Here is a 72,089-nt window from a genome sequence, read left to right as displayed (position 1 = left end):
TGAAATACCTACCAAAATAGTTTAGTCGGAATTTCCAACTAGTTGCCTACTAAAATTCTGTGTGTGGAAAATTTTGACTAAATTTCCTACTATCATGCACTTTAAGTCGAAACACTATTGACTAAATTTTCGACTAAGAAATTAAAGGATCAGTCGGAAAATAATCCTTGAGGAAAAATTAGTCGAAATTTAGTCGTAAATTTGGTCAGTGTTTCAAATTTAGTGAAGGGATTTTTTTGTCCATCATCATTAGTCGTCTATAAATAATATAACATATCAACTTCAATATCACATTCACCGTTCCTCAAAAAATATCAAAATTTCCCATTTATTTTAAAACAAAACACAACAAAATTACAAGTAACTCGGGTATGTGATGAACAGTTTATTTGTTCTTTTAATTTTTTTGAATTTATACATATTTAATTTTTACTCTGTAACAAATTGTTTCACAAATTGTTTCATGATATATCTTATTTATTTATGTTAAAACATTCTGACTGTTCTTTTTCTAAATGTTAGTCGAAAATTTCCGACTGATAATTAGTAGGAAATCTATCGAAATTTTGGCTAAGATTCTACTCGATAGTTTAATAGGAACTCCGACTAAACACCTAGTAACAATATGTTAGTTGGAACTGTGACTGAAATTATGACAGAAGTAATTTATCGAATACATTTATTCTTGTGACACCCTGAATTTTTGACCCCTTCTACGAAACCAAGACCGTAAAAGATGGGAGGAAATTCGAGTGTTATATTGAAAATAAATAAAATAAGATAATATTGAATTTTAAAAGAACTTATGAGTGGAAATTTCGGCAGCATCTCTCCTAAAAAATCGAACATGTGGTGGAGCAATTAGCACAATAAAAACATTAAACTAATCTAAGGCGTCATTGCCTTTAAAATCTCACACCACGGCGGAATGATTCGTCGCCGGCTTCTCAAATCAACATGCCAAGCATGGATCGTGGTTCCAGTGTCAACGCTTGCGTTTTAAAATGACTTAACTCCATAAAATCATACAAAGTTATAAAATACGCAGCGGAAATACAAATATACAAGTAAGGACACAAGGCCTCATAACAAAACATATACAAGCAAAGTTTACAAAAGATAAATAAGAGTTACAAAATCGAAGGATAACAGTATGACATAGGTTATGCTTCGCCCTCATCACTCTCCCCCAATGCTATACAATGCAAAAGAAGCTCCAATACCTGCTACGCCTGTCTATGATCCTCCTACTGCTCGACATTAGACCAAAGGCCAATGTATCATAGTAGGACAATCATAGAAAGTCATCAACAATCAAACATAAACAAAAATACGTATACGTCAATAACTAGCATCAAATATAATAAGGCCAACTACTAGATAACATTATGTTATACAACAACGTAAGATGATTTCATAAGACACAAGCACAGATGGTAACCGTTTATCGTCCACTTATACTTCTTAATCTCATTATGTCCTCCCCAACCCGAACCATGTGTTCTTGGGTAGAATGCAGGTCTTCACACTCTTCTTCTCAAAACATAAACTCCTGCAAAAACGCGTAGTATCAACTCAACCAAGGCATCAACAGACTATCTAACACATGACCTTATAGAGCTTGTCTATCTTAAAGTAAGTGTGATCATAGTCTATCTTTGGACTGGTAACTCCTTGAGGTAACTTAACTTAGGCACATTTCTCACTAGCATAAACTACTCTATCATTAAATGAATTTTTTATTAATGAGTAAACATTCTATCAATGTGTAAGCTTTCTATGAATGAATAAACTTTCTATTGATGAGTAACATTCTATCTGTGGATCTTTTCTCCACTTCATGGCATAGTGACACGACCAAGGGCGTTATCAGCCACTCGACGCCCATGGCAAAGTATGAGCTCATACACCTTCCAGTTGACCCTCTCGGGTCCTACCTTCGGGAAAAACTAACACATTGGGGTACTAATCCGGTGAAGAAGCCACCATATTGGGGTTTGCAAGGACCTCATGGTAACACCTCGGTCAAGGGGCGGTATCGGCCACTCGGCACCCAATGACAAAAGTATGCTCATACCCCCCCATACGATGATCCCGTCGGATCTCACCTAGGGGACTATTAAATCAACCGGACATAATCCAGTTGAGTCACGCCAGCTAATCATAATCTAATACTTATCAAATGGGAATAACTCCCGCTTTTAACTATTAATGAGTGGCTTGGGATAGCAAAACGCCGAAACCCACTAAGCTACTTAAACAAAGTATGAAATTCACCTACAAAGGAGTTATTCTAACTCCATGGCATAATCCAATTCTTAAATAAATAAGGGGGTGGTCCCCACCTTCTACTAACACTCTTATTCTCTAAATTATTCTAAGTGCAAAGATTTCGCTCTTCATATAAAGTGTATTCACTAGTACCTCATAGTTTCGATATAATGCATATTATCACAATAAACAATAATGTCTTAAAGCAAATTGCATATAAGGGTTAGTTACTGCGTGTGCGTACGTGTAAGCGTCACCGCATGACCAAAAGAGCCACAATAATCAGACAGAGTGAGGTTTTACATCCCTCTTATGAACCGGACACCTATACAAGTTTTTAGTAGAACTAATAAGCCTACTTATCTACCTTTTTATACCAACTACATTTCAATGTGATAACTATTTATTCATTCAAGATAAGCTTTCAATTTCACATGCTTTACATGTTCAATACTACTCAACTTAGCTTGCTCATTGATCACGAATTCATGACATCAACTAAACTTAACAACCAAACCAACTTTTTCATTCATTTTGATAACGACTAGCACCCAAGAGATCCCTTCTTTATTTTACAATGTTTGGAGCTATAGAAATACTTATTACCAAGAAAATGAACTAATAACATCCAATCTCGTTTAATGCATAACCTAACATTTATAACCATGATTATAATTAACAAAAATAATGTGTCATAATGCTATCCACTACATTTCTCATGGTTAATTACCATAATGAGTAAGGGTTCACAACAATTATGTTCAAAGTAACTCACAATGACATCGAGCACCATAACTTATGACAACACTAAGGTTACAATCAACACACAACCCATAATTTCTAATCATAATTCAAACCCTAAATCATAAGTATGATCAATTCATCAATCAAACTCTTACCCATAAAAGATTTAATAAAAATAATAAAAAAAATCATTACTAACTCATAAACTTGATAACAATTCCAATTAAAAAAAGAGAAAATCAATCAGGGAAGAGGATATGGCTTACTTAGGTGAACAAGATAAAGGGGTGAAGAGAAGAGTGGTTAGTGTGGTGGTGGATAGATTTACGGCTTAGACTGCTGTTATTACAGCCGCTAGTTGCTGGCGGCAGGGAATGACGCGCCCTGCCGCCAGCTACTGGTGGAAGGGAGACTCGACTACCCTGTTGTGGTGCAGCTCACGGCCAGTAAACAGGCTGGTGCTGCTGGCGATTTGACGTGGGAAAAAGAGGGAGAAACGGTGGTGGCTGCTGGGCTCCGTGGGCAGCCGTTTGGGGTAGCAGCTGGCGGCACATGCAAGGGGAAGAGGGAGAAGAGAGGGAAGGAGGGAGAAAAGTAGCCGTGTGTTTTTTTTTTTGAATGTGAGGGCAAGTGTCTCACTTAAAAGCCTAATTCATCCCTTTTATTTTTATCTATTTACTTATTTATTTATTTATTTACCTAGATTCATTCTCTTGCGAGGCTCAACCAAGAAACTCACTTTCGTGTGCTCCCACACATTAAATAAAATAATAATTTTGATTCTAACCTCTTTAGTTTAGTAATCGAAAATTTATTTTTAATCTAAATATATCAATATTTAAATTCGTATGTGAATGAAATTTATTAAGACTAACTCAAAACAATTTAATATATTTATAAAATATCCAAAAGTGATTATAACTAATGACGTCATAAAAACAACAGGGTGTTACAATTCTGATTAACAAAAAAAATTGGTATAGCAAGATACCGACTAAATTCCAACTAATTTTGTAAATCAAAAATCAACGTTTTTTGTAGTACTGAAAAGAGTTGAAAATATTCATATGCAAATGCTTTGAGCTGAAATATGATACGTATTCACTTTTTTTATCATTACTTTTGATAGGAATATTGTATTAATGCAAAACAAATAAGGTTGGAATTAGACTTCAAAAGCTTTCCATCAATGTATAATATGCCTAATTTCAACACCGAGCAAAAAATAACGATCATTTGAAATTTATTGGTCTAAAAAAAATGGCAACAAAGAAGAGCTTGAAATTAATATGGAATTTTTTTTTATTTACGTTTTGAATCATGAGTTATACATATTGATGAGTAATAATTATTGTCTATATGAGAATTGATTGATTTCCAATATCTTAAACCTTTAATTCATATAGCCCATCTCATAAATCTACAACTGTTAATAATTTAATAAAAAAAATCAAACTCACAATTAATTTTCTTCTAAGTGATTTTAAGAATTTAGTAAAAATAATTTCATTCTTAGTTTTCTTGTGTTCAACCTGCTTACTATACGTACACATGCCTTGTAGTAAATAAAATTTTACTACCAATTAGTATCATTATAGTTTTAATCGTAATGTTTAATACTAGTCGAATCAATATAGTTTTAGACTTGGTTATTTAGAATTAGTCGTATTTGCATAGTATTAATCGTATCAGTCTAATATTAGGTGTGTTAGTATAAATTAATTGTATTAGTTTAGTATTTGTAAAATATTAGTGGTTTTAGTATATGTTTAGTTGTATTTGTATAATTATTCTTAAACAATTCAAAGTAATTGGTATATATCTTAAGAATGTGGGGTCGTATATTATTTATACATAAGCATGTGGGCGGACAAATACCATCATTTTCTTTTTGAACTTACGACTAATTTGCAAAAGTTGTCGCTAATCGGTTATAAAGTGGTCGTATGTGGACCAACCATGGTTTAGCAATTTGGTCGCAAATATGCTTTGGTCGGCATTTTTGGGTTAACCCAATTTTGTAGTGGTTAAGGCTTAAGAACTTTTAATATTCTAGTTTGTAGGTATACTAATTAACATGACTAAATATGCACGTAATAAGAAGAAATTATACAAGAAAGTAAATGACAATTAATGACATCAAAATTTAACGTGGTTTATAAAATTATGGATGCATTCTCCTTCCAACGCTAGTATATACATTGTATTTTTGGTTTAATGAGTAGATGAGAACGAAAATAGTTTAAGTAAATAGAGGAAGAAATTACATCTATAGAGTTCGTATGTTTGAGGGACATAAGTAATGAAGATGGAAGTACATCTCAAAAAGCATAGAAGAGACAGAGGGATACAAGCACATGTCACCACGTTAAGATTATTATTGGTTATTTTAAAATTATATGCCATTACTTTAAGGTGATACGCAATCAAATTAATAGAGTGATCATTATATGATTATAAGTGATTATTTTTATATTAATTAATCATTTTAGTGTTATATGTAATCTTTTAAGGTGTATTATGAAAATAAACATTTTTACTTCAAATTTAACAAATATACGTAATTCTCTCTTTTGAAATCATAAGTGATGAACATAATTTTCAAAATCCAAGTGACTAATTTAATACCACGAATTATCCGTTATGATTTAGAAAAAGCCATGCTCGTACATTCTTCTTTTTCTCCTATTTAATACTTATCGATGGGCTTCTCCACCTCTACACCCTTAATGATCCACAAGTAAGTGGCTAGTCTGGAGGAGTTGAGAATACCCAAGAAATAAGTTTCATAAATGTGACATAGATAAATTGTTAGGAGTTTTATTAATTTTCATTTCAATTGTTATTTTGAAATTAATTTAGTAATTGTGTATATTCTACTCCCTCCGTTTTTATGTGTTCTTATCAAATAAAATTTATGAATTTTAATGTCATGCTTTGACTATGATTTCTCATCGATCTATAAGAAAACACATATTCATGTGAGATCTTATTAGATTCGTTTTAACGTATACTTTCTAAATATTAACTTTTTAGAATTTTTAAAAACTCACAGTTAAAATTATCTGGTTTTTCAAAGTTTGCATTATAATTTGCGAAAAAAGTAAATGAGAAGAACATTTGAAAATAAGGAGAGTACTATGTAATTGTTAGTTATTAATGGCGTTAAGGGAAAAAGAAACGAAAAGAGAGAAAGGGGAGGCGACAAGAACATTGGTAGCGATGACAAGAACGACAGTGTTGTGGAGATGGAGATTGGAGATAGGTGCGGTGGGAGAGATGGATTCTGGCCCAAATTGACCACATCTGTAACACTCCGATATTTTTCCGATATATTAAATGATTTGCTAGTAATATTATTATTATTATTATTATTATTATTATTATTATTATTATTATTATTATTATTATTATTATTATTATTATTATTATTATTATTATTGTTATTCTTTTTTAGAAAAATATATTTCTTTTTATTATTTATTTTGTTAGTAGGTTAAATCATGAGACTTCAACTTTTAAGGCAATTAAAACCATTTTAAGTCCAAACCTTTTTCCTAATCTATCTTTAATTTAAAAAAAAAAAAATAAAAGTGGGAAGGTGATTGGATTTGGCCGGCCATATGGAGCAACATTAGGGGATTTGTAACTTCTTAAGAATATGGAAAGATTAAGAAGTAATTGCCTTCCATAAGTATTGCCTTAATTTTCCTTAATTTCTTTATTTCCTTAATCTCCTAATTTCCTTACATCTTTTCATTCCAAACCATTTGCAAGTAAGAAAAACACTCCCAAAACCCTCAAATTCCCACGCCTAATTCTCCATTTGGTTCATCAATTTTGGTGTTTTGTTCTTGAGCAATTGTGAGTAATCCTTAATCTAGTTTTTATTTTTAAATTTTAATTTAAATTTCTATGATTTTTATGTGTGTTATTTTATAGTTTATGATTTGTTCATGATTTAAAAATTCAAGTGTGAAAGTATGATGTATTTTCTATCTAAATTGATGTATGTTTTTTTAGGGTTTTGGATATATTTACATATGTGTGAAGAAATTGTTTGATGGATGATTGAAAATATATATATATAAAAATGGATGTTCACAGAAAAAAAAATGTATGTGGTGTTAGGAATTTATTTATTTATTTTTATTGATTAGTAGAAGGAATTTATAATGTTGGTAAAGAAAATATACATGTAAATATGTGATGTGTATGTGTGTATACAATTGTGTAAAAAGAATTATAAAAAAATAATAATAATAATTCATTAAAATTTATTTTTATGTAAATTTTGTTGTTTAGATTTAATAGGAAATAAAGCATTGATATTTATATTTTTGAGATAAAAAAAAATGGAATGACAAAATCCCGTAGGTTTTGAAAATGGTGAAAAAAAATGTGTTTTTTGAACATTTTTGGCTTTGAAATTAAGTTAAAAATACTTATACTATGTTATAAATTATGAAAATTGGTACCCGGGGGTTTTGACGCCTTCCGGACGCAACGGTGAAGTCGGATTTTTAATTTGACAGTTTTAAGTTGAGTTTCTGGACAGATTGTATAGGATGTCCTGTTTTGTGTATTTACCATGTTATAGTATGTGATGGATGTTCATGTTGTGTGTAGTATTCTAGGTATGGATGTGATTGTATATGTGTGTTATGGATGATTTGAGGAAAATGTGTATGTGTGCTTATTTCCCGAATACGATTGAACCTTGTAGGAAGTCGATTCGTGACCGGGAATTGAATAAGACGCTTGTGAGTTGGTTATCTTGCTTAAGGTATGTACACGCAGCGTGGTTCGCATTAGTCCGATGTATCATATAATAATGGTACACAAAAGTAAAGTATGGATATATAATACGAATAATGTTATCTTTCGAATCAATAATTTTTATACATTGTTTTGATAAGCAGAGGTAGTATGACCTCACTAACTTTAAAGTGGACGTAGTATGACGTCAATTGGTGGAAATGAATTACTCGCGGTTTATGAGGGCATTATGAGCCACCGCGGGGGTATGCATACTTAACCATAGGCACCGAAGTAAGGCGAGTGTCTATGGTAGAGACTTGCTTAGGGGTTAGCTCCCCCTAATGTATTGTCTCACTTATGGAGTTTGGAGTGTACCGGCAGTATGGCTGGATAGTACAGCAGTATGGCTGACTAACCTTTACATGAAAATAATTATTCTTAATAAGCATGATCGAAGCATAAGGTTCTGTGAATTGTCAGCTAATAAATTAAAACTTTCTCTTGTGTTATTATTTATTTGGTATGCGACGTTTGCTGACGTGTACTTTTGGTCTTAACGACCCTGCGATGGTGTTGTTTCCTATCTGGGCAATGACTAACAGTAAGTTAAGTTGTAGGTCTGGGGAGTGAGGATTGTCCCTTGGAGAAATAAATCGTTAGGATACAGAAGTCTTGATAAGAACTTCTAATAAAGTTTAAAGAATATTTGGTTTTATGAGGCGATTTCGTTCTCAAGTTGTAATAAGTAGATTTAATTTCAAATCCGTTTTTAACTGCCTTCTAACATCCCGGTTTGACTCGGACGATATATACTTGTTTTTAAAAGGTCATCTTCTCTTTTCGTACGATCCGAGTTATTCCGAGATGTTACAACATCACTAGAGATTGTTTCACCGTAAGACCATCTTATTTATAAATTTATGTTATTAAATTAATGTAATTATAAATTTATGTTATTAAATTAATGTAAGGTGTAGGCCTTAGCTGGTTCTTCATATGTTCTTGTATGTGATTAGCCCAGATCCATTAACTTGTTATGTCAATCACTAGAGTTGGATTCTGGCCCAAAACATTAGCTTTTATTTAGATACGGCTTAGATTTTACGCGAATTCTTAAAAGGCTTTATCATCATCATCATATTCAGTGTATCTCGCCCATAGCAAACTATGGCCAAGGTTTGGGAAGGAAAGAACGACGGCAACTCATATTCATAAAGGAGAGCGCGGCAAAGAGACTCCCAACTCGAGAAAGAATAGGATAAGTTTCTGCAACTGATAGGACAGAGTGCGGCTGAAGCTAACTCCGCAAGTCTGCAACTTATCACACACAAACGTGACCCTTAGACATAAGATAAATATAAATAGAATGCATATGGATAAAGTAAAAAAACAATTAAAAATGAAAATAAAAACAATAAAAACTTATAATCTTAAAATAATTATTTATAATCTTAAAATGATTATTTATATTGAATATTGCGAATTACAACCTTCAAGTTTAGGGGTTTTGCAAAATATAGTGTCATAGTTTATTTTTTGCGAATGAAAGCTACAAAAGTATTAAAGTCTACTTCATTCAAGCCAAGTGACTCATGCCAAAGTCTACTTCATATGGATAAAATCAGGTTTCTACCTGAAATCGTTCAGACCTGTAAAATTGAATTGGTAGAATCAAATCGCAGGACGTATGATTCTACAATAAACTTAAATTTGCTATCTAGTCATAATCATTCATCTCCAAAATTTTAGGTTTATTAATTAAATTTTGATTCACTTTATTTTTTAGAATGAAATAGAAAAATATTTAATAATAATTAGTTTAAATCTTCATACCAATAAAGAAATTTATTTTTTAATACTTTTGATGATGGAATGTTAAATCGTAAGAAAAATTAGTGAAAGACTGTACATAAGAAAAATTAATAAAAATTAAAAATAAATTTGTAGAATCGAATTGTTAAATTGTAGAAGCATGTTACAATTTTACCTCTACAAATTTTATTTTGATTAGAATTGAAAGATTCTACCAACTTACGATTCTACCAACTATTCAAATCGCTCGCTTGTTTTCGAATCGTAAAATCTTAGAATTGTAGATTAAAATCGTGATTTTAATAACAATGATTGTTGTCAAACCCAAATGATCTTTGACCACCCTAAATGACCGTTGACCATTACTAATTACCTTTGACTTTTGTTGACTATTCCTAATCACGTTTGACTTTCCTAATTATCAATTGTACCCTTGTGTTTTAGCACTTTAACGTCGTTATATCCATCATAATGACGTTTTTTTTATAAAAACAAATGTCGAGATTACCCTTATAGGATGACTTTTTCGGAAATCCGATCGAAACAAGTACTTTTTCACATATTTTTCAGCATGTAAATCGAAAAAGATATTTAACATCGTTTTTACACATCATAACGACATCTTTTTTTCAAAAAATGGATGTCGCGATTACCTTATAGATGTTTGCTCGTCTCATGCACGACATAACTATATTTATTATTGTAAATTTAGTTACTTTTAAATGATATTGTAAAAAATAAATATAGCAGTTTTTAGATGTTAATATTGCAATAATTAAATGGATAAGTAAATAAAATAATGTTACTATTGTTGTTTTTGAAGGATATGTAAGGAAAGTAATATTAATAGTAAAATTCTTAGAAAAGAGATTTAGACACATGAAAACACTTGACATATGATAGTGGTTGCATCTTTAAAAATATTGATCGGAAATAATTTCTCTTAAATATGCAATAATAATGATCGCAAATAATTCCTTTTTATTTTTAGATGTTAATATTGCAGTAGTTAATTAAAGGAATAAGAAAAAAATTAATGTTAATACACAGTTATTAGAGGAAACATAATAAATATAATGTTGATAGTAAAATTCTCAAAATATGGCTTTAAGCGAAAAACAATGCATACGAAGTAGCCACGTGGCAAAGTGATTAGATCTTAGATATTTTAATTGATTGATATTACCATCAAAACCAACATATATAAAGGAAAAAGTTATACATGCATGTTGAATAACAAGTGTATTACAAGATGCTTAGATTCATAGTTGAAATAGGGAAATAGTAATTTTGCCTTGATCCAAGATATGATTATCATCAAGAGAATCTGTATTTAAATTAAGGGCATTGGAAACCAGAGGGAACTCCCTTGCCACAGAAGTTAAGCAACACACTCAATGAGACAGGGATATCAAGGTGAATGCCTAAAATATTAGCTTTAATGGCAGTGCACAGGCAAAGTGCTGCTTCAAGGTCAACTAACCCTTCAATTAGAGGGCAACATGGAGTTTTTGGAGGGCTTCCAACTACAGCTCCAAGTAAGTCACCCAATACATTAGCACATACCCCTAATTTAAGGGCATCTATGGGACACTTTGCTTTTGTGGAAGGTGGTTGTACTGGTGTTGTTGGAGTTGTTGGAATTGTTGGTGTTGTTGGAATTGTTGGTGTTTTTGGAATTGTTGGTGTTTTTGGAATTGTTGGTGTTGTTGGTGTTTTTGGTGTTGTTGGTGTTGTAGGGGTTTTTGGTGTTTTGGGGGTTTGTGGTGGTGAAGAACATCCACAATTTGCATCATAAGTGGAACTCACCATAGTGAAAAATAGTAGGTTGAGGAACACAAAAAGGGTCATTGATGACCAAGCTTTTGTAGCCATCTTGGTAAACTTATTTGTAAAAGCTAAATGGCTTGTTATTGCATAGATTGTGGTGGGAAATAAATGAAATTATATTGGGTTTTATAGAGGAAATTTTGTTAGTATTTAGGAATAAAAAAATAAGAGAAATTATACTATAATTCTATGGAAGATTAATTTCAATATGAAAATGATTGCCAATGGTTAATGGGTGATAGAATTTCAATTGTAATTTAGAAAGCTTTGGACTTTTTTAAGTGATTATATTCCTTAGTAGTGTCCAATTACAATTTAAAAAATACAAATTATTATACAAAATAGTTGTGCTCATCATATATAAGATAAATAATACAAGTAATACAAATTATAATGATATAGACTTTTTTTTAAGTGGATATAGACTTCTTGTCTTGATTATGTCTCATTGAGAGACGATCTCCCATAAAATTTTGTTGTTTAAGAACTAGGTTTAGACAACTTAAATATAACGGAGAAGATATAAGTCACTTACAAATCCGATAAAGGTTCACAATTAAATCAAATTGATAGTAATAGTGCCAAATGATATTAATATGAGTTACTCCTCACATTTATAAAGTGTACACCCTTCTTTTGTCATCTTTTATGTTCACAAAAGCAATCCGTGTAAATATTGAAATTTTCGTTGTAAGCTTTTAATCAACTTATTTTTAAAATAAAACAGATGATAAAATATCAGGAGTAATTAATATAAAACAAAAAATAAAAAAAATAAAAAACTGAATTAGGAGACCCTTTTCCAAAAAGAACTAACTAATCTTTAGAAAGTAAAATCTAACTGATTACAATATAATATACTTTTAGTACTATAGAATACACTTAATTTAGATGTCATTATTTTTAATTTTTAATGGTATAAAAATAGCGAATTAGCGACATTTATTAGAACCTTTAATATCATAATATTCATACTAAAGTTTTTTGTTTTAAAGGATCTAGCTTGTATAGATTATAGTAATAATTACATATATCACTTTAGGCAAATAAAGTGTCACTAATTTATTTTATATTAGAACTTATAATAAAAATCAATAATAATTACACTAAAAATATATGACTGTGACATTTTTGTCAATGTTACTAAATCTTATGTCGTAAAAAGTTAATTTTATTGTAATAAGTTGAGTTTACAATAGCTCATCTTTATCATATCCAATATAAACTACATTCTTATTTAAGGAGATTACAACTAATTAGATCTTTGGCTCGAGAAAAGCTTGCAATTTAAAACATAAAAGTTTAAAGCATGAACGAGGCAAGATGCAAAGTATAGCAATATAAATATCAAGACTAATAACAAACCAAAGAAGGTAGACATTATTGGATAATAAAATAGCCTAATTATTTACAGTGTTTGCTTGAAGATGAAGTGTCCATTCTTGCAACATATGAGTTGTATCATATTAGAGAACGAGAAGATAATATATTATAAATATGAGGAGTAATTTTTTCTATTACTAATTACTTTTAGTAAAGAACCTTCTTTGCACTTGTGAGTGAGTTATATTTTCTCCTCTTTGTTTGAGTTGCCCATCTCCATTTCTTAAAAATTAAAATGATATCAGAGCACATATTATTATTAGACTTTTTATAATTGGGCATCAAGTCTAAAAATTGGTTAAAAGATTATAAGTGGATGTTTGAGGAAAGGAAGAGCGTATACCACTTTTACAACTAACAATTGATTTAATAGTCAATCTCTTTTGAGCTTGCGAGTGGCTAACCTCTTTTTTCCTTTATTTGTTGATTGAATTCTTACACTTAATAAAGATATATGCATTATTTGGATGTATAAGAATGTGGACATAAATAGATGCTTTTTTATTAGTAGGCAGTTGGAAATAAATGATTAGAAAATAATCAAACTTAAAATCTTATTTCAAAAAGTGATATTAAGACAACCTGATTCTCTAAATAATTGTTTTTACAAGCTACCCTAATACTATATAGCTTATAACTTTGATGTTGCCATATTATTTTAGGATGAAACATTTTTTTGAAAGCGATATTTTAAGATGAAACATAATCCTTCATAATTTAATATTATGTGTTATTTTTACATTTAGAAATGTGTATTAGATGTTAATTATATCCTTTCCAATAATTAAATTGAACAATTGAGTTTGAAGTACTTTCATCAACTATGTTTAGAGAAAAACAAGAACAATACCATTCAGGAGTCGACCATCTTAATTATATATATTATTTTAAATTAAATGAAATGATATTCTAAGAAGTGATCAATGAGGACCACGTACAGTAGAAGACGTTCAACAAGTTGCATGGTGGATTGGAAATTTATTCTTTACCTAATTCCTAGTTTACACTAATATAAGCTAAAAGTAGAGGATTTAATGTGAATAAGTACCTTCTCTTTTCATTCTTAAAAATAAAGATACATAAAAATCATTCCCTAGCTATAATATGTCTTACTAATTATAACAAGAGTATTGATAGAATTTAAAAAATAAATCTTAGCAATTTAAATAAAAACGAGAAAAGGTAAATTATTTATAAGTCTAATAAAATTATTAATTAGTAAAAGTTATTATTTAAATTTATAATATATCTATTTTTTGATGTAGGACAATTTATTTACAAATATGTTAAATTAGACTGGACTTATTGTGAATGAAAGCATATTAACGGGGGGACTTAAGTGCACACATTTCATAAGCCAAGGAGATATATACCATCCCAAAACCATATGGCAATGGGAAGAAGGTCTCTAATAGCTTATAAAGCGTGCACACCATTTTCAATTTATCGATGTAGGATAACTCATCCCAACAAAATAACATATAGATACTTTAACAAGTAACATTAGACTACTATATGACAATAACAAAAAGTGGAGATTAAATTTCTCAAATTTGAAAAGTTGAATTCATACGAATATGATATGTAATTTCAGCCTTAAAAAAGTTGAAATTGATATGGAAAGTGAAGCTGATGAGTGAATCAATTCAACTAAAAGATTGTGATCTTTTACCATACTGTTTTTAATACCATGTTAAGAAATCAACTCAAACAAAAGCATTAAGCTGATGAGTGAGGCCGCGAAATTTGTTATATACTCTTATCATCATCATATTCAGTGTATCCCGCTCATAAAAAACTATGAGTAGAGTATGTGGAATTTGTTATATATACTTAAAAAATAATATATCTTGATTGATACATTTTATTATATGAACTAGGATTATGAAACTTTTCGATACTACTCCTTGTCAATAATATTTTTAAATATAATCTTTTATTATGATTTTAATAACTTAGGCTTTTAGTTTTGCTAGTTTAGAAGGTTCTCATAACACTAATAGTTGTTGCGATAAGCCTTAAAGAAACTTTTATTTTTTTTTTTTTATATTTCACAAGGTAGAATTCAATATTCATGAAACATCACCTATAGCATTTTTATAAGATCTTTCCACATTGCGCACTATCTAATTGTTATAGTATTTTCCGTTAAATTCTTGTTAATTTCCGTTTAATTCATCATTTTGTAAGATTTTTTCACATGGTAGCATTCAGTTTTTGTTCTCAAATGTTTAATTCACCATTTTAACGCTTAATTCACCGATTAATTTATCAACGCCCTTTAATGTTGTAACAATTAAGTAGATATGAATGCACCTTTTGAACTTATGAAATCCACCTTTTGAGCTTATAAAATGCGTCTTTTAAATTATTTATAAGTGTTTATATGCACCTTTTGAACTTTATAATGCTTATAATTTGAATGAAAATAAAATTGTTACAATATTTAAGGACTTTGATAAATTAATTGGTGAATTAAACGTTAAAATGGTGAATTAAACATTTAAGAGCAAAAATTGGATGCTACCATTTGAAATAATCTTACAAAATGATGAATTAAACAGAAATTAACAAGAATTTAACGGAAAATGCTATGGCTGTTAGATAGTGCATAAATTGGATGCTACCATGCAGAAAAATCTTACAAAAGTGTTACTATTGGTATTTCATGAAAACTAGATGCTACTTTGTGGAATTTTCTTTTTTTATGATACAATATTATGAGAAGAGAATCTAGTAATTAAGTTTCGATTCAAGACCTTTTCTAAAAAATAGTACTTATTCTCCATTCTCTATTCGAAACAAATTTTGTTTCTCAAAGCCTAAATTTTATTACTCACATATATGTAACTTATAAGTTAAATATTTGTTCAACTATAATTTAATTTGAATATTTTATCATTATCATCATCAACATTATAGCTACTGTATTTCGCTTATATGAAAACTATGATCAGGATCTAAAAAGGAAAAAAAAGACGGTAACTCATGCTCATAAATGAGAGTGCGGTAAAAGAGTCTCTCGACTAAAGAAAGATCTTTCAAAAATGTGAGAACCTGTAACTACTTGAAAAACCTGCAACTTAATATCTAAAAAATTAAATTAAAATACATATAAATAAATTAAAATAAAAATACAATGGACTTATTAGTAATGAATTGGGGTCAACGTTTGACCATTATGTTGGCAGTCAACCGGTCACTAATCACTATACTTGATTGTAGCCTCTAATTTTGAGGTTGTAGATGTCATGTCATGCATTTTTTCAAAATTTGATGCGCGTAGCAAATTTTTCAAGAAAAACGGAATTAAACCTCTTCATTATGCACATCCATCAAATAACAAATCAAGATTAGATTCCTTATGATTACTTTGTAGAATCAATGAAATACAAAAATCGTCAATTCTATCGAGGCGCAGTTAATTCACCCTTCCATTCACATGTATCGACCAATTTGTAAAAATTACTACTCAACCCTATTCGTTTGCCACAATTTAAAAAAAAAAAGAAAAAAAGAAGGGATTATATGAAAATAGAGAATAAAAGGATAAAAATGAGAGAAAAAAAATTAAATTGAGTTGGACTTATTTTCAATCATTATTAACTTATAATTGAGAAAATATAAGATGCATATATTTCATAAGCCAAGTAGATATCATATCGAAACTATATTGGCGCAATAGGAAAAAATACAAGTTACAAACACTCCTTTGGAAGTGTCGGATGCAGTGGAATATTGCAAATCAACTTGTGAATGCAGTAAACTGAAAATTGTGGCTCCTGCATAAGAGCGGCGGGCCCTTGAGCCATAGCTTTGAGCCTCCGACAGCTCCCATTATAGACTCGGGCTATGAAAAAGTGATATTTTAATAACAATTGTGTAAATAATTGGATATTATAAAGGCGTAAGTAAGAAACAAATAAATCTTTACAAATAATAAAATGAGATATTTGATATCCATATGCCAAAAGAGGAAATACAACATTTGATTAGATTGAGTATTATATTTTATATGTATTTAGATTAGTTCTAACAAATAGATCAGATCAGATACGATTCGTATTTGAGTCATATGGAAACGGGTCAAAAACTCTGTAATGCGAACCTTACTTGTTAAATTAAATGGATTAAAAAACAACTCTCTACCAACTAAATATTTAAATCACGTTGGAATTAGTCATAACTCACATGTACCGACAATAATAATTTAGTAACTACCTGATATAGCTAGAGGGGACTAAAGACTTTAGTAGCCATTTAGTCGCTATAACCAACCAAATGATTACTAAATTCTTAGGGTATTGTTATATATCGCCACCCCTAATGAAATTACCAATTTGCCCCTGGGCTTAAAAGTTGCTTAACAAATGTAAATCGCACTTAATAACACTATTATCACTTTAATCCCAAACATTTTTATCGTGACCCTATATGTATTGAATTTTCAGACGCGCCCTTGTATGATATACGAATTCAAACACAGTACTATCTCTCTAAAAACGTTCTTCGATTTTAAACAAGCTGTTAGTTGGAATCGATTAACTATGGCTAACGAAAGCGACTATGAATCGGATCTGGTGCGTACGTTAATCGATTTGAATCGGTGTATTTTTTTTAAAAAAAGGAAGTCGCAAAAACTGGGCGACTGAACCGTGGTCCACTCGCGGTTTTTGTGCGACTGTTTTTTTTGGATTATTTACATTATTATTTAAATTATTATACGTCTTAGTAAATTATTATTATTAATATTATTATTAATATTATTATAATAATATTATTAATAATATTAATTGTATTATTATTATTATTATTATTATTATTATTATTATTATTATTATTATTATTATTATTTTTATTATTATTATTATTATTATTATTATTATTGTTATTATCATTATTTTTATTATTATTATTATTATTATTATTATTATTATTATTATTATTATTATTATTATTATTATTATTATTATTTTTAGTATTATTATTATTATTATTATTATTATTATTATTATTATTATTATTATTATTATTAATTTTTGTTATTCTTATTATTATTATTATTATTATTATTATTATTATTATTATTATTATTATTATTATTATTATTAATGTAAGTAATTTATATTATTAACATTACTATTATTTTGTTATTATTTATTTAAATAATTTATAATTATATGTTATTATTATTATTATTTTCTTATTATTGAATATTAATTTTTTTTATTATTATTTTCTTATTATTGAATATTAATGTTTTTATTAATAATGTTTGTAAGTATAATTTTTTAATGACCTAATGTATGGTTTGTTTCATATTTCAAATTTGCAGGATTTTGAAAACTTAGGAGACAACGTAGATTACTCCGGTAGCTTTGTTACGGATAGGGAATTTGATTCCTTAGATGAATTACATAGTTGGGCCGATGCGATAGCAATAACAATTGGTTTTCAATTTACACGTGTTTCTTATAAACAAAAAGAAGGACGTTCTAGAGTTAGTGTGTATTTAAGATGTCACCACTATGGTAACGTAGAAGTTGTGGGTGTAAATTTTTGATTGTAGCAAGTTGTCGTAAACCAGGAGAAAGACCTTGGACGGTAAGGGTGCGTCCTGGTGAAAAAGGAAGACATAACCACCCGTTCTTAGTGTACAGGGATGATCATGTAAGGGCAAATAGGATCAATGTAAATATTCGGGAGCACATACGACAGCTTAGTGCAACCGGCCTTTATCATGACTTCTATTAGAGAAAATTTTCCTGGTTTTTTACGAGTATGAATCAGATTTATAATGCTAGGCAATCAATAAGGAGGGAAGAGATGGAGGGTAGGACTTCCCTTCAACACTGTCTTTATATGGCCACAAAACTTAATTACGTGGTCTGGACAGACTTGGATAATGAAGGGGGATTGAGCAGATTATTAGTTGCAAATCTTACCTCTATCCCAATGATATGTATGTGGTCGTATGTTGTGTTGATAGATACAACGTACAAAACAAACAAACAAAAGTGGCCACTGTGTGAAGTAATAGGAATGACGCCAACAAATCACAACTTCTTGGTTGCGTTCTGTTTGATGCAGGATGAGGCGGCTGTCTCATATTCGTGGGTGTTGCAGGGATTGAGAGATATTTTTGGCACCACTCAAACTCCTAGCGTCATTGTAACTGATCGAGACGAAGGTTTATCTGTAGTTATTCGTGACGTCTTCCCATGTAAAAAGGTTTTGTTGATTAATTATTGTCGTTCTATTTATTGAATATGTCTTAATTACATTCAATGTTGTGTTTAATGTAGATGTGCGGCATTTGTTATGCATTTGGCATATTGCAAACGACGTTGAGAACATGGTGGACAAGTTGTGTGGCGAAAAAAGAAATCAACAAGGGCAGGTATTCAGGAAAAGTAGATGGAATCCCTTGGTTGAAAGTTCTACAATCGACGAATTTGAACAGAGATGGCAATCCATCGTGACTACCTGGTCGGTTAGGAACAAAAAGGTCATTCGGTATTTGGTTGGAACATGGATTCCACTTAGAGAGAAATTTGTGTGTGCGTGGACGAATGAATGTTTACACATGGGTAACTAGACTACCAGCAGAGTTGAAAGCCAACACTCTTCTTTCAAGTATTATCTTAGTAGCGGTAATAGCTCATTTGATACCCTGTTTAAAAGGGCACACACACAGATTACAAACCAGCAAGCCTGGATCCGACAAGCTACAGGAATCCATGAATTCTGTAGCAAGGTCGTTGCGACAATATTTCTTCAGACCTTTATATCGCCATGTATCTATTTATGTCTTGGAGCAGCTGCGGCTTGAGCATAACCGTATGTTAGATTTGGGTGATTATGTACTTAACAAATGCGGTTGTGTACTTCAATGCACCTATGGATAACCATGTGCTTGTTATTTATATATGTCCATCGGTTCACAAGGTGCTTTGTATTTGGATGACATTCATCCATTCTAGAGTACTTTGACATACACAAAGGTAGGAGATGACACCAACGAAGAAGTACGACACGCGAACGCCGATGACAAAGAGTACTTTCAATCTTTGGTCGATTATGTCTTAAAATCTGATCCCGCAGTTGTACAACGCTTGTCTCAGGTACTTGAGTATGAACTACACCCTGATGGAGCCGATATACCAAAGCCCTACGCAAGTCCACCTAGAAAGGGAAGACCAACCACAAGCAAAACCCTTAGAAGAAATAAAAGTGCATTTGAACATAGTAGATCATCTTCTCGTGGTCGAGGGTCTAAATCTTCATCCCGCGGGAGATCCAGTGGTAGATCTAGTGGTCGGGAAACACAATCCTCAGTTGGAATTAAGTTTAGTTTCAACTTATCCGGTACATGACTTTCCTTTTCGTTATTTAAATTAGTTTGTTACAGATTAATCTTACTATCTTATTTTGAATAATTGCAGATGATCCAGGAGGTCATGATTTTTCACTGTTTCCATGGCCTAATCACATCCCGCACATTCTTCCTCCTTACTTGTTTGATTGGATTGATGTCTTAGGTGATGGTAACTGTGAATTTAGAGCTATTGCCGCCACAGAGTTGGGAGGCGAGGAGGCATGGACTCTTTTAAGACGTGCTATGTGTATGTAAATGCAAATGAACAGAGACCAATACCTAAGTTTGTATCTATCGCAGGAGTCGTTAGACGATACTATATTCAGAATTGGTTCACACGGCTATGGACCTGCTCCTTATATTCACTGGATGGATGCACTGATGGCATTGTACTCTGCACGTTTCTTAACATTGGCATTGCTTATTATGGTTCTGTTAACGGTAATCTGTTATACAACTGTTTGGTTTTTCCGTTAAAGAAAGCATCGGGCGTGCATAGTGTAAATAAAGTTATACATATATGTTGGGTGAATAGAGATCATTTTGTTCAACTATTAATGAACGACAATTCATCTACACTGCCGCCAGTTCATTAACGTTGGAGAGAAGCAGTTGACAATTTTTCCAGACATATAGAAACACATTTTACTAGTAGGATTATGCTTTGAAATAAACTATGCAGGCCACGACCACCACAACGTAATAACACCGCTAAAGATGCTGTAAATTTAGATAGTCCATAGTGTAACGTGATGTGTAAATCATTATTCAGTTTTACTATAGAAATTGTAGATGGGATTCAATTTGTAAATAGTCCATAGTTATACTATTGTGTACGTCATTACTATAGAAATTGTAGATGAAATTGATTATGTATAGTAATGTTGCATAGTGTAAATAAAAGCATTGATGTAAACATGAATTAAATTTGATGTAAAAAGCGTTGATGTATATAAATAAACGCATTAATGTAAATTAGTTTAAATACAGACTATGAAGGGTCATGCCCCTTAAAAGCTTGCCATTCGGCAAATAAATCTTTAACATTAGCAAGGTATACATCTAAAGAATGTCTTTCCCGGGGGCACATTTCTGCAACAGAAGGCAATCTCACCAATGCAGCGACTCGACTCGGCCATTTATTCAGAAACTGGAAAAAAAAAAGGAAAAAGGGTGTGAATAAGATATTAAACAGAATTTAAATAACACAACGACATAATAGAAAACAAATAAATTCAAAAAACTAACGTATTCCAATCTGCTTTCAGCTGGACCAAAACCGGCACTCGGTCCTTCGACGGGGACGACGTATAGGTGGGAGCATATAAAAATAATCTAAAATTAAAATAACATGCATAAGAAAGTGTGATGTGATGTACAATACCTGAGTTTCCGTCATGGAGTCCAGTATACTCCTACAGTCCCTCAGCCTGTTGATCTCACGACCTGGCTTGGGCGTGGACCACATCTCCGCCCTAGTCTTATTAGGCACATTTTCTCGGCGAGGATGAGGGCGGAAGGCGGAAAAGTACTCGTAGATCCATGCCTGGAGCAATGTGAGGCAACCCGCAATGATCTTGCAACCAGCCTTAGATGCCATTCCCAGTTGGCGATACATGTAGGCCAGCGTCACCGCACCCCAGGCGATCTCATCCTGATCGACGTTGACGGCAAGTATCGGGTGAGGTCGCATGCCAGTTCTGGTCTTATCCGCCAGCAGGGTAGAGCCGATAATAGCCATGTAGTAGGTTGTCGACGGGGTATCCATAGCCTGGGACCAATGACACAACTACATCACTTCAGCAACGTTGACACAGCCACTGGTGAATATCCCTTTCCGTCGTAGCTCGGACATGGGCTCCCCAAACAGATTAGTAATACCGACCTGCCACTCCCCCTTAAAAGGCTCAGCCGATAGAGAACCTTCAATACCTATGCCTAATATGCGTTGCACGTCGTGCAACATAATCGTCATCTCCCCTCATGGCATGTGGAAGGTGTTCGTATCCGGCTGCCACCTCTCCACGAAGGTCGATATCAAAGCACAGTCGATGTGCTGGTGCATAATGTACGGTAGCCGGCCAAGGGGAGTAGCAGGTAGAACATCGTAAAGCGCATCAGTCATATCCCGCAGTCCGATGATCGCCTCCAACGGCTTCTTTCTACTATGGCATTCCAAAACCGGAGGCGTACGCTCAGAGCCGTAAAAAATAACTTTAGCTATGTGCCCACCATAGCTGGGTATTAGGCGCGTATCTGTGGGCCCCTCGGGCTGGGGCGATGTGACCAACCAATCCGTTCCAGTAGACTGTGAGCGCCTGCTCCTCCGTGGCGGCTCATTATCAACGAGACTCTATCTGGCACGCTCAGATGCGCCTGAAGAACTAGGGTCGGCACGTGCGAATCTCCCGTCGGGCCCCCGGACAACAGTCCAATCCGCTGGGCGAAGATTAGGACCTTGGAACTAAGCATCATCAGCATCATTATCATCATCACTAGAAACCCCCCAACTACTCTGGAAGCTGCTAGCCTGGTCATCAAAACGAGTACGCACTTGGTTCAGCGTACTCGACCATTGGGCCTCACTGCATCTGACAGCATCTTCCTGCCTAGCCTTCCTAGTAGAACCCGTCACCCCCCTCTCATGAGGTACCCTCTGAGCAGGGTAGGCCTAGAACTATTCCCGCTCAGCAAGTTTCTAAAAGAACTCTTTCCTTTCTCGTGAGTACCAGCCATTTACTACAATTTTTGATAATTTAATTAACTATTATTAATAAATAAACATAATCAAACGTTACGTTTAATTAACCACATGAACAAAAGACAATAATTAGTTAGCAACAACAATATTTAACTAATCATTATCAACAAATATAATGTAAGAACATATTTATTATTATTATTATTATTATTAATATTATTGTAATTAATTTTCTAAATTAACAATAATCATAATAATAATAATAATGTCAACAAAAATAATAACATTAATAATAATCAAAACAATAATAATAATCATAACACTAATAAAAAAACAATATTTAAAAATAAAATTAAAGAAAAATTTACTAACAATAACACTAACAACAACAACAACATCACCAACAAAAATAATCAAAAGAATATTTAAAAGAATATAAAAAATTAATAATAATAATAATAATAATAATAATAATAATATTTAAAAAATAAATTAAATATAATAATTAAAAAAATATATTTAATAATAATAATAATAACAATCACAATAATAATAATAATAATAATAATAATAATAATAATAATAATAATAATAATAATAATAATAATTGTAACCGCCTCGAATTATGAAGGCAAACACTAATTGGAATTTAGTATTAATCAAGCGGAAGCTTACTTTTGCCAACACAATTAAGGGGTTACTTAAAGGTTAAACTAATATTCAAGTATAATTCTTGAACCAAACCAAAGCAATATAACGGAAGTCTTAACTGTCCAAAATATAGGAAAATTACAACCAAATCGAAATAAGTCCAAAATTCAAATTACATCCTTAAAATAGTCTAAATCTAAACTAATAATCTCTCAAATAAAATAAAGAGATCTAAACAAAAGGGGAGTCATACTCCAACTCGGGTTCAACTTCCGCTCGCATATCCATTCTCCGTCGAGGTGCCATAGGGGTTTACTCTAAAAACAAAACCATTGGAAAAACATACAAAGCATAGTATCAGCAAAAAGGCTGAGTATAAACACACTGGTGTCCGTCAAACAAGTTATTAAAATCTTTCTTTTTTTTTTATTTGAGTAAATTCATTTTGAAATATGCTTTTTCATTTGATAAATCATATTATGATTCAAATGAAGTTCAATGGCTCTATAGTAATTTAAAATTCTCATTTTTCATTATAAATCATAAGATCTCAATGGATCCAAATCAATTTCAAACTCATATCATAAGTTTACATGGGTACTCTGTGAGTCATCCTGTGACTCGTTTGGTAGTCGGTCTACCGTCCGCGACATGTCCGGCAAGTGTAACACAATGGTATTGTGAACAATACGCGCTCAGCATTGGTGAGCCGTTTAATCATGCACACAACATTTGTTGTGGCATATGTACCCGCCATTTAGGCTAAAACATTTTTTTGTACATAATATATATCTTGTAATTTTAATAGCATTTGAAAGTCAAAAGTATCAACTTTTTCAATATGATAAACATCTTTTATTTGCACATAGCAAAACATACTTTATTTGCGACTTAGCAAAATCAAATCATAATATTTCCCACACGGGTAAAACATGCTTAGCATAATCATATCATTAAACATAACCTTTGTATTATATTGGGGCATCACTAGCATGTATGGAAATGCATCGTAACAAAAAGTAATTAAAGTTCAATACAATGTTTTTTTTAAGGAAACCACTAAAATGTTTCGTTTCAATCCTTCTTAAAGTAAATATAACTTTAAAGGGTTTTGAAATTCATTCAAAACAACTAGAATATGATTCATAAGTCTATAAAATCATTACAACAGAAGATTTCATAAAACACTATTTTCTTAAATACGAGATAGTTTTGCCGGTAATAAAATCGATAATTGATTTACAAAGTAAATATTAATTCTCTAACAAGGCCCAAATTAATCAAGTCATTATAATATCTTATTTAAAATGAATTTAAGGTTGTCCCATCAGATTATAATTGGTTATGCGAATTTTATAACGATCTTACAATTACTTTCGACAATTTGGGTATTTACCGTTATTTAAATGGTGTCTTAAATCCGTAAAATTTATAAACCATCTAATTTAAACTTAATTTATACTATGAGGCAGTAGGTTATTAATATAATTATAAATTTTTTTATATAGGTCTATTTTTACCCAAATTTAATTAACAATATTACACTTTTTAATAAATAAACATTGTCTATTAATTTGATAAATTAGTAAATAATTAATAATTTATTATATAAAATTATACCAGAGTTCCAGAAGTCATATAATATGTTTATTAGACTATTTGAACTTATAAAACTCATGTATGATGTTTTATTATTTTGTATAGACATTTTATCGATAAATAGGATAAAATATGTTTAAAATTATTTGAGTCCAAATAAAATATTATAAAAAATTATATGATATTCCAGAAGCTATTTTAAGGGGTATAAAATTTTAAATAACCATTAAAAATCATGTGGGGTATTTTTAATAATTAATATTGTTATTTTACCGATAAATCGAATAAAATTTATTTTAGTCCATATATGGTCACGAAAATCCATATAAATTTTTGAACATGTATCTACTGTTTATATAAGTGTCTCATAAAATTTTCATGTCCAAAAGACGTCATTTAGTATTTATTTTATATTTTACCGTTTTCAAACTTACCGATTATTAATAACCGAGTAAAAATTATTAAGGTCCTTAAATGTCAACGAAACCTTTCCAAACTTTTACCAATTTTAGCTACTTTCTATATGAGTATGTGATAAATATTTCAAGTCCATATGTCTTTGTTTGGTAATTATTTTATATTTTACCATTTTACAATTTACCGTTAAACAATTTAACGATTATTCAAACATAATAAAAAAAAATTCCAAACTAAATATATTCTGGCCAAATCTTGTTGGAGACATTATAGTATGTTTTTATTAATTATTTTTGATGATGAAGAGTTCATCTAATACCATGTTTTATAATAAGAGTATTTAACACTTTAAAATCCCTTAAAATATCAATTTAACGAATAATCTCAACAAAAAGTATCCAAGAAATTTTCTTAACATATAGATACTGAAAATTTCTTTTAAAATGAATTTCAAATATTTTCAAATTCATATAATCATTTCCATCACAATAACTTTCACAAAGTAGTGTTAAACATGCCTTTAAATATACAATAATTTATAAAATCAACATGCATGATGCCCACAATAATAATACATGTAATAAATTATTCCATACTCAAATTTATCATTTTGACATCATTTTTCAAGATTTAACAACTTCTCTTTGGGAATTTTTTTTTTTTAAAAAAAAAAGTTTATACACAAACTTTCCCAACTTGTTCTTAAATCCTTTAAAAATCACCCCATGTGACATACCTCGACTCCAAGCCTATATAATTATTCCGTAAGCTCCTACGCGTTCTTAGAAGCGGTTCTAACTTCGGGTCCTTGCCCTTCAAGTCTCAATTCCAACTCGTCAACTAAACATATTGCATTCATCCAAAAATCAATAATAATTTTGGATTTCTAACATGCACTTAATTTTTCCAAGTTAGAGTTGTTAGACTAATACTTGTGATGATTTTAATATATTTGGAGTATACTTATTATGTTGAGCAACATACTTAGTTAAGTCCCATAATTTTATTTGAATCCTTTAAGTAACAAAATTTATATGTTTGTGGAAATACATTTTCTTACTTTCTATTATGGCCTATTTTTATAGATTTATAAGCGATAATTTTCTTAGTTTAGAGAGAAAATACTCATTTTATAATGATCTTAGTTTATAGAAAGATTCATGTAAAAAAAATGTTTTACATGAACAAGTTTTAACAAAACTAGTGGAATAAAGAAATGAACATAACTTACTCTATACTTGGTGGATTTCTTCACGTTTGGTGTCTATGGAAAGCTCTTAAGATGAAGATTATTTTTATGGGAGATTTGAGTTTATAAACATAAATTTTCAGAAGTGTTAGATGGGTTTTTGAAGAAGATTTGATGAGAAAATAAGGTGTTTTTGCTAGGAATTGTAAGATTGAACTTCAACTTTGCTTATGAATGAAATAAGGAGTAAAATAAAGAGTGAAAGAAGGTTGATGGAGCTGAAAATATGGACAGCAAATATGTATTGATTTATTATGTTTGCATGCTTGTTATGATGGTGTTTTTGGGTAAGAACAATAGGGGCTTTGGGTAGAGAGTTTGGTGGAGTGTGCAAGTGAGTTTTGGGGCTAAAAGAGGGCTAGTATGACAGCTAGGGGCTGCTGTTTTGGGGCTGGTTTGAGGTGATTTATGTCCCCAATTTGGTCTAATATGGTGTAAGAAAGGTTTATCTAAGATAGTTTAAGGTTTGGGTAAAAATTGTTGTACATGTAACAAGTTATGTAACTTGTACTTCATGTTTAAAAATCACTTGTATATGTGTGAAATATTTAATTTACTCCCATCATGGTTACATAATATGCTTGGGTAATAAATTAAAATTTTTTTTTTCGAACTATTATGGGTAGTTGCTCAACTTTAAGTTTAACCTCCAAAGTTCACGTTACTTGTCACGATTCATAATCATGTTACGAATTAACAAGTTTCTAATCATTGTAGAGAATTTTCAAATTACTACCATCACTAATTAAATTATAATTAGTAACGAACAAATATATAAGAAAAATTAGGCGCTAAAAACGACTAATGAAATCCCCTAATAATACGACTGTTTCAGTCTTCCCTTCTTACAAGAGTTTCGTCCTCGAAACTAACTCAAACTAATGGTTATAAATACATCACTCAAATAAGTAAGGGTATCTAATTAACATGTCATCCTCTTTTTCCCAAGTAGCACTGTCGCCATCCTGTCCACTCCATAGCACTTTCACAAGTGGAATCGTGCGGCTACGGAGTTTTCTAACCTCTCGACCTAGGATCCTCAGGGGTTTCTCCTCATACTGCAAGCTTTCAACAAGTTGAATCGGCTCATGCTGGAGAACATGTGATGGATCAAACACATACCGGCGCAATTGCGACACATGGAACACATTGTGAACCTTAGCTAATTGTGGGGGTAATGCTAACTCATAAGCTACCTCCCCAACTCTGCGCAAAATTTCATAGGGTCCAATGTATCGAGGATCAAGCTTCCCTTGCATTCCGAACCTCTTGATTCCCTTTGTTGGCGAGACTTTAAGGAACACCTTCTCACCGACTTGGAACTCAAGTTTCCTCCTCCTACGGTCTGCGTAGGATTTCTGTCGATCTTGGGCAGCCTTCATCCGGTCTCTAATGATTCTGACTTGTTCAGCGGTCTCTCTGATCATCTCTGGTCCAACTAGCACACCAGACCTCCCGGTATCCCAATAAAGTGGTGTCCTACACCTTTGGCCATACAAGGCCTCATACGGAGCCATACCAATACTACTCTGGTAGCTATTGTTGTAGGAGAATTCTATTAATGGTAAAATATCCTCCCACGAACACTGAAAATCAAGGGCACATGCCCGAAGCATATCCTCTAGAGTCTGGATGGTCCTCTCCGTCTGCCCATCTGTAGCTGGGTGAAAAGCGGTGCTGTAATTAAGGGTCGTGCCGAATGCCCTTTGTAGCTCATTCCAAAATCGAGCCACAAATTTTGGATCTCGATCTGAAACTATTGTCATCGGTATACCATGTAGTCTAAGTACTTCTTTCACATAAGAATCAGCTAATTGTTTTGCTTTCCAAGTTACTTTAGCAGGAATAAATCTGGCAGTCTTAGTGAGTCGATCAACAATCACCCAAATAGAATCATTTCCTCTTCTCGAACGGGGCAATCCAACAACAAAGTCCATACTCACTGATTCCCACTTCCACTTAGGCACGGGAAGTGGTTGCAACTCCCCCGGAGAGCGCTGGTGGTCAATCTTGACTTGCTGACATACTAGACATCGAGCTATGAAATCCTCGACATCCTTCTTCATGTTCATCCACCAAAAGTATTGTTTTAAATCTGCTAGCATCTTATCCCGTCCTGGGTGGACAGAATACATAGTCGAATGTGCCTCCTTGAGTATTTTCTCTATCAATTCAGGATCTCGAGGCACGCATAACCTTCCCTCTAGATGAATACTCCCATCTTTAGCAATTCTGAAGTCTTTAACTGCACCCTTTTCAATACCAATCTTCAACTCTGACAAGAAGTCATCATACTGTTGTAGCTCACGGATCTCCTCATGTAGGCTCGGTGTTGTACTCATAGAATTGAGAACGTTGTCGTATGATCCCTTCTTAACCACAATCAATTCTAGCTCCTTCATCTCCACATAAATCTCGTAGGGCACTGAAATTAGTCCATTAATGACCATTCTCGGTTTTCGGCTTAAGGCATCTGCTACACGGTTTGCCTTTCCGGGATGATACTCCAAAGTGAGGTCATAATCTTTCATCAATTCTAGCCACCTTCTCTGCCTCATGTTAAGCTCCTTCTGTGTAAACAGATAAGTCAAACTCTTGTGATCGGTGTAGATCTTGCAAGTAGTGCCGTAGAGATAATGCCTCCAAATTTTTAAGGCAAATATGACTCCAGCTAATTCTAAATCGTGCACTGGATAGTTCTTCTCATTTGGCCTCAATTGTCTCGATGCGTAGGCAATCACTTTCTCCTCTTGCATGAGTACACAACCCAAGCCCTCTAAAGATGCGTCACTGTATACCGTGAACTCTTTCCCATCCTCGGGCAATACAAGCACTGGAGCCGTTGTCAACCTTTTCTTCAATTCTAGGAAAGCGTCTTCGCACTTTTGTGACCACACAAACTTGGTATTCTTTCGAACCAAACTGGTGATCGGTAGTGCGATCTTAGAAAACCCATCAACATATCTTCGGTAATAACCTGCCAAACCCATAAAGCTTCTTACCTCAGTTACACTAGTCGGTGCTGGCCAATCAATGATAGTCCTTATCTTCTCGGGGTCCACTGTTATGCCATCTTTTGAGATTACATGACCTAGGAAGACAACTCGATCCAACCAGAATTCACTCTTGCTCAACTTCCCATAAAAGCTTCTTTCCCTCAATCGTGTTAATACCAATCTTAAGTGCTCCTCATGATCTTTCTCTGTCTTAGAGTACACTAAGATATCATCAATGAAAACCACAACAAATTTATCAAGATAGTCATGGAATGTTCGATTCATCAAGTCCATGAATGCTGCAGGGGCATTGGTTAACCCAAACGGCATCACTCTAAACTCATAGTGTCCATATCTGGTGCGAAAAGCAGTTTTAGGAATGTCTTCCTCCGCTATCCTCAACTGATGGTAACCAGATCTCAAGTCAATTTTAGAGAAAACTCCGGCTCCTTTCAACTGGTCAAATAAATCATCAATTCTAGGAAGTGGGTACTTGTTCTTGATGGTGATTTTGTTCAGCTCCCGGTAGTCAATGCATAGCCTCAAAGACCCATCTTTCTTCTTCACAAACAACACTGGAGCTCCCCATGGTGATACACTTGGTCTGATAAACCCTTTATCTTGTAACTCCTCGAGTTGGGTTTTTAGTTCAGCCAACTCAAGTGGTGCCATTCTATATGGTGCCTTTGAAATCGGGCTTGACCCTGGAACTAGGTCAATGTGAAAATCAATCTCTCTCTTTGGAGGTAACCCAGGTAGATCATCAGGGAATACATCAGAAAATTCTCGCAATATCAAGATCTGGCTTAAGTCGACCTCCTTGTATGTTGACTCGCTCATGTGGTAGACTTGGGCTTCCCCACCTCTCTTTGGAAAGGTTGTAAGTCTCTCAATCATCTCTGGCTCGATATTAGGTATGGTCCCATCACTAAAAGCTACTTGATCCCCTGGATTGTTCCCAACCTTTACAATCCTCTCATAGCACTCAATCACTGCCCTGTGTTTACCTAGCCAGTCCATTCCTAGAATGATATCAAACCCTCCTAAGTCAAATACAATCAGGTCTACATGGAACTCCTTACCCTGGATTACTAATGGGCAATCAATCAACTTTGTATTACATGATACCGTTGATCCATCAGGTAAGTCAACTCTATGCATTATAGGGCATACATTAACAGAACAGTCCAAGGATCTCACAAATGACTTAGAAACATAAGACTTGTCGGCCCCAGAATCAAATAAGACACGGGCGGACTTACCAAGCAATAACAGTAATCCGGAAATGACTTTACCTTCTGTCTTAGGAATCAAAGTGTTAGGCTCCTCTGCTGTAGTAATGGCAAAGAATTTTCCTCCTCCCAGGCGCTGGTTTCCTTGGCCTCCAGAAGATGAGGCTTTATTGCCTCCTTTATATTCAAGGCGAAGTTGAGAGTTATTGTTACGCTGGTTCCCTTGATTTCCTGAGTATCGTGCTCCACCATTCCCGGGGTTTCCCCGGTTCTTGCCCCAACAATCTCGAGCCAAATGACCTGGTTTTCCACAATTCAGACACACAGCCTTACCTTCACAGTTGACTCCCTTAGAGTGCCATTTCTTGCATCTATCACACAGTTGACTTTTTAGCGGGTTGGAGTTTTGTGGGTTTCTACTACTGTTGAAGCGGTTTTGGTTTTGATAGTTTCTGAGGTTTTGGTTTTGATTCCCCTTGAAGTTTCCCTCAGCTCTGGGCTTCTTGCTCTGACCTCCCTGGTCTCCTCCAGATCTCTTTTTCCTCACATCTTCCTCTCTCTTGCAGACCATTTCTTTCTCCACAGCATGTTCATACATAGCTTGAAAAGACTCATATTGACCCATCAACTTTTGGTAGCTAAAGTTGAGACCATTGTAGAAGCGATCCATCTTTTTCTTTTCATCAAGCACATAATCTGGGGAAAATCGAGCCAACTCCAAGAACTTGTTAGCATATTCGGTAACGCTAAGAGAATGCTGCCTCAGGTAAAGAAATTCTGATTCTTTTTGTCTCTGTAGAGCTGCTGGGTAAAACCTCTCCCTTAGTTTCTTCAAGAAATCTTCCCATCTCCAACTGGTGGGTTGTGTTGCTCCACCAGCAGATGTGGAGGCAGCTGAGACACCTTTTAGGGCTCTCCACCAAAGCTCTGCAGGTCCCACTAGATAGAATGCTGCAAGTTTAACCTTAAGATTTTCTGGACAATTTACCACCTCAAGAATTTTCTCGGTTTCATTGATCCAATCTTCAAGGACAACTGGATCTGTAGCACCATTGTAGGTCTTAGGCCTGTGGGTAGCAAGCCTTTTGTAAAACTTAGTCTCGTCATCCACACTAGCATGTTGGTTGGCTATGAACTGGACTAATTGAGCATTGGTCTCTTGGATGACTCTGAGTTGCTCGGTTAGGAGATTCAATTGTGCTTGGGGATCCATTCTTTCCCCAATTTCCTCTAGGTTCCTGCCAAGAGGTAATAACTAATTAATAATTATGCCTTTAAGACAAATAGATATGCACTTGCATAACACACTTTCTTAACTTTATTGATTTAATGACTTAATAACTTCATCAATTTCCATCCCATTGGATCACTTGTTTAGCAATTTCAACACTTTTAATGATGATTTCTCAACTTAATTTACCATCATGCTTAGGCAACTTAGCCACATAATTGGATCATCACTTGCTTACAAAAAAACTTTTAAGACTTCTAGTTTACTAATGGTACTTAGTTAATAATCTGATTTAAGTTAGACTTACTACTTAAATCCTTTCTTTACCAATAATCCCTAAATTTTAAGCTCATTTCTTAATTACTTCCATTAGTTAGCTTCAACTTCTTTAAGTTAAACTCATTCTCTAATTTTCCTGATATTTTAGACAAGCTTCCAAAGCCTTGGCTCTGATACCAACTGTAACCGCCTCGAATTATGAAGGCAAACACTAATTGGAATTTAGTATTAATCAAGCGGAAGCTTACTTTTGCCAACACAATTAAGGGGTTACTTAAAGGTTAAACTAATATTCAAGTATAATTCTTGAACCAAACCAAAGCAATATAACGGAAGTCTTAACTGTCCAAAATATAGGAAAATTACAACCAAATCGAAATAAGTCCAAAATTCAAATTACATCCTTAAAATAGTCTAAATCTAAACTAATAATCTCTCAAATAAAATAAAGAGATCTAAACAAAAGGGGAGTCATACTCCAACTCGGGTTCAACTTCCGCTCGCATATCCATTCTCCGTCGAGGTGCCATAGGGGTTTACTCTAAAAACAAAACCATTGGAAAAACATACAAAGCATAGTATCAGCAAAAAGGCTGAGTATAAACACACTGGTGTCCGTCAAACAAGTTATTAAAATCTTTCTTTTTTTTTTATTTGAGTAAATTCATTTTGAAATATGCTTTTTCATTTGATAAATCATATTATGATTCAAATGAAGTTCAATGGCTCTATAGTAATTTAAAATTCTCATTTTTCATTATAAATCATAAGATCTCAATGGATCCAAATCAATTTCAAACTCATATCATAAGTTTACATGGGTACTCTGTGAGTCATCCTGTGACTCGTTTGGTAGTCGGTCTACCGTCCGCGACATGTCCGGCAAGTGTAACACAATGGTATTGTGAACAATACGCGCTCAGCATTGGTGAGCCGTTTAATCATGCACACAACATTTGTTGTGGCATATGTACCCGCCATTTAGGCTAAAACATTTTTTTGTACATAATATATATCTTGTAATTTTAATAGCATTTGAAAGTCAAAAGTATCAACTTTTTCAATATGATAAACATCTTTTATTTGCACATAGCAAAACATACTTTATTTGCGACTTAGCAAAATCAAATCATAATATTTCCCACACGGGTAAAACATGCTTAGCATAATCATATCATTAAACATAACCTTTGTATTATATTGGGGCATCACTAGCATGTATGGAAATGCATCGTAACAAAAAGTAATTAAAGTTCAATACAATGTTTTTTTTAAGGAAACCACTAAAATGTTTCGTTTCAATCCTTCTTAAAGTAAATATAACTTTAAAGGGTTTTGAAATTCATTCAAAACAACTAGAATATGATTCATAAGTCTATAAAATCATTACAACAGAAGATTTCATAAAACACTATTTTCTTAAATACGAGATAGTTTTGCCGGTAATAAAATCGATAATTGATTTACAAAGTAAATATTAATTCTCTAACAAGGCCCAAATTAATCAAGTCATTATAATATCTTATTTAAAATGAATTTAAGGTTGTCCCATCAGATTATAATTGGTTATGCGAATTTTATAACGATCTTACAATTACTTTCGACAATTTGGGTATTTACCGTTATTTAAATGGTGTCTTAAATCCGTAAAATTTATAAACCATCTAATTTAAACTTAATTTATACTATGAGGCAGTAGGTTATTAATATAATTATAAATTTTTTTATATAGGTCTATTTTTACCCAAATTTAATTAACAATATTACACTTTTTAATAAATAAACATTGTCTATTAATTTGATAAATTAGTAAATAATTAATAATTTATTATATAAAATTATACCAGAGTTCCAGAAGTCATATAATATGTTTATTAGACTATTTGAACTTATAAAACTCATGTATGATGTTTTATTATTTTGTATAGACATTTTATCGATAAATAGGATAAAATATGTTTAAAATTATTTGAGTCCAAATAAAATATTATAAAAAATTATATGATATTCCAGAAGCTATTTTAAGGGGTATAAAATTTTAAATAACCATTAAAAATCATGTGGGGTATTTTTAATAATTAATATTGTTATTTTACCGATAAATCGAATAAAATTTATTTTAGTCCATATATGGTCACGAAAATCCATATAAATTTTTGAACATGTATCTACTGTTTATATAAGTGTCTCATAAAATTTTCATGTCCAAAAGACGTCATTTAGTATTTATTTTATATTTTACCGTTTTCAAACTTACCGATTATTAATAACCGAGTAAAAATTATTAAGGTCCTTAAATGTCAACGAAACCTTTCCAAACTTTTACCAATTTTAGCTACTTTCTATATGAGTATGTGATAAATATTTCAAGTCCATATGTCTTTGTTTGGTAATTATTTTATATTTTACCATTTTACAATTTACCGTTAAACAATTTAACGATTATTCAAACATAATAAAAAAAAATTCCAAACTAAATATATTCTGGCCAAATCTTGTTGGAGACATTATAGTATGTTTTTATTAATTATTTTTGATGATGAAGAGTTCATCTAATACCATGTTTTATAATAAGAGTATTTAACACTTTAAAATCCCTTAAAATATCAATTTAACGAATAATCTCAACAAAAAGTATCCAAGATATTTTCTTAACATATAGATACTGAAAATTTCTTTTAAAATGAATTTCAAATATTTTCAAATTCATATAATCATTTCCATCACAATAACTTTCACAAAGTAGTGTTAAACATGCCTTTAAATATACAATAATTTATAAAATCAACATGCATGATGCCCACAATAATAATACATGTAATAAATTATTCCATACTCAAATTTATCATTTTGACATCATTTTTCAAGATTTAACAACTTCTCTTTGGGAATTTTTTTTTTTTAAAAAAAAAAGTTTATACACAAACTTTCCCAACTTGTTCTTAAATCCTTTAAAAATCACCCCATGTGACATACCTCGACTCCAAGCCTATATAATTATTCCGTAAGCTCCTACGCGTTCTTAGAAGCGGTTCTAACTTCGGGTCCTTGCCCTTCAAGTCTCAATTCCAACTCGTCAACTAAACATATTGCATTCATCCAAAAATCAATAATAATTTTGGATTTCTAACATGCACTTAATTTTTCCAAGTTAGAGTTGTTAGACTAATACTTGTGATGATTTTAATATATTTGGAGTATACTTATTATGTTGAGCAACATACTTAGTTAAGTCCCATAATTTTATTTGAATCCTTTAAGTAACAAAATTTATATGTTTGTGGAAATACATTTTCTTACTTTCTATTATGGCCTATTTTTATAGATTTATAAGCGATAATTTTCTTAGTTTAGAGAGAAAATACTCATTTTATAATGATCTTAGTTTATAGAAAGATTCATGTAAAAAAAATGTTTTACATGAACAAGTTTTAACAAAACTAGTGGAATAAAGAAATGAACATAACTTACTCTATACTTGGTGGATTTCTTCAAGTTTGGTGTCTATGGAAAGCTCTTAAGATGAAGATTATTTTTATGGGAGATTTGAGTTTATAAACATAAATTTTCAGAAGTGTTAGATGGGTTTTTGAAGAAGATTTGATGAGAAAATAAGGTGTTTTTGCTAGGAATTGTAAGATTGAACTTCAACTTTGCTTATGAATGAAATAAGGAGTAAAATAAAGAGTGAAAGAAGGTTGATGGAGCTGAAAATATGGACAGCAAATATGTATTGATTTATTATGTTTGCATGCTTGTTATGATGGTGTTTTTGGGTAAGAACAATAGGGGCTTTGGGTAGAGAGTTTGGTGGAGTGTGCAAGTGAGTTTTGGGGCTAAAAGAGGGCTAGTATGACAGCTAGGGGCTGCTGTTTTGGGGCTGGTTTGAGGTGATTTATGTCCCCAATTTGGTCTAATATGGTGTAAGAAAGGTTTATCTAAGATAGTTTAAGGTTTGGGTAAAAATTGTTGTACATGTAACAAGTTATGTAACTTGTACTTCATGTTTAAAATCACTTGTATATGTGTGAAATATTTAATTTACTCCCATCATGGTTACATAATATGCTTGGGTAATAAATTAAAATTTTTTTTTTCGAACTATTATGGGTAGTTGCTCAACTTTAAGTTTAACCTCCAAAGTTCACGTTACTTGTCACGATTCATAATCATGTTACGAATTAACAAGTTTCTAATCATTGTAGAGAATTTTCAAATTACTACCATCACTAATTAAATTATAATTAGTAACGAACAAATATATAAGAAAAATTATGCGCTAAAAACGACTAATGAAATCCCCTAATAATACGACTGTTTCAATAATAATAATAATAATAATAATAATAATAATAATAATAACAATAATAACATAAATAAAATTAATAATAATTATTTTTTAAAAAAAACGGAAAAGAAAATACGGCAGTCGCAGGAAAACCGCGGTCGGCTTGCGGTTTTCCTGCGACTGTCGTATTTTTTTTTCGTTTTATTTTTAAATTTAAAATAATACGATTCGAATAAAAATTACCACGATTATTTGTTTGCGGAATGAATTTCTTAGTTTTTGCTCCAAAATTTTTATGTTGTAATTTTGCTTTTTAAGTGTGATAAAGGAGTTATTTAGTGAGGTTAGAGTACATATAAGAAATTTTACGTCCAGTGGCAAATTCATAATTTTTAAAGTCTAGGGGCAAATTCATAATTTCATTAGGAGGTAGCGATAAAATAAAAATGATGGCGATGTTTAAGAATTGGGAATTCTTATCGTTACAAATTTGGTACATTTTTAAATATAAAATTCTGTATTATTTTTATTATAAATATTTTTTTTATTAAAACTAAAACTACACGGTTTTGTTATATATATATATATATATATATATATATATATATATATATATATATATATATATATATATATATATATATATATATATATGTATATACATATATATATATATATACATATGTATATACATATATATATATATATATATATATACATATATATATATATATATACATATATATATATATATACATATATATATATATATATATATACATATATATATATATATATATATATATATATATATATATATATATATATATATATATATATATACATACATATATATATATATATATATATATATATATATATATATATATACATACATATATATATATATATATATATATATATATATATATATATATATATATATATATATACATATATATATATATATATACATATATATATATATATATACATATATATATACATATATATATATATATATATATACATATATATATATACATATATATATATATATATACATATATATATATATATATATATATATATATATATATATATATATATATATATATATATATATATATATACATATATATATATATATATATATATATATATATATACATATATATATATATATATATATATATATATATATATATATATATATATATATACATATATATATATATATACATATATATATATATATACATATATATATATATATATAAATATACATATATATATATATATATACATATATATATATATATATATATATATATATATATATATATACATATATATATATATATATATATATATATATATATATATATATATATATATATATATATATATATATATATATATATATATATATATATATATATATATATATATATATACATATACATATATATATATATATATACATATATATATATATATATATATATATATATATATATATATATATATATATATATATACATATATATATATATATATATATATATATACATATATATATATACATATATATATATATATATATATATATATATATATATATATACATATATATATATATATATATATATATATATATATATATATATATACATATATATATATATATATATATATATATATATATATATATACATACATACATATATATAGATACATACATATATATAGATACATACATACATATATATATATATATATATATATATATATATATATATATATATATATATATATATATATATATATATATATATATATATATATATATATATATTTCTAATGAGGACCATCTTTATATGAGAACTATGAGAACCAATTTATGACCAAAAAGTGTTACTTTTTTGTTAAAAAAAGATGATATTTTTCGACAAAAAAGTGTTATTTTCAAAAAAAAATCTAAACTAAACTCACAGAAAGATGTTACTTTTTACAAAAAAAAAAGTTACTTTTTAAGTTAAACTTCTTACTTTGTATAATTTGATTTTTGATAATTTTTCTTACAGTAACACTTTTTTGTTTAAAAGTTACAATTTTTTTTCCCAAAAGTAACACATATTCTATAAAAGTAACAGTTTGTTATCATGTAGATTGATTCTCACGGTTCGCATATAAGTTTGGTTCTCACTGGAACTTGACCATATATATATATATATATATATATATATATATATATAGAAGATAAAATGTTAATTTATTAATGGTCTACTTTATAATAAAAGACAAGCCAATGAAATAGCCTTTTATATGTAATATTAATATTGTTAAAATTCCACTACTAGACTCCAAAGGAATCAACGTTGCTTATGTCGATCAATTATTCCAATTCTGCTGCTGCGAAGAATAAGCCAACCACATTCACACCTTAGTCCCTTTGTTATGTCAAGTAAAAATACACAATAATCACTAAAATAATATGCATTGTACATTTTATTTAACTTTTCAAGCCTAATAATAAAAGATTAACCTAAAACAAAGTTAATATAAACATATACTCCATCCTTCATGTAGAGTTTGCACCCCAAAAAATCTAGTATAAAGTTTGTGAATATCAATACTTTCTTTTTCCAAAGTGAATTATCTTCGCCTTTTCTTTTAAGACGGCTGATTTATTTTAGTACATTTTTGTATTTGATAGTAGGCTCCCGGCATAAAAAGTTGAGACAAAAGAGTTAGTGATATTTTATCCTTCTGATGTGCATAAAGAGGCAAATCTATATCTATAATTACAACAAAAACGGCTAACATCATCATACCTCCAAACTTATGAGGTGTCACCTTATGGAGTAAAATTTTCCCTCCAATATAGGATGACATTTGTCATCCTGTTATATAATGGAATTGGGTTTTCTATTGGTATTGATTAATATTGATTAATCCTAATAAATATTATCATAATCAATACATTGAATTTAGTGAATTTTCTCAACAATGCTTAAATGCATTGTAATTGATTTATTTAATCAAAATATGTAAATGCATTATTAGAATTGGTTAATGGAATCAACTTTTCAATAATCTCCTAATTTATCCAGAGGTAAGAGAAGAGATAAATTGGTGAATAAGGATTGAAGGTCAGACAAAGATGAAAACAAATATTTGCATTTGTAAAGCAAACAACTTCATTTTTGCAATCATCTAACATTTGCTTTAATTTTATACTATAAATTTCTTTATTATTTATTTATTTAAATAGACACAATTATTTTAAATGTTTTTTATTCATAAATTCTTTAAGTGTCAATTACAATCTTATAGTGATGAATAAGATAATTAAGCTAATTATATGGATTCGTCTCAACATTCAAATAGGCTCATACAAGACAAGCTATTTTTAATTTTATATTTGTATTATTATTTAAATAATTTTTTGTAGATAAATGTTATTGTTATTTAAAATATTTCATTTAATATTATTGTAATATATGTTCAAGACAATTTATTAATATTAGAATTTATTTTTAACATAGTTTGTGATGCTTACTTAGAAGATATTAAAATAATATCAATAAGATCATACATAATTTATAAAATAGTATGTTTAAAATTAAAATATATTAAATATTAGCTATTATATGCAATTATTCATTCATTGATATTCAATAACCAATAATTTACAATTCCTTTTCGGTTTTATAAAAGAATAAAAAACAATAAAATGAAAAAAATTATGCATCGCACGGGGATTATCTAGTATAAAACAAAAGCGAAAGCACAATTAGAGATGTTAGAGCTTTATTACATATGCCAATTAACACACATTAACAGACAATGAGCCAAGCATATCTATGTCAATCTTTGAAAAAAATTAAGAGGAAAGCTAAGCCATTATTTTAGCTATCCCGGAATAACAAGAAAATCAAAAGTTAATGGACAGGCCATGTAGCTGAACTTTTGAGATACGGTTATAGTAGACTCATCTAGGGTTCTTCGCCAAGCTTGACCCTCAAGTTGTCATATGGAAAAACCTTTGGTGTCTGATAGTCACAAACATGAGCAAAAATGGGTTAGTTTGGATTGAGAAATTTGAATAAATCCATTAATTCACCATGATGCAAAATGTGAACAACCGTTGTCTTTAAGAGGACTAAAATCCCAGCTAAGCAGAAAAACGAGCTAATCCAGTAAATAATTTCCTAAGCTGGGATTTTAGAGGATAGACCAACAAAAAGTTTCTGAGGAATTCCATCCTTTCCCACAAAAAGCTAAGCTATAGTCTGTTTGGTTTTCTAGAAACGAATGTCAAAGCATCCTCTTTAGGTAGGGTTGGGGGAGGGGGGCATGGTACTTGTCTTTACGTCTAGGATAATATATTACAACGAACATGGTTTGGCATAGTGAAGGGAATATTGCAGTTGCATGGAGTTATTGACATAGCATTAAGCATTTTGAAAGGTGATCGCCATTACAGCCGTTGCTATATGTCTTGTTCTTGGTGATCCTTTTGTTGAAACTTTTATGCATAAATCAAAGGATATAAAAGAGAGGGAAGTCCTCTGGAATGTGCAAAGTTTATCAGTTGATAACATTCACAGTGCATTGTCCATATATTATCCTCCTCCATGCACTCTTATTTCTTGTCATATGGACTTCTAAGCCTAAATCTCTCATTGTTTTCAACACTGCGATCATCCTCGTCATCTTTGACACCCCTCTTCCTCTTTTGAAATTTCCTTTATTCAATCCTTCCGCCTTTTCGGCTAGACTTTTATTCAACCTTTGCCACACATGCCCAAACCAACGAGGACAATTTTCTGTCATTTATTTTCAATCTTTGCAGCTTTCATTCCATTCCTTATGTCATACCAATTTTATCCTTTAACCCCTTCCTTATGTCCTCATTCCTCCTATGATCCGTTTAAAGGTCTAACACTTCAACCAATGTATTACAGTGGTCTAATGATCTCCAAATTGGATTAATGTGATTCTAGAATAGTATTAGTGTGATTCTACGCCAATCTTTGGCATCTGGTTTGTCCTCAAAGTCTTTTTAATAAGTTTGTTAACCAATTTTTTATTTAGCACCAACTTCTCCTAAACTTCTCAAAACCTCGATAGGTATCCTGTCTTGACTGCTTCAATTTCATATTCCCTAGATTTTCATTAAATAAGTAATCAAAATATTTCATTTATCTATCCTTAATTTCCTCATCCTAAACAACGATTCTTAGATATTGATCCCTGATGCATTTACCCTACTAAAATCTCTAGTGTTTGCACATCTTTTAGCCATCAAATAGAGATATCCTTCTTCACTTCCCTCAATTCTAACTTATCATACACCTCTATAATGAATCTATATTATCACCTCATGTACCGTTTTGTTTACCTTGGCCACAACATCGCTTTATTTGGCAATGCTTTTCGGCATTCCTACATTGTCTTAAGGCTAGATAACAACATTCTTTCTTATTCTTCAACACAACTTCTCACTTTTTCATTCTACCAAGTTTGTGACGTACTACACTACAATATATCTATTTGACTTACCCAAGATCTCCTTAGTGACGCGAGCAACACAATTCTTTGCCCTCACTTAAGTAAGAGTTTCATCCATGTCTGTTGCTCGATGTTCTACAACAAATTTTTCAAAATATCTTTTGTGATCCTATGTTTTTATATTTACCAACTTATATTCTGCTCTCCTTGGTTTCTCCTTTTATTATTCCTTGCTTTTGTGCGAATATCAAGAATAAAAATATTATATTAATCAACTATACAATCCCCTAGTACGACTTTTAGAGTATGACTTGTGACCTCTATTTTTCTCCTAGTTAGTTGGAAGTTTATTTGGATAGCATTTGCTTCATATCGCTAACTCATCAAACGGCTTTAATCTTCTTAAAGCACGTGTTAACGACTGTCAAATCATACAATCAGTGTTACCTGGAACAACATTCGGTTTGGAATGGAGAACGAGAACGGGAGCAAGAAACGCAACTAAATTGACTCGGAAACGATTAGGTACAAGATATATTATGTATAAAAGGTATATTTGAAAACCAAATTAAACTAAAATGATTTTGTTGCTTTAAGAAATTGTTTTAAGTTTTAAGTTTTTTAGTTTTCTAGGTTTCATATCGTTTTTCCTTTCTTCTTTAATGAAGGAGAAAATACCCTTTAAAAAGCTCTTCTACACTGGAACGTCACCTTGAGCGATTTAGTTTGCGTTTCGCGATAATTGGGGACGAATGTTCCCAGATCACGGAACGTGACTACGTTCCACTTTCCATATAAATATGCATACAATGATTCATGGCCATTCAAAAATGCCTCAAATATGATTTTTGTAGTTACAATTCTTGGATTTTATGTCATCTAGTATCTCCCATATTTTCTCTAAGCGCTTCTTCTGCTCCTATCATGGGGCGTATGCACTAATCACATTTGAGATTTCTCCAACACTACCTATTTTCATCCAAATGATCTTATCATTCTACCTAAATACCTCTAACGCATTCTTCACAATAGGTCATCCATAATTATTCTAACTCTAAAAAATCCTATTTTATCCAAGATACCACGACGTATACCCATTTCTCCAAATAGTCACCACCTTTTATCCAAACCACTTGGTCTATTGCAAAAGTAAGGAGTTGATTTTCTTATTTTCATCATAGTCACCCAATGTTCAATGATACTAGACCATAATCTTTATGAAGTTCCCTTTAATCCATTTGTCACCCACCCCAATGTGGTTCGTAGCTTCGAGGAGACAACCTACTAAGCCCTTGCTCATTTGACACAATATTCACTCAATGTAGTCGTCGCTTTAAGCGATAACCTAGCAACCCTTCCATATTTACACTTGGACCTAAGGAATGAAATGTTACACATAATAAAGAAATCACCAAGAGGAAAAGCAATGGTTCATGATGATAGGACGTGAGAGAGATTTTTAACGGTTTGTCACAAACCTACAAGCTATAACAGGTTTATCGACTTAATCTTGTTAAATGCGGTAGTGTAACCTAAGTCGTTGTATGCATTTTATTTATTTAGGATCCTAAAATCCTATCAACATTAAGATCCTACTTAAGATTTGAATCGATCATGTGTTTTAGTATCATAGAATCAAATCCGGTTGGGAATTTAATAAAAATGGATCTAAGGCTACTCGGTTTTTGAAATTGGTGAAGTGGTATTAGTTGCGTGATATTTTGACTGTAATTGTAAAAGTAATGATTTGGGCAAAACACAAGAGGTTGAAAGGACAATTTTGACCACTTCCTAGCTTTTTTGCACCTGATAATAATGGTTCAAAGCCTTTTAGATTCTTCACAATGTGGTGTAAAGCTTTTGGATTGATGGCACAATATTGGTTAAGCTACATATTTTATCATAAATGTAACTGATCAGCAGAAACTCAAGAAGAAAAAAGGTGGCTTGAAGAAGTTAAGAAAGAATTCCCTAATCTAAAGGAAGCTAATATTGAAATAATATAACCAGATTCAAATCCAAAACTTTACAAAAACAACCTCAAGATCCTCATAATGCAGATGCTAAAAAGATAGCAGCAGCTCATCATACCTAGAAACCTTATTGAAACGAATGGTGCAGCTCTACCTGATCACTTTGATCATTGATGCTGATGAGAATTTGACCTTATCTCATCATAGCCTAATGTTCAAGTGATCACTAAATAGGAATAGTGTGGTTTAAGAAGGATATGGTACTCTAAATCATTGAACCTAAAAAAGTCCAAAAAGCTTTTGTACATTTGACAATGAAGTAAAAAGCTGGATTTCAGCATTCAGAAAACTGTTCTACAAGTCAAGAAAGCCATGGCACTCAACTCACTAAGCGTAGACAAGTCCAACTAGCTTTTGTAGACTTATGAAGTGAACTGCAGGGCTGCAACATTCAGAACAGGAAAAGATTTGCAGCAAACAAGCAATAAGCGTGAAATAAGTGGGTAATTGAGGTTTTAATAAACTATAAAGATAATTCAAAGATTTAAACATAATTCAAAGATTACACTTAAATAAGATCTTGGGGACCTTTGGCAAATGGTTGATGGTTTTGGCTTGTTTGACCTGTTGAAAGTGTTGGATGTTTTTACCAGCTTTTAAACTGGTTGGATAAGACAGTTATTTAGTGAGATATTTGGTAAAATTAGATGTTGTATGTCATTATTTGTTAGAGAATAAGTGGGCTAACAAGCCAGAAACTAATGAAAAACGCGATCTATGTTACCTTTTTTTCATTTTGGCTTAAAAGTCAACTTTTATGAAAAACCATTTTTCTTTTAACCAGCCAACAAACCAAAAACAGAAAGTCAACCAATAAACCAATCTAAAAGCCACTCACTTAACACCCTCTTTTGTCAAGCAAATTTCATTTAAATGCTTGAGTCAAAGCAATAAGATCGGTATGGCCTATGATATGCTTTGGCGTCTGAGGCAGGAAGATTAATGGGCAAAGAGGTGAAATCAATATACTATGCCTGAAAAACAATTCATTTTGACATTAAAACAACATGGCATTACTGTTATAATAGCAACAAGCTTGAAAATATTCATTATCATTGTGGTAAACAATACTTTAGCACATAACTAATATGAAGAATACCCTAGTTATTTTCTACTTCTTCATGTGCTATTATGCTCTATAAGCAACGTTTTTTCAAACTTCATAATCAAGTGAATTATTTCGAGTTTTATTTCTTTTTCAAACAAACAAGTTTAAGTTAATCACTTAGTCCAACTGGAGGAGCATCGAGGGTGCAAGGTGCCAAATGCATCGAGGCGCAAACCTATTGTAGTGGGCTTCAACTATCCAAGGCGTCTTCAATTGAGCCTAACATCTAGGCACACAAGACGCAAAGTGGGACGCGCTTTATAAATCTAAGGTAGGTCGGGGACATGCAAACCAAGGATATTCTACCGTAACTAGGCCTTAGAACTGATATTTGATGCCACATTTGTGTTGCGAGACACACTCATACAATCACAACTATTCTTTTGTTGTGATTTTAGCCAAACATGAGTGAAAGAAGGATATTTCCAAATCCCAAAAAATACATTGATATAATGCAAAACATGTATCAAGAACTAAAGATGTATGTTAGGACGTGTGAAGTTTTAAGTTCATTTTTCACAGGGTATTGGGGTGCCTGAAACCCAAAGGTTAACGCCTTTGCTTGGCGCCTAGAACCTTGAAAGCACATAAAGGAACTCCGTGCCTTTTAAATATACCAACCAAAATCAATGAAATTTACTTATTTTTTCTTCAGATGGTTCTACAAATAGAGTATTGAGTACCAGCAGAGTGCAATTCAATCCTACTCACATCATTATCTACGTGTGAATTTAGGAAAATAAAAGAATGCTATTTAACAGACCAATTGGAACTAATTGAGATGCATCTACTCGGAATAGGATAATTAAACTTACGAAGGGATATTTAGAAGCTTTATCATTCCATACAGCGGCCAATCCTAGCGTAGCAAAGAATCCCAATCCTCCACACAACCAAGCTAATGCTTCATACTGAAATCCCACCAATTAACCACAAACAAAGTTCAGAATTCTATCCCTAGAAAGAAAGAAAAGAATAAAAAGAGGGCAAAACCTTTCCAACAGTGTCGGCAATGCGATCGATGCAAGGTTCAGGAAACGGGGTACCGTTATCCCATACTAGCTCATCGTTGACTGGAAGCTAAATTGAACCCAGAAACATTAGAAAAATAAGTTCGGATTGTAACATTGAAAATTAAATGAAGAAAGTGGAGAGAGAGAATGAAAACTGGCTTGTTAGGAACGATGTGCTTGCCAACAGGAAGGCCCATTCCGGCACGATGACGGAGTGAGGATCCGACGGAACGGGAGACGACGCCATTACCGCCAAGTATGGTGGTGGCCACTTTGCTTAGTCTTCCTGCCATTTTGATTGATCTCTATTTCCGGCGACTAGGAGAATGAAATGTTTGTATCCAGACCCGGCCCTGACGGTAGGCCAAGGCAACACCCACAGCCCAACATTTAAAAGGGCTCGAAATGGAAAAGCCAATAATTTAGTTTAGTGTTTGCGTTAATAAATTTGTAAAATCAGTTTTTATTTGAGTCATCAAGTTGATTTTAGGCTATATGTTTTAAATTGATTTAAAATTGTATTTTATATTCATATTAATTTTTAGATAATTGTAAATTCATTTTAAATTCGTGTTAAATTAAATTTGATTAGACAATGACTTGCCTAGAATAACTCGATCACCTATTTACTTCCTCCTTTTCTTAAAGAAGTTTTTATTTGTCATATTTTAATTGTTATTTTCATAAGGAATTTTTCTGTTTATATCATAAATTTTGGACTAAAATATATTTATTCTTATTTTAATATTTTAATAATGCTTATGGTCCCACATATCTTTCACTAACTCATTTTAACAATTTTATATTTCTTATGATCTACACATGTTTCCCATTAATTTTATAAAAATACTGTTTATTAGTAGTGATCCTCATATTTTTCCACTAACGTTGTTAATTCCTATGACTATGAGCTATGCCTAAAAAAATTGTATTCAAGGTTAATGGAAACTTGAAATAAAAATCATGAAAAACAAATTTAGTTAAAAAAATTTCATCAAAAAACCCAAACACTTCAATGAAGTATCATTATGTCAGTTGGCAAAAGTTATGACGAGTGTATTTACCACGAAGAAAATTATATGAGATTGGCAACCACATAGTAGGCAGAGGTAGAGCAAATTTTTTGGCGGAACAATTAATTAATGAATGTTGAGGCGATTCTAGTTGGAATTAAGACTCAACAAAGTTTGGTTTAATCTGCAAATTAAATCGTATTTAACCGTAATTTTAATATTTGGTCTGATTTATGTTTTTTTCCTAAAAATTACCCTTTCTGGTTTGATCTCGATTATTAAATTTTTAGACTACATCAGATAGAAAACCGTGCTATGATTGAAAATCGTAGTTTTTTATTTTTAAAAATAGGTCACTACTTAAATATTTCAAGATGTAGTTTTTTATATGGTAATACTCTTGAATTATGTTAATTCAACCAACTAATTATGAATTATTATATTTAATTATTGTAGGTACGAAATATTTACATAAACAAATATATAATATTAGAAAACCAAAAGTTTGTAGACTAAACCGTTATTGAACAATTTGGTTAGGTCCAATCTGAAAATTTAAACGGTCTGTTCTAATTCCAAAAATTTCAAGATTTGATTTAGTGTATTTAATTTTGTTACGAATACCCTTCCTCTTATTATCTACCATAATGACATTTGTGTGTTTTAACTATTGCCCAAATACCGTAAATAGTCCTTCTAATACTCACATTGTGCTTCCATGGCCAAGTCATTAATCACACACACTATATGGCTTAGCTTGCTATCTTTGATCTTTACGGAAGCATAAAACTGTTACATTATTTTATTACCACTTTTGTCATCTAATTTTTTATTGTTGCCGCTACCATAATTAATGATGGAATAAAGGTAGGTTTTTTGATGAGTTAATGTGTTTTTAGTGGAATAATAATTTCAAAAATAGAAATACTAAATTTTAATTTATACTATAAGTAATTCATCTATCTTTGTTTAATTAATCTGAGGTCAATGAAAAGAATGAAATCCGTAATTATATGGTAAAAACTAATTTTTTTTTTTTGTTGTTGTCAAACAAGTCTTTAAAAACCTAATGAATGAAGAAAGCTGTAATTTTAGACTAGGATGAAAATTTATCAAATTTGGATTTCGGATTTTGATGGGAAATTTGAACAAAGATTTAGTTTTGATTTTTGGGGGAAAAATTATGTAAGGATAAATATAAGAATTTCAGAAATTATAATGAAATTTAGTTTTAGTAGGAAAATTGCCACAATTTATGTACTTTTGGATTGTAATGTGAAAATTCTTTTTAGATAGGGAAAATTCTCCGTTAATAAAAAGCAAAATGTTAAATATTCAATCTTCATTAATAAAACGATAAAATCTTTATTAAGACCGTCTCACTGTGACACATCTTGATATGAGCTGACTCAATTTTAAATTTTTTAAATTTTAATGAAAAATCTGTTTTCATTTAATTAACTGCTATGTAAGTTTAACTTTAGGCTGCTTATATGAATTCGTCTCACAGCGAGACGGTCTCATACGACACTTGTTGTAATAAAAAAGGAACTATAATTATCTTTTTTCATTCCAAACAATTTTACTCTATATATTATGAATTTAATTTCAACTTATTCAAAATACATAACCATTTACTTAGTCCAACATCAATTCATCATATTAAAAGTTGGTTTTGCACTTCCAATATAGAGGAAGCAGAATTTCTAAGAAGTTGAGTTTCTTCATCAGTAAGAGGCATATTAATGACATTCAAAACTCCATTTCTTCCAAGCAAAGAAGGCAAGCTAAGGAACACTTCACCACCATGAATATCATAAAACCCAGTAACAAGCACAGAAACAGGGTGAATCCTTCTTTGGTTCCTTAAAATGGACCGGGCCAAGTTAGCAACTGAGTACCCGATGGCCCAAGATGTATGACCCTTTAATTTAATCACTTCATAGGCTGAATTTATAACTTCATTATGAATCTCGTTTAGACTTTGTTTGTTGTATGTTATTTTATTGGTGTTTAGAAATGATAGAAGTGGTACTTCTCCTATTGTTGCTCTTGACCATAGTGCCACTGAACTGTCCCCATGCTCCCCAATTATCATGGCCTGTTTAAACAATATTGTTAGATTATATATATATATCTTAAGGCCTCAACCAGCTTTTGGTTGAGTTGGTATCAGAACTCAACGTGATAAAAGATCACGGGTTCAAATCTCAACTAACCCTCAGTTGAAGTGAAATATTCAGCACCTATGCGCATTCACACTTCTAATCTGAACTCTCATGTGAAGAGATGTGTTAGAATATATAATAAACAATAAATCATTATCATCATTATACTTAAAATGTGCCTTTTTCATTTTCCATTTCACAAAAAATTATTATAAAAATATACAAAGAGAGCAATCACATGAATTTTAATTTAATTTTTTCTTGGATATATACAGATAGTGCTTAAGATATTAAGTCTTTGTTAGAGTTAATGTAGCCACTCTTGTAAACACCTATAAGGCTATAATAATTTATTAATTAGCTAGTGTCAACTTATAACTACCAAATATATACCAGTACTATATAAAAAGTCTATCAATTATTATTATTATTTGGAAAAATTTTCTAGAATAATCTAATTTATTTGTGATTTTCCTATAATAACTTCATTTATTGATTAATTATAAATAACTCTAATTTTAAGGGGTATTTTCTTAGAATAAACCCGGTAATCGAATGACTTGCTATAGCAAGTTTTATTTTTTAAAAAAAGATAAATTAAAATTAAATGTCGAAAAAAATTTTAATGTTCAAATTAATTTATGATTTTTTTATTATTTAGAACTTTTTATGTAAATTTTTAAAATTTTTCACTAATTTTAAATTAATTTATAGTTTACTGTTTTGGTGAATTACCTACTATAGCAGGTCATCAGGTTATCCAAGTTTACTCTAGGAAAATATCTCTAAAGTTGGCATTATTTATAGTTAATCTAGGTGGGATTATTATATGAAAATCATGAAAAAATTGAATTATTTTAGATGAGTTTTCTTTATTATTATCTACTTCAACTTAATTGCTTCAAATTGTATTTTTAACATATAAATTAAATAAATGCAAATTAAAATTGACTGATAGAGATAGGTTGCGCTAGAAGAACACTTTTTTATTATTATTTATTGACTAATGTTAAAAGCCAAAATGTAACAAAAAAAAAAACTTTTTCAAACCCACCATTAGTAAATGCAGAACAGAAGTACTTTCTTCATTGCAGAAAACTTTGAATTATGTTATTAGAATTATTTATTTTTTAAGCTTATTTTATATATTGTGGGTAATATATATGGAAAAAATATAGTTAACTACGATCTTGTTTGAATCGTCTAATTGCATATTAATAATATTAATGTTTTATAATTTTTAGATGTGTGTAGTTCAATATACTTCTCTATTCTGAAATACTCGCTACACTACCGTTATATACATTATTCATCGTTTAAGTTTATTTTATATATTACAGTTAATGTTAAAATAAATATAATCGCATGGAATTTTGTTTTAATGGTCTAATCGTATACTTTTATAATATTAATTTTTTATAATTTTTAGATTTGTATAATTTAATATAAATAATTAAAATAAAACATTAGATTATGTAAGAAGTCAACGAAGCAAGTACAGTAGAACGAAAGATCAAAATAACACCTAAAATAGCATAAAAAGTCATATTTAGCAAATATAATGAAAGTGACAAAATAATTGGTTGGCAGTAAAAAAATCACCTGAACATCCTGGGCATTGACATCAAAATGATCAGCAATCAAGAACCGAAACCGTGAGGAATCGAGATTAGTACCCGACCCAATAACCCGATTCGAAGGAAACCCAGACAATTTCCATGCAACATAAGTCAAAACATCAACAGGATTAGAAACAATAATCAAAATAGCATTAGGGGAAAACTCAACCAAAGGAGGAATAATATTCTTAAACAAACTAACATTCCTTTGAACAAGATTAAGTCGGGACTCGCCATGTATCTGACGAGCCCCGGCAGTAACAATACAAAGATCAGATCCCGCACTCACGGAATAGTCCGTGGATGCGACGATCTTAGTACGAGGTAAAAACGCAGCGGCGTGTTGCAAGTCGAGCATCTCGCCGCGGAGTTTGTCGGGGAGGGCGTCGACGAGGGCGAGCTCGTCGGCTAAGTCTTGGGTAAGGAGAGTTTGTGTGATGGCCATGCCGACATTGCCGGTGCCAATGATGGAGATTTTGATGTGGCGTTTGGTTGGGGATGGTGGGGCGGCGTGTTGGATTGGTGTAAAGAAGGATCCTGCTATGTCTAGCCCGGCTAGTGAGTTTGCTGATATTTCTCTTTTCATTGCCATAATAATAGGATTTTGTTGTGATTTAATTAATTAAATGATGTTTATTGTTGTGATTTGGGAGGAATTGGTACGTGAAGGATGGGACTTTTATAGAAGAATTTAATGGATGATTTGATTATGTAAGAAAATTCGAACATTGACTGTTCTTCCGGGGGACTTTTGTTTCCTTAATTAGTTGCGTCAAAAGTTTAAAGGTAAGATTTTTTTTAAAAAATTATACATATAATCCATGGGGTATGTAGGTGATCAGTAGACTAATATTGAATCGATTTGCTAATATGACTCAAGTATAATAAAATATTTAGGGCATTCTTAGATTGGGTGTAAATATTTAAGGGGTAAAAAAAATCAAAGTAAGAAAACGAAGTTGATAAATGAGAAATTCGTGAAATTTAATTGTTGTAGAGGTGAAAAAATGGTTGCAAAGTAATAAAAAATAAAATGATCTCTTAATTTTGTGGGGTAAATATTTATGTTAGGGGAGGGTGGGGGAATGTATGTATTACCTTCATAATAGGAGAAATCATCTTCTTTTTTCCTTCATTATTTTTATTTCATGTTCATTTTACCTTCTTCACAACTAACTCAACTACTTCAAATGTATCTTTATTTGCTTTCGTTTTATTAGTTCGACTTTATTTTTCTCCTTAAATATTTACACCAAATTCAAGCATGCCCTTAGCACTAAATGTTTAAATGAACAAATATACTTTTCTTTGTTTTTCAGGTTGCAACTTAAAAAAAAGGTTATTCTATATGGTAAGTGGTAACAATGTTGTTTTAAGAAACGATAGCGGTAGTCATTTTTAAAATAAATTTCACAAACTAACATTGTACTCTTGTACTTAAAGCGTAACATTATTACTTAAAATCATATATTTTTACGTTAAATTGTGAAATTATTTATTTGTATTTGTCTTCTATCTTTGAATCATCATCCAACATTTTTGTTTTTGAAGCTAAAAAAAATAGAAGTAGCATATTTTTATTTCAAAGAACAAGTCATGAAGCTTTTAAAAATATAATACACTTTTCTTTAAATCTTATTAGTAGTACTTTTTGTTATACAAAAATAAAAGTTATCAAAAATTAATCTATTGAAATTAGAAATATTTAAAAGGTTATTATAATGCAACTTAATTATTATTGTAAAATTGAAAGTGCTATAAGTAAAATTTAAAAAAGAAAAGAAAAATATTGGATATAAAAAGGAAAGTGTCTAAATTTAATCCAAATTTCATGCACTATTATTCGGGTTATTCAATCGATATCAGATTATGTGTTTTGAGTTGATTAAAGTCTGATTTTATATTATCCATATCGATTATTACATTATTTAAAATTTATTTTAAATTTGAATCGAATTTGATTATAAAATCAATTAAATTTCAATTAGTAAGGTTTTTGGTTAACATTTCTACCAACGTCAACAAATACTCACGGCGTCCCATTTAAAGTATAACTCTTTGAAACTGATTAAAATTAAGATTATGTTATTTATTTATTATTTCTTGCTATATATGTAAACTTGTTACAAGAGTGTTCATTTATGCCATCACGTCAATTTCGAATTAAGTGTTTCGAGTCAGTTTAAATCAATTTTTGTTTTTAAATTGACTTTTACATAATTTTTATTTCAAATTTGAGGTCGGGTCAAAGATGCTAGATTACAAGATTAGATAGTAGCGCGTTATCAAATCTTTTTTGAATATTTATCTATTTCTTACCAAATTAGATGTTTTAATACTATAATATTAAAACAAAATAATTATATTGAGATTTTTACAAATGAATAAAAATATAATATTTTTAAAATGAAACAAAAGGAGTAGATACTTAAATTATCTCAAAAGATGAATTATGGTAAGACCATCTCTATTGGTTTGTCTATGTATATTTAGTGTTGTAAAGTTATTATTTACAATATTTAAAATAGTAATTAATTAAAAAAATAGATTAATTATATGAGTACATTTTATAATGAGATACACTCATAAAATTATTATCTCTAAAAAAAATAATGAGACATAAAACACTTTAATTGAGATCCAATTGAACTCTCTTCAAAATTGGTTGTAATGTGGTTTTAATGGTGGAAAATAAAGCAATAGTCGATACAAGGGGCTTGTCCATTGCTTATTTGTTACCCCAACAAAAAGTATTCTAACTTTCTCGATTAAACTCCAATATTCAACGCCATAAAGTATGGTATGGTCTTGAAAATTACACGAAAGTTTCAATTCAAATAAATCCGGAAACAAGATGAAAGACTCTCTTTTAGCTAGTAAGCTTCTTCAAGTTTATGACCTAAAATGGAATAGTCTATTTTTTGAGTTTATTCACAAATTATCATTATGAGACGATTTCACCGTGAAATGTTTTCTATATATGGGTTGAATAATTTAACTAGAGGTGTTCAAAACATACCTGATGAATCGAAATTAACCCAATCTTGTAACCGAATCCGATTTAACCCTGCATAAAAATTGATCAATAATTATGGAAAAACCAACATAGATACAAGACCCAATTTTAAACCGACCTGAAAAATCTAACTTGAAATCATCCCAATAACCCGAGTGGACACCTGTAAACCCAAATAATACAATTTAGCATATGAACTTTTTGTTTTCTGGTCATCTTATCGAGAAATTGTTTCTCACAAGAAATAACTCTATTTTATTTTACTAATGGTATGCTTGGTAAATGGGTGTTAGTTCGATATGTTGGTTTATTTGACCAACTAGAAATATTGGTTGATAAATTAACTGTTTAATTCAGTTGTTTAAGACAAATGTTGAGGAGATATTTGATAAAACAATTGCTATATAAGCTATTTTTTAGAGGAAAAATAATGCAAATTAAAAGTCAATAAATGAAGCTGAATAGCTTTTTAATTTTGATTTAAAAATTATATTTTCAATGACTGACTTTAAATTTATTTACTAAATAATTTTTTTATCATTTGATAAAACAAATTAAAAGTTAATTTCCTAACGCTTTTACCTTCATAAATGTGAGAGATCAAATTCAGATGGCTTAAGAAGTAAGAAACTATGAGTTTGTTATAATGAAGCCAATCTAGGGAATAGTGGAACAAACATTACAATAATTGATTATAGTATACTTTATGTACATGCAGTTTATGAGATGGAAAAATAAACTCTTCTGATATTAATGAACTATATATTTGACTATGAAAATGAAATATTAGTGCAAAATTTAAGTGTTACGACTAGTGAATGAGATTAAGAGATTCAACAATAGTCTGATTTTTCAAGAACTATTCAATTTTGTATGTTTTTATTAAAAATTATTGACAAAAAATGTAAGCATATTAGTATTTTCTTATTATATTTCAAAGGTTTATATAAAATTAGATATACAATTAAATTAAAAGAAATTATGATTGCATTAACCACATATGAAGTAGACATAAAAGTAAATATAAGGTAGGCGTAGGGCTGTAAATTCGGTTACTCGGTCGGGTTTTGGGTCAGGTTTTATTGGGTTTGGATATTCTTGGGTTTCGTTTTTTTCAGTTAATATAACACTTCGATTCGGGTCGGTTCAGTTGCGGGTCTAATCGAGTACAGGTCTATGTTAGGTTAACACTACACTGGGTCGGTTTCGGTTTCGAATCAGGTCAATTCGAATCGGATTTATATCGGGTTAGTTGAATACAATTCAGATCCAAATCGGTTATACTGCAGGTCGAATCAAGTTCAGTTAGAATACGGGTCGAGTCATTTTTCATTTTAGGTTAACATTGAGTCGGGTTATTTTTGGTTCTGGTTGACTTCAGATCGGTTATATCATTTTAGAGTTGTGCATTCGGTTATTCCCCGGATTCAAGTCGGTTGAAATCCAAATCAGTTGAGTTTTTTGTCGATTGAACTTTCTGTTGAAATTATTTGCTATTGGAGCATTGCGAGTTGTAATAGGTTAATAAGTTGTCGATTAACAGTCAAATTTGATTCGGTCAAAGTTTGAGTCGATAAGATTTGATTGTGAGTGTACATTTATTGTTTAATTTTAGTTGAACTAAACTTAATTCAACTGATTCAACTTATTATTAGCTAAACTAAACTTGATGCGACTGAATAAGACTTTTTTTGAATGAACAAAACTTGATTATGTTGAACTAAACTTTTTTTTTAGATAACTAATTTGATTTGGCTGAATCAAACATTTATAATTGCTAAACTAAACTTGATTCAGCTAAATCAAACTTTTTTACTTGAACTAAACTTAATTCAGCTGAATCAAACTCATTTTTTAATAACATAAGCATGATTCAACTGAATTAACCTTATTTTTAGCTAAATTAAACTTTAATTAAACAAAATTAATATTATTTTTTAGAATCAATAATTGATTCAACAATATTAAACTTATTTTAGCTAACCTAAACTTGATATAATTAAATGAAACTTTTTTAGCTAAACCAAGCATAATTAAGTTGTATCAAACTCATTTTTAGCTAATCTAAATTTAATTCAACTGAATTAAAATTAATTTTAACTGAATAAAACTTGATTCACCTTAATCAAAATTATCTTTAGCTAAATAAAATTTCATTTAACTAAATGAAACTTATTTATCTAAACTAAACTTGATTAAGCTGAATCAAACCTAATTTTTTGTTGAACTAATTTAATTCAGCTAAATCAACCATTTATTTATGCTAAACTAAACTTGATTCAACTGAATCAAACTTATTTTAACTAAATTATACTCAATTTAGCTTTATCTAACATTTTTTTATCTAAACAAAACTTGATTCAACTGAATAAACCTTATTTTTAGCGTTACTAGTATTATATTTGGTATTAGTATGTATTAGTATAGATTCGTATTTATTGATTAACATGTAAGTGTTAGTATTTATTATTGTTAGTATTGAACTCAATTATGGAGAATATAACTAATAACTATACTTTAAAAAAGGTTCAAATGACAATTTATGTCGAACTTCTGATCTATCAAAAAATATTTAAATTGGTATTCTTTAAGAATAGGATTCACAAAACGAACTTACACAACATAAATTAGCAATTCTATAACCTAATATTACCTCACTAATTTTAATTTTCTATATTCTCTCTTATTTATAAATATCCCTATATTTTAACCTACAATTTCCAATTTTTTAATCTCTGTGTCAAAAGCAAATGAGGCTGGCAGGAACAAAGTCTAATATAATGTTTTTAGACAACGAAAAATAACAAGACCATTTAAACATAATAATAATAATAATAATAATAATAATAATAATTGTTATTATAATATTCCAAGATCACTTTTTCATCCATTTGCAAATAGTCTTGGATTCTTATAGACTTACATACGTTATTGGCTTATTGCTTCAAGTTCAACAGTTACCAACCTTCTTCATTCCCACAGGCCACAATCCCGCTATACCATTATTTCCACTCCTTAATAACCACCTCTTAAAAACATTCCAACAATATCTATTGACGGTTGCACATTTTTTTCATTTTTACTATTTCCTTCCCAAAAAACCACCTTTCAAAAAATATTCTAACTTAGTATTAAACTCCTTGCTCACGGTCACAAAGAATATAAATATAAATAGGTTGAGTCAATTGCAATTTCGGTCGATATCAAGACAAGTCATTTGTAGGTTTGTCGGATACCGAATAGATTCGATTCATATAGAGTCGGTTCATTTACAAGTCCGATCAATATCAGGTCGAGTCAATTATGAGTTTTGATTCATTTCGGGTGGAATTATGTCGAGTATCTATCGGGTTAAGGACAAGTTTGAGTTATAATAGGTCGGGTGTAAATCGAGTTCGATTAACCACATTGTCAGGTTAATATCGGGCGTGGGTTGTGCTCAAGTCGAGTGACGGTCGATTATGGGTCTAAAATAATCGTGTACATGTTGGGTTACAGGTCAACAGCAGGTCGAATTTCGGTCGATTACAGGTCAACACACCTCGAGTCAGCTAACGGGTCGAATACAGGTCGATTTCAAACGATATTACGAGTCGGGTCTATTTTTTTACAGCCCTAGGTAGGCGTAAGGTGGATACACCCATAATGGGTATTTCTAGTTGGCTATAGAATGAGTTTTAAATTATAATTAAGTGCGCAAGCATGAATACGAAAGTTTATCCGCCATGGGTGGTCAGTATGAAAATTTTAGGTGAGTATGGATATGAAATGATATACCTCACCCATTCCGCCATTTTGCCATCCCTAAATTAAGTTTTTCTTTTTTTTTTTTTTCCTGATAGCACCCGTGTAAATATGATGAACATGTGTAAATGTGATGAACATTTGTATCCTCCATGAATGGCTTATCAATTGAAGGAGAAGACAATCGAACTAAATCAATGCAAGAGTGTGCAAAAATGAAACTGTATAAAATACAGAAAGACCATCCTGTATTCCTGTTACACTCATTTACATTACCAATAGCTACCACATGCTAATTAAGCTCAGAATGCAGAGTGAACCTATTGCAATTCAGCTTCTCAGAGCTCGAATGTGTAAAAAGGGGAGTTGTCCAGAGTACAATTGGAGGTCAATATACATAACAGCATCAAAGAATTAGACCGTCACTCATCATCCTTGTAAGGATATTCTTCTGGGATTTGCTTCAGAAGTTTAACTTGCAGCTCGTATGCATCATCCCCACGTAGCATATCACGAACCCATGTCACTTCAGTCTTCATTGACACCTAAGCATAAAGAACAGTGAAATAAACTAAATGAATGTGGAGAAGAGGATAAGAAGATGTAATCAGATCTATGATAAAGTATTATAATCTAGTCTGTCCGTCTAATTGGTGTTCTGTTGTCCTACACCAGAAAGAAGGAAATCGAGAATATATGTGAAGAGTTTTCTAGCTAGACATATTCAGGAGACCTATCTTGGAACATGGTAATGAGTTTATGATCGCCATATGCCCATATATCCTCTTTTACGAGCAATGTGAATGGTTTGTGGCTATTGTAGTCATGGTAGCTCAAAAAATCCTTACTATGCATTAAAGTGGGTGAGTACAATACGATGCTGTTGGGGAAGCGGATGAGGACAGATCTAGAAATAGAATTTTCATATCAACATCCCTAAACTGATACTTCGATTTCTTTTGCTTACTCTTCTTTATTTGGAGTAGGAGTAAGACGATTCTCAATGACTTAGGATCAATAAAAAGGTCAACAAGTAACGGTGAAATGACAAGAAAGATCTCGCAAGATAAGCAAGTGCTCACCATCTCCAGTGCTCCTCTGATGACCCCATTTAGAACATTGCAGTAGTGAAGGCCTTGGCAAGTGTCAGGGAGCTCCACAAAATCTACCAAAGGATTGTCCTCCAAGAGAAGGCTGCATGTTGTTCCCTCTCCATCCCAGTTAGTGACTGTTGCGCTCACCCCCAGAAACATTTTGAAGCCAACCTGTCCGAGTGCCATAAAATTAGTTAAAATACTATCCCAATGGTTTTGTAGTAGCATCCATAACCAACGAGGGCATGGACATTATAAAAGGAAATTTTCTATCCAAAATAAACAGAACACTCAATTTGATAGAGCCTACAGGTTAAAACTTGCTGTTCAATACCCATTTATATGACCCCCCTCTAGGATCATTAAAATCTAGCCAACAATGCCAAAGCTAATATGGAGTCAACTAAATGAACCAAAACGAATCATCATGAGCAATCATCACTATAAAAGATAATAATTTATATGACCCCATCTAATTTAGCATTGTTAGAAAAAAATGTACAAGATTGTCCATCTTCAAAAGCTCCAACAATCATTGGAATCAATGAATTCCCATTTCTTCCCTTTGGTGGACATGACTCAGATTTCAATGGAATCTAATTAAGTATACACAAATTAACAGCAGAAAAAATCAAACAAAGCAGATGGCACCGAGTACATCAATTTTTATTATCCTGGTTGAACTTACATGCCAGTTTTACTTGGTTAGAGAAGGTTCTGCAATCATGGGATACGGGGATTCAAGGAGAGTGACAGAAAAATAAAAGAAAAATAAACATGATTCATGACTTGCACAAAATTAAGGGATTATTACACTTCCTTTTCAGTACGTCCCTAAGAGATTGTCACACTTTCCTTTTTAATACGTCCCTTTTACGTCGCTACAATTTCCTTTTAAAGAAATGTCTATTAACACTTTTTTTTATTTACATCCATACATTTCAATTCTCCTTTGATATCAACCACGCCAAACAAATGGTACGAAAATTTCTTAATTTTTGTGCAATATATAACTGTGGCAATTTCTTGGGGAATGCTTACTTTTGACTTCTTTAGTGTTGTTGCAAAAGCATAATAATCATTTCAAAAGGTATGCTTCGTGATTGTATTTATAAGTTTTGTTCTTCAAAGCATAGTGGAAAAATAAGGCCGCATTGCATCAATCTGTTGCAAAGGTTTTCAAAGAAAAGAACTGATATTTTTCATGTTATATAATGGTGTCAAAAACAACATTTAGCGCCGTAACAAGGAATACCTCTTTTGACGGTTATTATAGGTGTTATGATGTATGCATCACTCTCGTTACCGCATCACCATTTCGTTACGGCGATCGCGACTGTTACTGGCGTTACTACATTTTTGCAGTATGCTTCTGAAATTACCCATTGCTCATGTAGCCCAATCAACAAGAATTGTTCAAATGATCATCATCTTTCTGTTAGCTAGACATTCTTTGCCTAATGTTTGCAATAAAGGGTCCAATCATTCTCTTCTCTCACTACTCTACTGGTGCTTTTCCTACTAAAGGCATACTTGTATTGAGAGTAAATATTTAAGGATAAATAAAAGGCAAACTAGTCAAATAAAGATAAGTAAAGGTGAATTTAAAAGGGGATAAAGAATATAATGGTATGAAAGGAAAAGAAAGATGATCACTCTTATTTTTGGGGAGGAGTGAAATATTTTCCCTCCATCCCACTAGGGTAAATAATTACCCCCAAAATGAGGAAACTAATGCTGATATTTCTTCTTCTCTATCATTTTACAACTACTTTTTAAATTTGACAACAATAATATTCCCTTAGCTTTTTACTCTAATACCTTATTTTCGTAGTTTGACTTTTAATTCCCACATAAATATTTACTTTCAAAACAAGCATGACCTAAGTCTTAAATCTTACTAGTGCTTTCCTTATTAAAAGGGTTGAAATCATGTTTCCTTGATTGGTCAACCCAATTAACTAGACAGGTTAGGTTCAAGTTACATGGTTCTTAACCCGTCTATATATAATTTGAACAAGAACCTGACATGAGCTGATGTATGCCTACTCTAAACTCCCATTGTGCATCCTCCACCTTTTACCAACTTTCGTTTTCTACAAAAATAAGTTATACGTAATGATCTACAAAAGAACAATAAGTACCTATTCTCTTGTTGTTAAACATATATAAAAGCAACTACTAAGGTTTGACCTGATGATATTTGAGTAATGAAATATTGTTATTTGTTAGATATGTTTTCTATTGATCTATCGCTATGGAAATCTTTTATAGTTATCTTTACAAGCAACTATTTCATCCTCTTTTGATCAACATAAGTTTTGATACAAACATCAATATTCATAACTATTTGATTCTCCTACTTAAATAAACAACTAGTTTCATATGTTTGTCATAGTTCATCATTTTTTTAACAGAAATAACCTTTTTGAATTTGTCCTTTACATTCCCACTTACCTCTACTTTCTCATTATTAAAATAAGGAAAAATTACTAGGAATGATACAACCTTTTATTTATTTTCCTACCAAAGTACCAACTTTTGATTAACCATGGATAACACCAACTTAGGGGGTGTTTTCCTAGAATATCCCTAATATGTTAATAATCAATCTATAGGAGATTATATGACAAAAAAAAAACATTGGTTATTAGCTAATAAACTAAAGTAGGTATTATTCTAGAAAAAAGGTTGTGTTATTCATGGTTAATCAAAAGTTGGTATTATTAAACGGAAATTAACGAAAGATTGTAGTATTTTCACGATAATTTTTCCTTAAAATAATACTTGCATTATTTTATAATTAATTACTCGCTTACCTTCATTATCTCGTCCATATAATAATATTTACAGTATCTCATCATTAAAATTAATCCTCCATTGAGAACCATGAGTTTAGGTGACTAAAGACTTTCCTTACAAAGCTTGTACAAGGGTTCGATTCTCACCGCTTGGAAATGATTAATTCATAGTTACATGAAATGTGGAATGTTGCCACGTTTCACAATACGAAAACGTTTGTCCCCAAACACCACGAAAGGTGACCCAAATTGCTCAAGGTGATATTCTTATGTAGAAGACCAATTTCAGAAGGTATTTTAGCTTTTATTTACAAATTAAAGAAAAAGAAGGATGAAAAAATGAGATGAAACCTAGAAACCTAAAAAATTACACTTAAAAAACAATTTCTTAAAGAAAAAAAATCATTTTAATTTATTTTTATTTCAAATATATTTTTTATACACAATGTATCTCGTATCTAATTATTTTCGAATCAATCTAGGTTGCGTTCCTTGTTCTCGTTCATGTTCCCTGTTCCAAACCAAATATCGTTCTAGGTAATAATGGATTAATTCTCTCATTCTTCTTACACTAACCTGTAAGGAATTCTTCAGCGTTGACCTAAAATCAAAAAATACATATAACTCCACATATTTTAATTAAAAAATACCTCCGTCATATCATTATTCAAATGATACCTCTACGATCCCATCATTACATGCTCACTTATCTTTAGATTCTTTCAAATTCCAATTTCATGTTTTTGCTAAGTAACTACTAGGATTGTCAAATAGAAATGACAGAGTACATGAAGTATATATTATTCCTCCCTTCGGAGAGCATTTGATTGTTGTAATTGGCTTCAACATAATGTAAATGAAAATATGAAATGCACTGCCTAATTTCCTTTTTTATGTTGAAAAATGGTGCACTACAGAGAAACCAACCTAGTAGGCTAGTATAACAAGTACTTGAATACTACACTCACCAAGTTAGAAAGGGATAGAAACATGACCAAAAAAATGCAAAAATTTTTGGAGTCTAACTAAAATGCAAACAAATCTTGATTCCCCAAGTCAACTAGAAACAATACATAACCAAGCAGTCATATTATTATGAAGAGAAGGATACTGACACACTTAGTTTTAAACAAGGATGCCCTAAGGTGAGCACCTAAGGTGGGTGATGGGCTCGACGACTTAATAGGGCAAGGCAAAGCAGCTGCTTAAGGAGAGCGCCTTATGGTATCTCAAAACCCTTAAAGGCCAATGATAAGCGCCTCAAACCACCTTTTGGTCGTAGCCCATTTGATGCAGGTTTCCCTTTTCTTCTTTGTTTCTCATTTCATCTTTTTTTCTTAATTTCTCTTCTTGTGGGTTTTTCTAGGGTTCTTTTGGGTTTTCGATATACTTTTTCTGGGTTTTGGAACGCTTCACACCAAACGCTTTTTCCAAACACTAGGATTAGGGACACTTAGCACCTTAATGTGCCGTGCGCCATTTGAAACTAACTGACAAGCTACATATGAACCACAAACTTGCATGACATCAATATCAAATCAAAATACTAATTATTTTTTTAAAAGACAAACCTTTGCAATTACTTCAGCAGTTTCTTTGAAGTCTACGCATCTAGAAACATTTGATTTTGCCAAGAATTCATCAATCAGTCGTACACCAATATTATAACCCCTACATGGAAATCCAATAGAAAACAGACAATTAGCCAAGAATAGATATATAATCCACATAAACATGCATCAAAAGTTCACAGCAGCTAAAAATAAATACAATAAGCCTGCAGATTAGCAATTGAACCAATGAAACCTTCCTAACACATTTGGATGCTTTGAATACACCGCCATTCCTACACTTGCATAACAAAAAAGCTTTCTAGACCAATACACCAAAAATGACCCTCTTATAATCTTCTAAAATATAAAACATTAACTATATGCTCAATTTGTGCAAGTAATGAACAGTAATAGATCACTGCTTCCTGATAAAGTCAAATATTCATGGTTCTTTGATCATCGATTATAACAATGATATATTATAATTGGCTCTTTAAATCACGATGGTTTCTAATTTATGTTAAGCTGCAAATGATGTTTGCAATCAAAGATACTGGAAAATGAAAACATTGTCTTTATTGTTACAAGGGTAGGATAAGGTTACATATATATCTGAACCCCAAAATCTCACCTATAGGGGAGCAATTTCGTGAATTTGGGGTGTCGTAAAACATTGCACTACAGAACACGATACCAAGTAAAGCCCTTTTTACAAGCAAGGCGTCAAGTGATGAACATTAGTTTCATTTTGTATAGAAAAGATGCAAAATTTCAGAAATTGGAAAATTTTAAATCTTAATTTAATCCTCTTTTAAGTAACAAATCAAGTCAACTTAAAATTTTAATGTTAAAGACATAAAATATAAAAGCAGGAATCTTAACCTAACTGCAACTAAAAAATATTGAAAATCTGATCACGAGAAAAGGATGGTTACATTTGATCAAGCTGCTTGTTAACCTGATCAACCTCTTCAAGATCCGTTAGCAATTGACGAACTATTGCTCCATAAGTTAATGTGAATAGCTCCGCATTCTATTCAATCATTGTGATCAGTTTACGATCAAATTGACCTAATTTTTGAGTGTATGAACAAAAACTCTCGAAGAAAAAGGTCAAATTAAAGAAAGATAATTCAAATTCAAATCAATAAAAATTAAGGAAAAAACTAACAATTCGTTCAGCACCAGCGAAAATGGCTTCCCCAGAACGTGGAGCAACCGCCGGCATTTTCTGATCTCACTTGGTGTCTTGTAGCTTGGAGTCGGAGATGGAGATTTTCGGAGAGAGGAAAAACTAGATTGAGAGAGAAACAGGAAAGGGTGTCGGGAGTTTAGGATGGCTTCACAATTGGGATTTACTATTCTGTCCCATATAATTTCAACCAAAGACAAAGTTTTTGTTTATGAAGGAAAAGGTAGATAATAGAAATAAATGAACACAAAAAATAAATTGTGTGATTGAAATTAAAAAATAGTTAAAATGTATAGATAAGATTAAAAGAAAGTGGTGGGTCATTGTTCAAAAATAAAAATGATGCAAATTAAGTGGGATAAACTAAAATGAAAAATGCTGCAAATTAAATAGGACGGAAGGAGTATGTAATAGAAGTACTTGTACTTTATTCATTTCAAAATACTTCAACGTTGTCTAATATACTAATTTAATATATTCAATATTCTCTAATTATACTGATACATAATGAAAATTTTTTAAAAATTTGATATAATTTATCTTTGAATTGAGACAAATTAAACAATAACTATGTTTTAACTTATAAATTAAAAATTAATCATAAATTAAAAATTATAAAAGAATCGTACAATATTTAAATTGTAACTGAAAATGTATAAATTGACTGGGACAGTCTTGTCACCAGGGTCTAATAAAATTAAAAAAAGCAAAACTCACTTGCTAAACGCATTTGTAACATGTTAAATATGTAAAAGTAAGTGTTTAGGGAGTGAAGTGGGTGTTTATAGTCTAATATGTGTTTATCTTTTTCCGTAACTACAACTGCATATCGTTAATATTTACTTCACGTACCATTAGGGCTGTAAATGTGGTCAGAAACCTGTTTTACCGACTTGTTACCGACCGATACCGAACCCGTTTTTGACCGAATACAAGTGACCAGATACCGACCGCTACCGAACCCGAATGGTGACCGAAACCGTTTCCGACCTGTTTTACACATACCGAAACCGACCGGTACCGAACCTGTTTTAAACCGAAAACCGTTTTCGACCTGTTTTTATCATACCGTGACCGACCGATACCGAACCTGTTTTCAGACCGAAACCTGTTTTCGACCCGCTTAATACCCGTTTTTAACCGACCGTTTTTGACCGAATCTATATTGTACCGAACCTGTATTGTACCGAACCTGGAACCTGTTTTGTACCGAACCTGTTTTGGACCGAACTTATCTACATAATTCTTCTAAGTTGTCAAAATATAATAAAATTTTATATAAAATAATTAAATTAAACTTAATTATATTATTTCTATATGATAAAAATTAAATTAAATATAAATTTTTATAAAATAAATATATAAATTATAAGTTAATATATATTAACTCAGTAATTTAGTAAAGCCTTTTTCTTTTCTAAAAAATTAAGCATAAATTTTACAAAACTCAGAAATTGCAAAATTGCATAAACATAGTTCATACTTTGCAACCAATATAATTACCAAGTTCAGGTTAATTTCCTGACTAATTAATACTGTATTAAAATCAACATATAACAATATAAACCAATACAAAATATTAACCTATGAAATTGATAAACCACTTTCATTTCATTTAATAGTTTAGACGAAATTTAAAATAGATCCATTATATTTTTTTCAGATACTAAACATCAATCATCACTTAAACAAAATACAAAATAACTTTAGATCTCCTTCCTCCTCTTCTTCCTCCTCTTCCATCACCACCTTAGATCTCCTGCTCCTAGTCCTCAATGCGACACCGCCTTTCAATAATCTGTAAGGAACTGCTCCACCAAACTTAGTGTACCTTAAGATCATATAAAAGTAACAACTTTCAGATACTGAGTATTATGATTAAGAGCATGAGATGGAAAAACGACAGAAAGTTATAATAAATAAAATAAAAAAAATATAAATTAATTATAAAATATAAATTGGGCGCTCAGATATGATAATTTGGTAAAAAACCCAATTACAAGAAAAAAATCTTCATAGAGCACTACACTTACCTGAAGCATTATCATCATGATCAGTGTTATTTTCCTCAATAACACTTAATATCTCCTTCGCATTTTCCTCGGGTTCAAACCCAAATAGCCAATTTCGCGTTGTCACCAAAATTTCAACATTTTTTGGTAACAAAGAAGATCTCAATTTGTTAAGGATCCGACCACCAACACTAAAAGCAGATTCAGATGCAACAGAAGTAATTGGAATGGCTAGAATATCTCTAGCCATTAGTGCGAGTGTTGGATAAGAGGTAGACTGTCCCTTCCAATATTCAAGAACATCAAAACCATCATAATCAACAACAAGAGACATGGCCAAATAAGAGTCCACATCACCTCTCGCCGTCCTAGATGCAGAAATACGAGGAAAATCATGACGTAACTTGCGCATTTGGAACGGACGAGGAGGACCAAGGTTTGACAGAGAGGGTGCAACAGGAGCGGATTGAGTGGTATTCATATAACATTCATATAAAGCAACAAACGCAGCAAGCACATCATTTACCTTTTGTTCAACCGCAGTAGGTACATACAGCATAGAATAATAATCACTAAGGAAAGTCATCTTAAAACGTGGATCAAGTAAAAAGGCAAAAGACAGAACCATAGAATGATCGGACCAATATTTATCAAACATTTCCCACATAGGAGCAGCCATCTTTCTCACAGCATCACTAGGATCTTGGTGGGAATCAGTCAAAATCTTTTCAATACATATTATGCAAGAAAGGTACAAATTTGCAGTGGGATATTTTGAACCAGAAAAAAGCTTGGTAATCTCATAGAATGGCTCAAGAAAATCACAAATATCTTGAAGTGTATCCCACTCATTCTCAGAAATAATATCAACATCAATATCCCTTTCACGAACAAGATATAAATCAATAGCATCCTTTACCTCAAGAGCCCTATGAATCATGTCATAAGTAGAGTTCCATCTAGTGGAAACATCCAAAACTAATTTACCCTTTGATTGCAAACCTTTATCAATTTTAGCTTTCTCAAAATTTGTAAGTCGAAAATCAGAAGAATCAACATATATAACAACCGCACGTAACTTAGTCACGGAATTATCAACAAGTTTCAAACCCTTTTTAACAATAAGGTTCAAAATATGAGCACAACACCTTATATGAAAATACTTGCCATCTAAAGGGAGAGGAGAAGAGGAGTGCAAATCACGTTTCAGTTTTTCAACCATCCTATTATTAGAGGAAGCATTATCAAGTGTGATTGAAAAAACTTTTCTACCTATATTCCAGTCATTCAACAAACCTTTCACAAACATGAATATAGATTCACCATCGTGGGGTGGGGGAAAACGGCGAAAATTTAACAAAAGGGAATGCAATTTATAATCATCATCGATGAAATGGGCAGTAAGGGCAAAATATGAACGCGAAGTACATGCTGTCCATCCATCACAAGTTAAGCATATACGACTCTTACAAGATTGCATATTGTCAAATACTAGTTTTTTGTACTTTTCATGTTCACCCATTACGCATTTAGTTATCGTATATCTAGACACATCTTTGACATTAGGATTTAACCAACGATGCAATTCTCTAGTTTTAATATGCTCTACCATACTCAAACAATATCCATGATATAATATCGAATCAGCAAACTTAAGCACGTAAGTATCATGATCATACACAACATTAGCGTTTGGGTTATTTTTTATGAACTCTTTATAACCTTTACAGCCCTCAGTATGACGTTTATAATTAGTTGTACCTGCACTACCTGGTGCTGCCGCCTCATAATCGCAGTATTTACACTTTACCGTCCGTACGTCATTGGGGTACGATACATGGTACTGATCCCAAACCGGTGATGTAATTTTTTTATGTTTAACAACTCTTCTTTGTTCGGGGACAGCCACAGCAGGGTCAGCCATACCTTAAAAAAAAAAAAAAATAACACCATGGGTTATTTTCAAACAAAAATAAACCCTATATTCAAGCACAAATAGTCAAGGCAGCAAAGAACACAAAACTGTGCAAATTACAGCAAATTTTAACTCTTATCACCTGATTTCTACCAAAAAAATGAAACAAAGATTTATAATATCTAAATCCTTCTGTTTTCCAAAAACAACAGGTCTTCCAAGAACCCGATAAGAGTTATAATAACCATAAAATACAGAATGTCTTAACACCTTTTAAATTTGTTTCAAAATGAGTTTTTAAAGGTCTTTCGATTCCTTTTATAGTTAGATTTTTATATTAGAAAGACAAATTTAGGGATTTAGGTTGAAATCTAGATTACGGTTAATTTGATTTTAATTATATATTGAGCAAATTCAATTTTAAAATATTAGGTATTCAACAAATATGATTGGGTATCCAACCGGAAAAGTGACATGACTGAAAAAACAATAATTTATTTTACTACAGCCTGATCCGTCCAATATAAATACTAGTAACAATTATATAACAAGTAACAACTGCATTATAATCTTCATTTAATACTAGTAACATTTATTATGAAGTTCAGTGAAGCCATATTAGAAAAGAAATAAAAATAGGATTTCCTCTAAATTTTGTTAGTATAATAGATATAAAAACTACTTGCTAATTTAATCCGATTATGAAATATTAGGTATTCAACAAATAAAATTTTATATCAAACCCAAAAGTAATATGACTCGAAAATCAACCAACTAAAAATTTATTTTAATACAACCTAGCTCACCAAATGACCAAATACAAATAATTATAGACAATATGCACAAGGTAGTAATTAAGTTATAACAAAAATTATTAACACCAACAATAATAAAAATAAATAATTAAATTTAATTTGATCTAATCTGAATAACAAAAATTATTAACACCAGAAATACCCAGATGCTGAGCTTCTTCTGACTTCTGAGCTTAGGTTAGGTAGTTTAGCTTAAACCAAATTAAGTTTGGGTATTTTTTCATTCTTCTGTAAATTACAGGTCAATTGCTCAATAGGTCTCCCATATTTTGGCCACGATCTTTCTTCCCGGCCAGAATCATCGAGATTTGCAGACCTCTACTGAATGCTTGGTTGAACAGCAACCTTGTTTGGAACTCAGAAACCAATACCGATACTGATATTCATAGCCTCTAATACCGATACCGAACAATAATCAAAACCAATACAGCAATACTCCAGTACCCACAAAGATATTGATATTTTCTTCAAGAATTGAAAACAGAAATTGATCATTCCTTCAAGATATTGATATTTTCTTCAACAATCAACACAATAAAACCACAAAATACATTGAAATCACTACCAAATTAAAGAAAAATTAAAGAAAACCAAAGAAATGGAGTACCTGGAGTCTCGACTGAATTAAATACAAAAAACCCTAAATCTAACCCTAAACGAACACATTAAACCCAGAAAATTAAATACAAAATCAAATCGAACAAAAAAAAAATGGAAGAAGACTAAATCAAATCAAATCGAAAATGGAAGAACACAAAATCAAATCGAACAAAGATTTTAAACACAAAAAACAAAGATGAACAGATTTGATAGATATTAAACGAAAATCAATGAACTAAACTTGAGGAGTAGAAATACCTAAAACTCTAGGGTGAAGATGAACAGATTTGAAGAAGAAAGCGCTAGGGAGAGAATGGAGGCGAGCCTGCGAGGAGCTGGAACAAGAAAATGAAACGAAAGAGAAAGAAAGAACGGAAGATGAAAATGAAGTAATGAACGGCGCGTGGTACTGGGGTCTGGGTATGGGATTGAATTAGGGTTAGCATGTTTTGGGCTTATCAACGGTTTAGATTAGATCCCTTGATCTAACGGTTCATATTAGTTTTTTTTTTTTTTTTTTTTTTAAATATATTAGAGTATGTTTAATCAATGGTTTAGATTAATTGATTTCAAAATGAAGGGTTATGATTTATCATGCCTTTTGCCAAGTTGACAATCCATGTATTGAGGTTGTGCACCAATGGGATAATCTTATGTGTTTTTTTTTTTTTTTACAACTAAATTTTTTTTTAAAATATGAGTAATTCATTGATTTAATGGTTTCTAAATAAACTTCTTAATTTTAATAAATAAACCTCTTTCTTTCTTATTTCTAAAATATATATGTATATACTTCTAATTATGCAACTATTATTTTATTTGCCAAAAAAAAACAATGTTATAATGTTATTGGTATTTATATAATTCTATATTGAAATTGAAAAGTCTATAAATTACACCCAAAAAGATACTCGTTAGAATAATTCACGAGTTGATTTATCAAATAGAAATAATTAACATGATATGATCAAATATATTAATTAATTATAATCGATTTATCAAGTTGAAAAATTAGACTTATGATCAAATAAATTTATTAACTTAAATCGAGTTGATTAGTTTTCGAAAACCTCATTTAAAATCAAACATATCAACGTAGATGGATTTACATGTTAACTTGTCATGATTGACTTAGATAGGACGAAATAGAATGAAAAACCAATCAATTAACTTAGATCGCTGGCAGCTAGATTGATTAGATAGATTGATCACATTAGCTTAAAATAACACACCCATGGGCTAACAAGGGTCAAGTCGATCAATTAACATGTTATGATCTATTAATTAACTTAGACGGAGTTGATTAGTTGAATTTGATGTCATAAAACTCATAACCTAACGACATCTATAAAACTTGATGTGAGGTTCCACCTTCTATATATCATTCCCATCATGGATAAACGCATGATCAATGACATTATGAGGCAACACGATGCGATTTTTTACCAAATTGGAACAGAATAATTGGAACATAATTGAACTGAATTAAATCATGGTTTAAATGAATTGAACTGAACCGATATCAACCAAATTAACCGGAATATCGGTTTAACTGAATTGAACCGAACCGATACCAACCAAAACTGAACTGAACAGAACTGTATCCCGGTTCAACTAAATTGAACTGAACCGATACCGACCAAAACCGACCGATTGTGACCGACCGATTCTGACCCGCATATCGATTGTGACCGACCGATTACCGATTTTGACCGCCCGGTTATGATCTGTATACCGATTACGACCTGCAAAAAACCGTTTTTGACCGACCGAATGTGACCTGTTTCCGGTAATGACCGGACCGATAAATACCGGACCCATACCGACCGACACCCGCCAAGGAAAAAAACCGGATTCGACCGGATACCGAATAAACCGACCGATACCGACCGGTACCGAAAGACTTATACGACCTGCTTTTGACCGACCGTTTTTTACCGAACCTGTTTTTGACCGACCTGTTTCCGACCTTTTAACCCGTTTTTACAGCCCTACGTACCATAAACATCTACGTTATATATCATAAATTTTATGTTTACTACATTCTAGTA

The 72,089-nt window shown here is 31.2% G+C and overlaps 4 protein-coding genes across 6 annotated transcripts; all 4 read right to left on the bottom strand.

The window, feature by feature from the left end:
• Positions 1–10,723: 10,723 nt before the first annotated feature.
• On the bottom strand, positions 10,724–11,531 carry LOC130799681 (pEARLI1-like lipid transfer protein 3). The gene has a single exon (XM_057662862.1). The coding sequence runs from the start codon at positions 11,461–11,463 to the stop codon at positions 10,927–10,929; it is 537 nt and encodes a 178-aa protein (XP_057518845.1). The 5' UTR covers positions 11,464–11,531; the 3' UTR covers positions 10,724–10,926.
• A 28,948-nt stretch (positions 11,532–40,479) lies between these two features.
• LOC130799862 (NADH dehydrogenase [ubiquinone] 1 beta subcomplex subunit 8, mitochondrial-like) lies at positions 40,480–46,916 on the bottom strand. 3 transcript variants are annotated; one of them, XM_057663127.1, is made up of 4 exons: positions 46,652–46,916; positions 46,477–46,563; positions 46,299–46,394; positions 40,480–40,880 (listed from the first exon to the last, which is right to left on the bottom strand). In XM_057663127.1, the coding sequence occupies exons 1-4, from the start codon at positions 46,787–46,789 to the stop codon at positions 40,824–40,826; spliced, it is 378 nt and encodes a 125-aa protein (XP_057519110.1). In that variant the 5' UTR covers positions 46,790–46,916; the 3' UTR covers positions 40,480–40,823. The 3 variants fall into 3 exon arrangements, with proteins under 3 accessions (XP_057519110.1, XP_057519111.1, XP_057519112.1); XM_057663128.1 differs by having other exon boundaries at positions 46,477–46,556; positions 46,678–46,916; XM_057663129.1 differs by having other exon boundaries at positions 46,678–46,896.
• Positions 46,917–49,156: 2,240 nt separating this feature from the next.
• Positions 49,157–51,932, bottom strand: LOC130799838 (L-lactate dehydrogenase B-like). Its single transcript, XM_057663092.1, has 2 exons — positions 51,280–51,932; positions 49,157–49,610 (listed from the first exon to the last, which is right to left on the bottom strand). Exons 1-2 carry the CDS (start codon positions 51,886–51,888, stop codon positions 49,167–49,169), a joined length of 1,053 nt encoding a protein of 350 aa, XP_057519075.1. The 5' UTR covers positions 51,889–51,932; the 3' UTR covers positions 49,157–49,166.
• Positions 51,933–58,248: 6,316 nt separating this feature from the next.
• On the bottom strand, positions 58,249–64,873 carry LOC130799875 (uncharacterized). The gene is made up of 5 exons (XM_057663150.1): positions 64,676–64,873; positions 64,440–64,537; positions 63,523–63,622; positions 59,139–59,321; positions 58,249–58,601 (listed from the first exon to the last, which is right to left on the bottom strand). Exons 1-5 carry the CDS (start codon positions 64,730–64,732, stop codon positions 58,479–58,481), a joined length of 561 nt encoding a protein of 186 aa, XP_057519133.1. The 5' UTR covers positions 64,733–64,873; the 3' UTR covers positions 58,249–58,478.
• Positions 64,874–72,089: the final 7,216 nt, after the last annotated feature.

This window comes from Amaranthus tricolor, chromosome 14, assembly GCF_026212465.1.
Source record: "Amaranthus tricolor cultivar Red isolate AtriRed21 chromosome 14, ASM2621246v1, whole genome shotgun sequence".
NCBI classification, from domain to species: Eukaryota; Viridiplantae; Streptophyta; class Magnoliopsida; order Caryophyllales; family Amaranthaceae; genus Amaranthus; species Amaranthus tricolor.
This window is presented reverse-complemented; position numbering and strand designations above follow the sequence as displayed.

Excerpts from the sequence above, each read along its gene's own strand:
- LOC130799875 (XM_057663150.1), bottom strand. The coding sequence starts at position 64,732 with ATGCCGGCGGTTGCTCCACGTTCTGGGGAAGCCATTTTCGCTGGTGCT. Across the intron at positions 63,623-64,439 it reads AACAAGCAGCTTGATCAAAT|GGGTTATAATATTGGTGTAC; the intron begins GTAACCATCCTT and ends ATTTCCATGTAG. Across the intron at positions 58,602-59,138 it reads TCAGAGGAGCACTGGAGATG|GTGTCAATGAAGACTGAAGT; the intron begins GTGAGCACTTGC and ends CTTTATGCTTAG.
- LOC130799681 (XM_057662862.1), bottom strand. The coding sequence starts at position 11,463 with ATGGCTACAAAAGCTTGGTCATCAATGACCCTTTTTGTGTTCCTCAAC.
- LOC130799862 (XM_057663127.1), bottom strand. The coding sequence starts at position 46,789 with ATGGCAGGAAGACTAAGCAAAGTGGCCACCACCATACTTGGCGGTAAT. Across the intron at positions 46,395-46,476 it reads TTGCCGACACTGTTGGAAAG|TATGAAGCATTAGCTTGGTT; the intron begins GTTTTGCCCTCT and ends GTGGGATTTCAG. Across the intron at positions 40,881-46,298 it reads AAGCTTCTAAATATCCCTTC|ACACCAAAGGTTTTTCCATA; the intron begins GTAAGTTTAATT and ends TGTGACTATCAG.
- LOC130799838 (XM_057663092.1), bottom strand. The coding sequence starts at position 51,888 with ATGGCAATGAAAAGAGAAATATCAGCAAACTCACTAGCCGGGCTAGAC. Across the intron at positions 49,611-51,279 it reads TCAATGCCCAGGATGTTCAG|GCCATGATAATTGGGGAGCA; the intron begins GTGATTTTTTTA and ends TTGTTTAAACAG.